Source organism: Gossypium arboreum, chromosome 4 (assembly GCF_025698485.1).
Source record: "Gossypium arboreum isolate Shixiya-1 chromosome 4, ASM2569848v2, whole genome shotgun sequence".
In the NCBI taxonomy this organism is placed as follows: Eukaryota; Viridiplantae; Streptophyta; class Magnoliopsida; order Malvales; family Malvaceae; genus Gossypium; species Gossypium arboreum.
The window spans coordinates 99,195,443-99,267,531 of record NC_069073.1 but is presented as its reverse complement, the minus strand read 5'-3'; the positions used below and the strand labels follow the sequence as shown (position 1 = coordinate 99,267,531).

Below are 72,089 nucleotides of genomic sequence, written 5' to 3'. Positions count from 1 at the left end.
TTCACCGAATATAGATATTTTTTGTATATCCAAGACACAAATTTCACAAACCGTATGGAAAACCATACAAAATATCTCCAAACATGTTCAGTCATTACAATACATCCTTTATTACCAAAACATTTATAACACCTTAACCTAACATAATAACTAAAATTTACATATATAACTTTTCTTAGCATAAACTGCATCCAAATTGAACAAACATGCTTATGTATATTTTATGACCAATTCATTCATACCACATCCGGATCACTAATCATCTTCAATGCACAACAAAGCACATATCATAAATATTATCCATCCATAGCATAAAATGCCATAGCCAAAAAAACTCAAACCATAAGCAAACATAACCGAAATCAAACATGGAAATTAAGCCATTTTCGCATGGCTCAAATTATACAGAACTAAAATTTAACATTTCAAAAGATAATCCAGCCTATAATGCCATAATTCGAGTTCAACTAATTAAATACCGAAGTAATAGATAGTGTGATGGACTTTGCTGACGATCCCCAAGCTCGTAACTTGAATCTAAAATCTATAAAACAGAGGCAAATATACACACAATAAGTTATCTTAGCTTAGTAAGTCATAAGCAAATAAACAACTCAATGATATATATATTCAACTCATTTTAACTAACTGAATTACATTAACATTATCACAGTTGACCTCAACTTACAAATGAGATAATTAAGACATTTTTATTGACCATTCTCCCACTTGGCCGAATACTCACATAGTCATTTTAGCATGCTATTAGTCAACTTCCAAAGCCAAATAGACATAATAAAACTTAGTCCATATACATTCAAGTGCATAAGCTCATGCCTCAAAATAATACTTCATATACATACATTAATTATATAACCGAATATACCTAATCACATATGCACATATTTGAGGATTATTTATAATATACAAGTTACTCATTTACAAAGCCAAATACACATATCACATAAACATATATTCTTCATTTGCATCTTACAAAATTTGCAACAAATAACCAAGGTACTTATTCACCTTACCTCAAATAGGTAACAAGTTAATTCATACCTAGCATATAGCTTCTTTTACACATTCGAACACGATTTTCCTTTGCCCAATGAACCATTCAGAATTGGATAGGACACTCGATAAACACACATATCGTACAATGCCAACATCCCAGACGTGGTCTTACATGTAGCTACATATCGATGCCACTGTACTAGACAGGGTCTTACTCGCACACATATATCGGAGTCACATATCGATGTCATGGTCTTACTCCACACATATATCGGAATCCTATGTCATGACATATGTATCCTAACTATTCCTAAGGTTCATACGGGGCTTTCGGACGTCGTAACTCGGACGAAATGAATTCAAAAATATAGTAGCCAATCTTATTCATATTCGGCCATAGCATATATAAATTCATATATTTCATTTTAGTATATATATATAGCATTTAATTAAAATTAAGTACGTCTATTTACTTATAAACTTACCTCGGACGATATAAAACGGAACGGGATAACTAGTCAACAACTTTCATTTTCCCCCATCCAAATCCGATTTCTTTGGTTCTTGATCTAAACATATTCAAATTAAGCTCATTCAAACATATTTTCATACAATTCAGTCCAAAAACAAATAAATGGGCAAATTACTATTTTACCCCTGACATTTACACTTTTTACAATTTAGTCCCTATTGCACAAAACATAAAATATGCAAAATTTCAATATACCCATGTTTGGCCGAATCTTACCCATTACCATACAAGTTCATTTATTTCATTTATTTCATATTTTAGTCCCCCAAATTATTATTTTTCTAATTTAGTCCTAATTACTCAAAATCATCAAAAACTCCAATACAAAACATGTTAATTTAAAACATATCTTTCATATTTCATCATCAAACAATAAAAATCACAAGCTCTCATCAATGGCATAACTCAAAATATTCATCAAAATCAAAAATTCAAGCATGGGTCTTGTAGATTACTTAGCAACGATCTCAAAAACGTAAAAATTATCAAAAATCGAGCTAGAACTTACCTTGAATCAAGCTTGAAAGTGTCGAAACTAGGTTTTCTTTTCTTTTTCTTTCTTATTTTGGTTTCGGTCAAGAGAAAATAAAATGAAAGCTTATTCTAATTATCATATATTATATCATATATGTTAACATATTATTATTTTACCTAATTAACCTTTACCATTTAATAACTAAAATACATTTAACAATGGCACAACCGGCCATTACAAATTTCAATGGGTTATTTACAACATAAATGCTCCAATTTAAAAAGCCACTAACAATTCGGCACTTATGCTTTAAACTATCAAGTTTTCATTTTACGCAATTAAGTCCTTTTATTTAATCAGGCACTCAAACGATAAAATTAAATCACGAAAATTTCACAGATATAAATTCACACAAAATAAACATGGAAAATAATTTTTAAATATTTTTCTAACTTCGATTTATGGTCTTGAAACTACCTTTCCGATTAGGGTCGAAATCGGGCTATTACATGTAATCTCCGGTAATGCTCCATAACTCTATTTCGGCAACGGATACGAGTTAAGGGGCATTGCATCGCCCCTCCAGTCAAAGTATCTTCTTAGATACTTGAAAAGCAAAAACAAATCTTGTGAGTACAGGAGTACTTAGTGAGCTCATTCTAACAATACCTTGATGAATACTTTGCATCTTGTATGAACTACTAGGTGCCAATTATTCTGCATCATTAATTTTAATGGATACCACCACAGTTTACCATTCTCTTATACACCAACTATCATGCTCTAATCATACTCAATCTTCCTTATCTAACTAACTAAGGAATCCTTCCAAACATTTCATAAATCTCTTATCCCATTAAAATTTCTTAACAGAACATACCTTCAGTGTAAGACTGTGTCTAGGACACGGCATCGACACCTTACCCCACGTTTGAGGCTATGGTATATCCGATAGCATTCCGAATAGTTCAACGGTGGAAGTTCTGATTTCTAGTTAATGAGGAAAGTATAACCGTGTTGTGAGTGATACAGGTACCTATTTGGTATGTATGAAATGTGAGTCATATTATATGCTATATGATGTGTATTGAGTATTGATAAGTAAGTTTTGCTTATGCCCACTTGTGCATTATTGATACTTGTTTATGAATTCAAAGTATTGTTTCATAATTATTTATATACAACTTATTAAGCTTTATGCTTACTCCCTTTCTTTTCCTTTTTTCTTATAGTGTCGTCTATCTAGCTCAAGGATCATCGGAAGTTAGAGATATCGATCACACTATCAATCCAAGCATTCGATATAGTTTGATTTATATTTTCGAATATGGAATGTATAGGGAACTAGACTTGTGTTTTGTGTTGTTATTAATTTTGACAAATGTGTTGGCTTAGGATAAATTCCTCATTTTGTATTAAGCCTTGAATGATGGCTAATATTCATTTTGATATATGCAAATGGTGTTACGATCATTGATAAGTAGAATGCACAAATGAAATGTTATCTATTATGGTTGATTTTATTGCATGAAATACTCTTGTACTGGTTTTGGTTGATTTTGTGTAGGTTGTGTAAGTAAGGGTGGCAAAGAGGCTTGGTAAATAGCCTGAATTTTGTCCACACAGGTGTGTGTCTAGGCCATGTGTGACACACGGTCAGCACCGTGGGCGTGTTGTCCAGTCGTGTGTCCCCTGTATGTAAAAATTTCAAGTTAATACACATGATAGTAAACACACGGGCAGAGACACGGCCGTGTGTCTCAGCCATGTGAAGGGCACGGTCTAGCACACAGGTGTGTGCCTTGGCCGTGTGACCCTTATGAAATGCTGACATTAGAAACAGAATGTCCAAGTTTTTTTCACACGGGCTAGGCCACTGGTGTGTCATGGCCGTGTGAAGGACATGGGCTAGGGGCACGGGCGTGTGCCAGGTTGTGTGAAAACCCCTGTAGGTGTACATTTATAATTAATTCCACATGGGTGGAGGACACGGGTGTGTCCCTGTTTTGCTTAGGCCATGTGAGACACACGGGCCATTAACACGGCCATGTTGAAATGGAGCGTGTTGCCCCTCCCACACAGGCGTGTGCCCTTGTGCCAAGTGACATTTTCCTATAGTTGTCAAAAGGACTCGGATTGGTCCCGAATGATTTCCGATGTGTGTTTTGGGCCTCGTAAGCCCATATTAAGAATATATAAGTTTAAGAAAATTTAAAACATTTTAAGTCATGAAGATTCGGAATTGGTTGTAAGTATGAGTTCAAGTTAGGTAACACCTTATATTCCACCCTGGCGTAGGATATGGGTATAGGGTGTTACATTTAGTGGTATTAGAGTTATAGTTTAGTCGGTTCTAAGACTAACTTAGCATGAGTACGAGTTTAGCTATACATGCCATAACTGTATACTGATAGTGTGGCGATTTCTGACGATTATAAATTATATTTTTATATAGTAAATGGATCCTGATAGAACCACGATGGATGGCCTGGAGAGTAATGTGCAGGCTCCCGCTGAAGGAACCACGCCATTTGAGAGTGAACACATGACTATGGGCCAAGGCGGAGGGGCTAGAGAAGCCTATCTCCGAATGATGGATGCTTGGTATACGAAGTTCGTTCGTACGAACCCGAACACTTCACCTCTTCCACCTCCTTCGATTCCTCAGTATGCCCCGATAACTCCACAAGGTGCGGACATAATTAGGAGAGACAAGCTTCTGGTAGACAAGATCCGGAAATAAGGGACTGAAGATTCCGGAAAAATCTCGATGATGACCCAGAGAAAGTAGAGTTTTGGTTAGAGAATACCATCAGGGTATTTGACGAATTGCCATGCACGCCTGAGGAGTGCGTGAAGTGTGCCGTGTCGCTATTGCGAGATTCGGCTTACCAGTGCTGAAACACACTCGTGTCTACAGTACCAAGAAAGAGAATAACTTGGGAATTCTTCCAAGAAGAGTTCCGAAAGAAGTATATTAGCCAGAAGTTCATAGACCAGAAAAGGAATGAATTCCTAGAGTTGAAGCAAGGCAGTAGGACGGTGACAGAGTACGAACGAGAGTTTGTGAAACTTAGCAAATATGTACTGGAGTGCGTGTCCTCTGAAACCATCATGTGTAAGAGGTTCAATGATGGCCTCAATGAAGATATCCAAGTGTTTATTGGTATTTTAGAGATAAGAGAGTTTGTAGTGCACGTCGAGAGAGCATGCAAGGCAGAAGAGCTAGTAAAAGAAAAGAGGAAAGCGACTATTAAGTCGCGAGATTCAAAGAAGAGACAAATGGGGAAATCACACAATCCTCGTCTAAAAGATTAAGAGAATTCACTACCTGACCGAATGCTTCGATGGGGTTTTCGAGTAGAAATAAAAATTGACAAAACGTACCTTCTAAAGCTCAGATCGTTTCTGTCGCGAGTGTTGGTAGTGCTCGGCGCAATAGGCCAGAATGTTCGCAATGTGGTAGACACCATTTCGATAAGTGCCAAAGTAAAGAAAGAAGGTGTTTTAAATATGGGTCACTGGACCACTTCATCCGAGACTGCCCCGAAATGGAAGAGGGAGAGAAAAAGCAAGAAGCGAAGGCAAGTAGTGCTCCATTGAGGGGTAAACCACAGAAGAACCCAGGAAGCGGGGCTACTAGTAGAGGTGTGCCAATAGATGCTGCAGTGAGGTCCGAGGGCACCTACAAGGACTTACGCTATTCGTGCCCGTGAAGAGGTAGAGTCTCTTGACGTGATTACGGGTACCTTTTCTATCCATGAAATATCTGTTGTTGCTTTAATTGACCTGGGGTCGACCCACTCCTATATTTGTAGGGAATTGATACCTCGTATGAACATGTTAGTAGAGCCCACAGAATTTGTGATAAAAGTGTCTAACCCCTTAAGTAAACATATGCTTGTACACCAAGTGTGTAGAAATTATCCTTTGACAATTAGAGGTGATTGTTTTTCGGCTAACTTAATGTTATTGCCGTTTAATGAATTTGATGTGATGGAGTGGTTGACTTTTCATAGTGTTGTAGTGGGCTGTGGGAGAAAAGTTATTGAGTTGAAATATGAAAACGGAAATGTCCTTCGGGTTGGACCAAATGAACCGAATAAACCGTCTGTGGTGATATCATCTTTGGTTGCTGAAAAATATTTGAGAAAGGATATGAAGCTTATCTCGCTTTTGTGTTGAATACTCAAATGTCTGAGTTGAAGATAGAATCGGTACCAGTAGTTTGTGAGTTTATAGATGTGTTTCCGGAAGAATTACCCGGACTACCTTTAGTGAGGGAAATTGAGTTTGGAATCAAATTGGCACCGGGTACGGCCCCCATTTCTATTGCTCCGTATAGAATGGCCCCGATAGAGTTGAAAGAATTGAAAGTACAACTGCAAGAGTTAACAGATAAAGGTTTTACGAGACCTAGTTATTCACCATAGGGCGCACCAGTGCTGTTTGTAAAAAAGAAAGACGAGCCGATGAGGTTATGTATTGACTATAGACAGCTCAATAAGGTAACTGTGAAGAACAAGTATCCTTTGCCAAGGATAGATGATTTGTTCGATCAATTGAAGGAAGCCACGGTGTTCTCTAAGATAAACTTGAGGTATGGTTATTATTAGTTGAGAGTTAAAGAGCAAGATGTACCGAATACTACTTTTCGAACGAGAAACAGACATTATGATTTCCTCATCATGCCCTTTGGTTTGACTAATGCCCCACCGGCGTTTATGGATTTGATTAACCGTGTTTTTTGACTGTATCTGGATAAGTTTGTAGTCATTTTTATTGATGACAAATTGATTTACTCGCGTGATGAGGGTGAACACGCGGAGCATTTGAGAACTGTGTTACAGACCTTGAGAAACAAGAAATTGTAAGCCAAGTTCAGTAAGAGTGAATTTTAGCTTAAGGAGGTCAGATTTTTAGGACATATTGTGTCGGGTGATGGGATTAGAGTTGACCTATGCAAGATATCGGCTATTGTTGAGTGGAAATCGCTGAAGAATGTGACTGAGGTTCGAAGCTTCTTAAGCTTGCCCGGGTACTATAGAAGGTTTGTTCAAGGGTTTTCTATGATCGCTACTCCAATGACGAGGCAATTATAGAAAGATGTCAAGTTCGAATGGATAGAAAAATGCCAATAAAGTTTCTAAAAGTTAAAGGCTTTGTTGACCGAAGCCCAAGTGTTGTGCAACCAGAGTCGGGCAAGGAGTTTGTGATTTATAGCGATGCCTCCTTGAATGGTTTGGGGTGCGTGCTTATGCAAGAAGGCAAGGTTATAGCCTATGCCTCAAGACAACTAAAGCCACACGAGGGAAATTACCCGACTCATGACTTAGAACTAGCGGTTGTAGTGTTCGCGTTGAAGATTTGGAAACACCATTTGTATAGTGAGAAATGCCTAGTATTCACCGATCATAAGAGTCTTAAGTATTTGATGACTCAAAAGGAATTGAATCTACGGTAATGAAGGTGGTTAGAGCAATTAAAAGATTATGAGTTGATTATCGACTACTACTCGGAAAAGGAGAACGTGGTCGCCGATGCATTGAATAGAAAATCATTATTTGTGTTGAGAGCATTGAACGCCAATTTGGAATTGTTAGATGATGGTTCGGTTCTATCAGAGTTGAGAGCTAGACCAATGTTTCTGCAAGAAATTCGTGAAGTTCATAACAGTGACAAAGATTTGCAAGCTAAGAGAACTCAGTGTGAGTCGGGGATTGAATTAGATTTTTGGATTGGCACCAATGGATGTCTAATGTTAAAAGATAGAGTTTGTGTGCCCAAAGATAATGAGCTTATTCAGAAGATTCTATGAGAAGCACATAGTGGTTGTTTGTCTATCCACCCGGGTAGTGTGAAAATGTACAATGACTTGATGAAAGTGTACTAGTGGTCAGGGATGAAAAGAGACATTTCAGAGTTCGGTTCCAAGTGTCTAGTGTGTTAGCAAGTGAAGGCTGAACATCAGGTACCTTCGAGTCTACTTCAGCCTATCACGATTCCCGAGTGGAAGTGGGATCAGATTACTATGTATTTCGTGGTAGGTTTGCCATTAACCCCGAAGAAAAAGGATGTTGTTTGGGTTATTGTGGATAGGCTAACAAAGTCGGCACATTTCATACCGGTGCGTACTGACTACTCCCTTGAAAGATTGGTCGACTTATATGTATCCGAGATCGTGAGGCTTCATGGAGTGCCGTTATCGATTATTTCAGATCGAGACCCGAGATTTACCTTGAGGTTTTGGAAAAAGTTACAAGATGCATTGGGAACAAATTTGATTTTTAGCACTGCATTTCACCAGCAAACCGGCGGTCAGTCGGAAAGAGTGATTCAGATCTTAGAGGACATGTTGTGGTGTTGTGTTCTCGAGTTTCAGGAAAGTTGGGAAAGGTACTTACCATTGGTTGAATTCACCTACAACAATAGCTATCAGTCAAGTTTGAAGATAGCGCCTTATGAGGCTTTATATAGGCGAAGGTACTGAACTCAGAGAGAGTCAGATTCGCGGGGTCGATTTAATCAAAGATACCGAACAGAAAGTCAAAGTGATTTGTGACTATTTGAAAGCTGCTTCAGATAAACAGAAATCTTATGCGGATTTGAAACGGAAAGAGATTGAATTTCAAGTCGGTGATCGAGTATTTTTGAAAGTATCCCCGTGAAGGAATGTTCTCAGATTTGGTAAGAGAGGCAAGTTGAGTTCAAGTTTCATAGGACCTTTTGAGGTTATCGAGAGAGTAGGACTGGTAGCCTATCGATTAGCCTTGCCACTAGAATTGGAAAAGATTCATGATGTGTTTTCATGTGTCCATACTACGTCGATATAGATCAAACCCTTCACATGTGATCGCGCCATCAGAGGTTGAAATTCATCCGGACATGACTTATGGCGAAGAGCCAGTCAAGATATTGACTCGTGAAGTCAAACAGTTGAGGAATAAGAGTATAGCACTTGTGAAAGTTTTTTGGCATAGACATGAAGTCGAGAAAGCCACATGGTAACCTGAGGAGACTATGAGGGATCAGTACCCAAACTTATTCGCCGGTAAGATTTTCGAGGACGAAAATCCCTAAGGGAGGAGAAGTGTAACAGCCTGATTTTGGGGCTAGTCGAAATAGTAGTCTTAGGACCACAAATTTGAAGTCAGATAAATCATTTTATTATTGATATAGAGTCATAGCATGTTTATATTAGTGGATGAAAAATTTGGTGAGCTAATTTTAACGTTTGTGAGCCTAATTACGAAAAGGACTAAATCGCATAAAGTGAAAAATTCCTAATTTGATAGCTAAAGGTATCACTTTATTAGAGAATCAAAATTGGGGGATTTTAAAGGGCAATTAGACCCTTTTAAAAGAGCATAGCCGACGATAGAGTCAAAGAGGAGACAAAATTTTAAAATTTGGTGGGTTAGGTGGCTTATTTTGACTAAAATTGAAATAGATAAAAGAATGATGATATCATCCCTTTTCATCTTCTTCCTCCACCGAAATTTTTAGCAAAGAATGGGGTTTAAAGAGCTTGAAATTTTAGCAACTTTAAGCCTTCACAAGTAAGTGATTCTAATGGCTTTTCTTAAATATTTTTGTACTTTTGAGGTCCTTGAAACATGAGTGTACTATTTTGAAAAATGATTGAGAGTCTAGAGTTTTGACATGAAAAGATTTGTGATGTTTTCTAAGTTTTTATGGAAGAAAATCGGTCTTAGGTGTCTTATAAACAACTTTTGTGAAATGTGATAGCATGAAAACACCTAATAGAACTAATATGCATAAGTTGTAAAATAAATAATAAATGTGTGAAATAGTGGGAATTTGGAGTTGCTATAAGAGTCAAAGAGGTTCGGTTAGTCTTGAGAAATAAATAAATTTGATAAAAATTTATGTCCGGGTCGATGGGTAAAATGGTTATTTTGCAAAAGTCTATGGGCAAAATGGTCATTTAGCCCAATTGTGAATTGTTGAGTGCTTAGGTTGATAAAGTGACTTAATAAGTGAATTTTGTTATTATAGATCAAAAAATACTGAGTCTGAACCTAGTCCGAGGGAAAGCCAAGCAAATCGACTAAATTGACTAGTCGCCACATTTTGTAATCCGAGGTAAGTTGTATGTAGATAGTACAACTACATTGATGATATATGTGTTTGAATTGTATTAAAATTATTATAGCATGAATTGCTTAACTTGTGGAAATGATAAAATGTGATGAGAATAAAGATAGTAAAATTTCCATTGGAACCCTAGGGAAATAAATCAGATATTCATGCCATAACGATTGGGTCATTTGTGAAAGCTAGTGTAATACCTTGTCTAGGACATGGCATCAGCATTAAGATGAGGGCTAGTGTAAGACATGTCCGGGACATACGTCGGCTACGGGATGATAGTTAGTGTAAGACCATGTCTGGGACATGGCTTCGACTTGAGATATTAACCAGTGTAAGACCGTGTCTGGGACACAGTATTGGCTCCTTACCCCACATTTAAGGCTATGGTATATCCGATAGCATTCCGGTGGAAGTTCTAATTTCTAGTTAATAAGGAAAGTATAACCGTGTTGTGAGTGATACAGGTACCTATTTGGTGTGTATGAAATGTGAGCCACATTATATGCTATATGATGTGTATTGAGTATTGATGAGTAAGTTTTGCTTATCCCCACTTGTGCATTATTGATACTTGTTGATGAATGGCAGAGTATTGTTGTATAATTATTTATATGCAACTTACTTAGCTTTATGCTTACTCCCTCTCCTTTTTTTTTTCTTATAATGCCGTCTATCTAGCTTAAGGATCATCGAAAGTCAGAGATATCGATCACACTATCGATTGAAGCATTCGGTATAGTTTGATTTATATTTTTGAATATAGCATGTATAGGGAACTAGACTTGTGTTTTGTGTTGTTATTAATTTGGTCAAATGTATTGGCTTGGGATAAATTCCTCATTTTGTATTAAGCTTTGAATGATGACTAATATTCATTTTGATATATGCAAATGGTGTTATAATCATAGATGAGTAGAATGCACAAATGAAATGTTTCTATGGTGGCTGATTTTATTGTATGAAATTGTCTTACACTGTTTTTGGTTATTTTCGTGTAGGTTGTGTAAGTAAGGGTGGCAAAGAGGCTTGGTAAATAGCCTGATTTTTGTCCACACGGGTAGGCACACGGGCGTGTGTCTAGGCCGGCTGTGACACACGGTCAGCACCATGGGCGTGTTGTCCAGCCGTGTGTCCCTTGCACATAAAAATTTCAAGTCAGTATGCATGATAGTAAACACACGGGCAGAGACACGGCCGTGTGTCTCAGCCGTGTAAAGGGCACGTTTAGCACACGGGCATGTGCCTTGGCCATGTGACCCTTATGAAATGCTGACGTTAGAAATAGAATTTCCAGGTTTTTGCACATGGGCTAGGCCATGGGCATGTCATGGCCGTGTGAAGGACACAGGCTAGGGACATGGACGTGTGCCAGGCCATGTGAAAACCCCTATAGGTGTGCATTTATAATTAATTCCACATGGGTAAAAGACACAAGCGTGTCCCTGTTTTGCTTAGGCCGTGTGAGACACACAGGCCATTAGTATGGCCATGTTGGAATGGTCACACGGGCGTGTTGTCCCTCCCACACGGGCGTGTGCCCCTGTGTCAAGTGACATTTTCCTATAGTTGTCAAAAGGACCCTGATTGGTCCCAAATGATTTTCGATGTGTATTTTGGGCCTCGTAAGCCCATATTAAGAATATATTGATAAGTTTAAGAAAATTTTAAATTTTTTAAGTCATGAAGACTTGGAATTGGTTGTAAGTATGAGTTCAAGTTAGGTAACGCCTCATATTCCGCCCCGGCGTAGGATACGGGTATGAGGTTTTACATGGGAGATACAAAAATTTGTTGGGCCTCACACATGCACATTAACACATATGACAGAAGATCATCAAAAACTTGATTTCAAAACTATTTTTACGTGTATCATGCCAATGGTGAAGGACGTGTCGACCATTAAAGTTTCGGTACTGATTGTCGAAATGCAGGTACGATTCCAGCATCGACTATCATACCAAAAGGTATGGATAGCTAAATAGATGGCAATGGAGCAATTGCATGGGGATTTCGATGCCTAGTATAATGAGCTACAGGAATGGCTAGCCGCTATGCAGGAGTATATACTAGGGATGGTCATTGAGTTATAAACACAACCCTATTACGGCTAAGATGACTAACTAAAACCGAGAAAAAAAATTTTCCATCGAATGTTCTAGTCTTTTGATCCATGTGCGCGTATATTTCCCCACTGCAAGCCATTTGTGCAAGTGGATGGGACCTGGCTATATGGAAAATATACACAGATCCTACTTCTTGCGGTTGCTCAAGAAGGCAATAAGAACGTGCTCCCAATAGCATTTGCCATCGTAGATAAAGAGAATGCGGAATCGTGGGAATTCTTCCTTACCAACATGCAGAGGTATGTTATTAGTAACGATAATATTGGTATCATCTCCGATAGAGGGAAAGGATTAATTGCCACCATTAGGCATTTCGGTGTGCCATGGAGATCCGTTTACTGTATTCGGCACATTATGGCTAACTTCTATCGAGATTATAAAAATGCAGACTGGAAGAGACAAGTTATGAGAATGGGTAAAGGGTAACCTTATCTTTTCAATATAAGTTTTAATGTTTTAGTGCAATATTGTAACTTATCTTTTCTTAATACATATACAGCGCACGAGCTAGAGCCACATATTTTCCACCAAAGAATGACTCAACTTGAGAGTGACATGGAGGGTCAAACGAACACATCTTTTTTACAGTGGTTGGGTACCATGGAGCCGTGGCAATGGGCTCAAAGTTTTGACGAGGACTTTTGTTATGGTCAAATGAGCACAAACTTGATGGAAGGGATCAATGTTGTGTTATTGAAAACACAACATCTTTCGACTTTATCTGTATTTTTAGCTACATCCTATAGGTTGGCTACCTTGATTCCAAGAATGGGTCAGCAACAAGTCAACCAAATGGAGGCAGGACACGTGTTTGTTGAAGATGCCAAGGATGCAATGGTTGCAAACAGTTAGATGGCGAGGTCGATGAATGTAGAAATATATTCATGACATCTTGAAACGTTTCAAGTTACGAAGACCATTAGTCGTCGATCTGGTATACCACCTAGGTCCTATGGAGTTGATCTCCAGAACAGACGGTGTGATTGCAGGAGGTTCCAAACACTTCATTATCTATGTGCGCCTGTTTTGGCAGCGTGTGCTAAAGTCTCGCTCAATGTTGAACAATTTGTCGATGATGTGTACACACTCGAGCACACGTTGCTTGTCTGGAAGAATGAGTTCCCCATCCTACCTGACCTGTAGATGTGCGAGGTGCCTCCGACGACTTTTGAGCTTGTCCTAGACAGAGGGTTACGTAAGAATTTGAAAGGTCATCCACAATCATCCAGAATCCGTAATGAAATGAACATTAGGGAGAAATCTGATGGTAAGCGTTATAGATTATGCAGATTAGCTGGTCATAATCGAGCAAATGCCCACAACGAAACTATCATGTTGGACAATCGTCATAATCGGGTAGGAATTGAGCTTATATAATTTATATAAAAAATTTATATTACAAAGTTTGTTCCAATTAGATTATGGTGGTAATGTATTTAATTTATATAGAGTAATTTCTATTACAAAGTTTGTTCCAATTAGATTATGGTTGTAATGTATTTAATTTATATAACATAATTTATATTACAAAGGTTGTTACAAGTTTTAGTGTTTTAATGTTGTAATGTTGTAATTAATCTAATTTATGGCCACAAATTTTGTTTCAATTTTTAAAGTTCCAATTAATCTAATTAAATATATACAAAGATTGTATTTTTCTTGATTTATATTTTTTTAGAATAAAAAAGTACAAACTTTGTAATATCAAAAACGCAAGAAACCCCTAAAATTGATGGTTTGATGGTATGGTCCTAGGGGTATATTTCTACGGGGGTCGACGTTCACGTTGTGGGTGATTGCGGCGATCAACATCCTCTTCAGTCACAGGTTGGGGTGTGCAAAACATGGAAGAAAAATCATATGCCTCGAACGCCATCGATGAACTTGAGCCGGGAGGAGTGCCATACTGCAGTGGATACGACCTAGGAGGAGTGGAGTACTGCGGTGGATACGGGCCTGGGGCAGTGCTATACTAGGATAGATATGAGCCGGGAGGATTACTATACTGCGATAGATACAGGTTGGGAGTAGTGCTATACTGCAGTAGATACAACCCAAAGATATCAAACCCGAAATGGTATCCATGTCCTAATGAGCCCGGGAAATAGTCATTGACCGGCAAATTCGAATGATAAGAACTATCAGCTGAATGTGTATGCGATCACTCAGACTTGGCCTCCAGCAGTGACTCAAGCTCAGGCTTGGGCTCGGGATCTTGTTCTGACTCTGGCTCGGCCTCTATATCGGCAATTGACTCAGCCTCTATATCGACAACTAGCTCTTATGCCCCAAGTCGCTGCATGTGCGGGGGGATTATAATCGACTGCCCACCAAGTAAATATGGCTTTCTCGTAGTAAAGTACCATTGTATATACCCTAGCGATGGTTACAAATCAGAAGAAATATCCATCTGAGGTCTCCGCGCCATCCGATTATCCCACACTGGAATATATTTTCGGTTCACAACCCCCCAATTATTTCATGTTTTCCTCTCTTGGTGATCAAGTGAATCTTCCCCACCTGTATTGGCGGATCCGGGATATATTGGATGCAACCAAACTGCCGGAGTACTCGATCCCCATTATACCACTTGACCGTCTGGAAATTGATAATTGGTGCGTTAATGCACCACGAGTGAGAATAAATGTGGGCAGACGAGGGTATAACAGCCATAATTTCTGGTCTCCAATACGGCATCCAAATAAACTACACGATTAATAACATGGTTAAAATTTAACATGGTTCGAGTAAGATATACAAAGTAATTACATTTCACGAATATTGGAATAGCTTACCCCTTCTCCAGCATGTTGTTCAATCGTCAAACGATATATCGAGATAGTTTACGACCTTCCGATACACGGATAAAAACTCCATCTACGAAAACAAATTTCAAGTAAATATAGTATCGTTAGAATAGTATCATTATAAAGAAATTGTCAATTCATAACAAGTTGAAGTTCATCACCTATTCACTAGTGGAAATACATATGGTTGGTGCCTAACTGATGCCAAGAATGGCATCTGGTAAAGAGCCCATGACTGCAGCAATACAAGGCATCTACCTATGTCTATGGCATCAGGCTTTGTCGTCCGAAAAAACTCACGATACAATATAGCCAGAACTGCGAAACCATAATTATACGAGTGAACATTCTGCAAATTAGCTAATAGGGGTAAATATATCAAATGAACCCTGTTTTTATTCGCATCGGGCATCAGTACACCCCCTATAATATGCATAATGTACGCTCGAGCTGCGCACATCAACTCATCCTCAGTGGCATTAACTGATAAATGTTCAAAATTGGCTTGCAGCCATGTAAATTTCAAACCCGTAAAATTGGACTCATCATCGACAGACGAGGCTCCTAGTAGGCTATAATAAAGGGCAGCCGACTCAGCTATCACACTTATGCCTGTTACGGCACTCCCATCGATTGGGAGCCCAAGTTGCAATGCAACATCCTCCAGAGTGACAGTGCACTCCCCACACGGCAAATGGAAAGTGTGGGTCTCCAGGTGCCAACGCTCGACTAATGCGGATATTAAATCGTACCGCAAATCAAACGTCTGGATCAATGCTGCTAACCTGAATCCAGCTAACTCCGAGCATGGCATCAGTTGTGCATTCGGAGAATATCTTAAACCATTCACTCGACCCCTTAATGTGCGGTACGAGCCCTAACAGTGATAAATTACAAAAATTAGTTATAATAACATAATTTATTTCTGTAAATTATGTAGATCTTTTTTAAGGGAACCCGTGATTAACAAATAATAATATAGTACCATATTATTAACTGTGTTTGATATGTGATCATCGTTTTTAATCGATGGAGCCATTGCGATACCTGCAATTTCAAAATAAATTTCGGTTATTAATTTCAAAGTTTGATGAATTTTAAATATTTTTCAAAATACCTAAATTTTATATTTTGCTTTTAATTACAAAAAAACAATTTTTCCACATCAAAATATTAAAATACTAAAAATAATATGCCAATAAAAAATATAACATAAACGATACATAATAAATACGAATATTTTTATTATTATTTTAAAATGATAATATGTAAATTTTATATTAAAATACTAAAATAACATGCCAATAACAAAAATATAAAAAAATATAACATAAACGATACTTAAAAATATGAATATTTTTATTATTACTTTAAAATGATAATAAGTAAAAATTTTGGTTTAAAATATAATATATATATATATATATAATAACACGCCAACTTAATTATTGTCAAAAAAATATAATTTTTTCATAAAAGTTCAAAAGAAATTTTATTTTAATATTTATAAAAAACATAAAATAAAATTTAAAAATATAAACTCTTATTCTTAATTATAAAATCTTAAAAATTAGAACATATTGTTATAAAATAAAGAGAGATGGGGAGAATAAAGAACAAAGAAAATATGAGAGCAACAGAGAATGAACTTTATTGATCAAAAGGGATGATTACAATGCTTCATCAGAGTCTCTATTTATAGGCATAAGAAGTATAAAAGAAGTAGAGATCTAATTCTAATAACTATTAGAATTTAAAGTATACCAAAACTTTATCTTAATCATGATAGACATCCACTTAATAAGATATTCATAACACTCCCCCTTGGATGTCCATTGGTAGATAATGTGCCTCGTTAAAACCTTATTAGGAATGATTACAATGCTTCATCAGAGTCTCTATTTATAGGCATAAGAAGTATAAAAGAAGTAGAGATCTAATTCTAATAACTATTAGAATTTAAAGTATACCAAAACTTTATCTTAATCATGATAGACATCCACTTAATAAGATATTCATAACACTCCCCCTTGGATGTCCATTGGTAGATAATGTGCCTCGTTAAAACCTTATTAGGAAAAACCCTGTGGGATAAAAACCTAATGAAGGAAAAAGAGTACACGATCTATAATACGCATAATATGCTACCTCATTAAAAACCTTACCAAGAAAACCCAATGGGACAAAACTTCGGTTAAGGGAAAAAGAGTACAACGCGTATTTACTCCTCCTTATGAAAACATAACATACTTTCTCATATTCTACGTATTCAATCTTGAATAGTAGTTTTTCAAATGACTATTTGAATGTATTGCTAAGCATTTATACCACCATTCTTTTGAAAATCATGAGTGAGGGAAAATTTTGGGGAAACATATTTTGATCTCTTCAGGAATTTCAACAATAATCGCTTTAATCATGATTCTTCTATAAAAATACAAAAAGGTATTTTGGATCATTTTATAATCCTCTTTCATCTACTATTGACTAAGTCAAATTTACCACATATGTTCAATTATTTCAATTCATATAAATGAAAATTTTCCCAAGAATTTCAATATGCTTCTAGCATTTTAAATCCTTCAAGGATTTTAATATAAACTTTACTATAAAGTGATTCATAAAAGGTTGTAACAATATCCATTAGACGCAAGTTAAATCATTTATGAATTGTCAATTTAATAATATATCTAAAGGTTATTGCATCTACCACAAAAGAATATTATATCTTTTCATAATCAATGCCAAAACTTAGCGAAAAATTCATGTTTTTATTCCACTTTTGCAAAACTACTTTAATTGCACCTTTATTGGCTTTATACCTTTAGATATTTGGACTACTGGTCCAAAAACTCCACAAATTTAATTGTACTTGAGTTACGTCTTTCTATTTTGATCAATTTATTCTATATCTATATTTCTCAATAGATTTATTCAGGATCTTCCTTTTATTTCATTATAATAATATTGTATGCAAAATCATTGTTGACCACTTTTGTTATTCAGTTCCACATTTTCTCGAATTGACATAACTTATCGAGATCTCTTATTTTCATTATTTTAAAATTCAGTTTCAGGTACCTGAATCTCTTCTAAAGTTTTACTTATTAGTTATGTCTTGAGTCTCTTTTGGAGCACCCACCTCCACTATATGACCATCTAGAATAATTTTCATATTTGGAACCGATCAATCTATTATTTATTCCAATTGATTGTCTTACTGGGACTTTGAATCAAATTAAAATATTAGATGGTATATAACACTTGGTTATTCTCATTAAGTATGTAAATACATCTAACAGTTAACTTGCAATGAGTTATCCTTATTGAACTTCTGGTTCAAATTATTCTCCCTCTAACTCATTACAAGTTATTATTTCTCTCCCCCTAATGTAGGGAAAACTATCGAATCAAAATTGTAATGACAAATAAACTTGTAATTAATATATATTCCCAACTTTCTTTCAGGATTCACTCATCTTTGTGCGTTGTGGTGGAGCAATTGGAACATATACGCACATACAAAAATTCAAAGATGAGAAATATTTAGGTATTGATCAAAAACCAATTATAATGGGGAGTATTTATAACTTATTAGTTTGATACGTACAACACGTAAATCAACATAATCTCATGTTTAAATAGAAAGTTTAGTTTTCATAAGTAATGGTTTAGCTATTAGTTGGAGGCATTTGACAAACAATTCAGCTAAATCATTTTGTCTGTGAACATGAGCTATAGGATGTTCAACTTTTATCCTGATTGACATGCAATAATCATTAAAAACTTGGGATGTAAACTCACCAACATTAGCAAGATGAATTGTTTTAATTGCATAATCTGAAATTAATCATTTAAACAAGAAATCTCGCAAACGACAGGTTGCGAGTTGATAATGCATGTGATTATTTTGTAGATCCATCTACAAAAATCATATAATATCAAAACCATCCACATGGTGGATAAATGAGCCCATATTCATTTAAAAAATGCAAAATATTAAATCTCAACTTTAGCTAATGAGTTTCTAATAATCAAGTTTCATTGAGAACAAACAACAAATGAGAATTCTTTAAATTAAAGAATCTTCTGGTTCTTTAATTGAATGTCCATATGAATTCTCAATTAATTTTCGCATCATTTATGATCCAGAATGATCTAACTGGCCACGCCAAGTAGTAAACACGTTTGTTTTAGTAAACTTCTAGCATGTGTTTCAATTGTACTAAATTGTAACAAATTGATAATTTTATTATCATTCCTTTTAATTTGTATCCACATATAAGTATTATTGTGACATTTACTACTGGAAATGTCTAAATCAATGTGAATATTATAATATCACTAAGTCAACAAAATAAATATAATTTCCAAACAATTATATGCAATATTCGCTTTAGGGAATATGCCAAAATCTTCAAATGCCCAAAAATCTATTAATATTAAATTTTGAGAGTGGATCTTATTTTCCTGGTGTACAACAAGTACATAACCAATGACTTTTCATACATAAGTTTCTCTTGTAAGTTCTCATCAGTAATATTTTTTCACATAATTTTAATTGAGAACTTATTCTGAATACTGTAGAGTTATACTCAATTTTTAAAAAAAACTTGCAACTTCAGGTGCACCCAACCATAACGAGATTTAGATAGAATTATCATATTCTATTACTCATAAGTAGATCTTTCACAATCAAATATTTTACTTTCAACCTCTTTAATAGGGATGATGACAAAAGAATATCACAAAGATTGTAAATTAATAACTCAATCCCCTTTTTTTTATTCATATGAAATATAATATTTTCCTCATTCACAATCTCAATATGAGATCCATTATGAATATCTTTTCAAACCAATGGATTAACCATCACAAGGTATTAATATATTAGCTCTTCTGGAGCTTTCGACTAATTTTGTACTACCAAATATTGGAATAATATTGGTTTATTTTAGTATCAACTAAGATAAATATTTTCTATCTGTAATGATAGAATTCATTACTATATTTTCATATCATTCCTCAAAGAATATTAACAGGAACAAAATATTTGGGCATACGCCACATATGTGGCCAATAGTCTTTCATATCACATTGATAACATAAGTTATCTTTACCCTTTGAAAAGTTATCTTGAGAACTCTCATTATTCTCTTATTTATTACTATGTTCCCACTTTTAATGGTCTATGAGTATATCTTTTATTTTCTTTATGTTTACATTCACTTCAGGGAATGCAACAAATCTAGTAGGACAGACTTATAAACATTCCAATAGATTCTTTATTTCATAATTACCATCGCAAACATGCGTGGGATTTCAAATCAAAATCTATCTATGCATGTTGTCATGATTAGTCTCCAATTATTATAAACAATAAATAAAACATAGTAAAGTATACCTGAAGATCTTTAACATCATCGTCATCACTAGAAGGTATGAGATAGTTCGAAAATATTCTTGATTTCATATAGATAACGATATCAAATCTTTCACCATCCTTAAGAACAAGAAGTAAAATAAGTTAATCAAAACAAGGATAACATATAATGAAAGAAGAATCAAAAATAATAATCAGATATGAAACATTAAACAAAAGAAACTTCCTGTAAAAACTTTGCATCTTGCCGTCAAAGAAATTGAAAATCATGGAGGATAAATTTGATCGTCGATAAAAGGAACTATCACTTTGAGCAAGATCGTGCTGATAACGTATTATAAAATAAAGAGAGATGGGGAGAATAAAGAACAAAGAAAATATGAGAGCAACAGAGAATAAACTTTATTGATCAAAAGGGATGATTACAATATTTCATCAGAGTCTCTATTTATAGGCATAAGAAGTATAAAAGAAATAGAGATCTAATTCTAATAACTATTAAAATTTAAAGTATACCAAAACTTTATCTTAATCATGATGAACATTCACTTAATAAGATATTCACACCAAAACTTTATCTTAATCATGATGAACATTCACTTAATAAGATATTCATAGCACATATAAACTAATTCCTAATTTATCTCATAAATTCCAAATTTCATATTAATAGTCTCATCTTTTACTTACATAAAAAATATTAAAATAATCAAAGTAATAACGTACAAATAAATTTCATAAAAAATTATCTAATCAACTTAAAACACACATAACAAATAAATTACATAAACTAATAAAACATTCTTTGTATATAACATAAATAGGTTTTTTTACTTCAATAAACATTAAATTAAAATAAATTATTAATGAAAAAATATAAAATAAATACAAACATACCTTAATGACTCTTTTAACCAAATAATACATTACAAAATAAACTTAAAATTAAATTCAATTAAATCAACAATAAAAACAATAAAAATAAATTAAATTAACATTAATCTATTAATTTATAACAAAAAATTCTTTTCTATTTTTCTTTCTTCTCTTTCTACTTCCTTCTCTCTATTCTTCTTCTCTTTTTTTCATTTTTTTCCTTCCCTTCCCACCCTCCCTTGTCCTTCTTCTTCTTCTTTCTTTTCTTCTCCTTCCCTTCCTTCTCCTTCACCCACAAGCAGAAAATGAATGGTCCCTAAATACATAAATAAACAAAATATGTTAGCATGCAAGCGTCCCATCACTGCAAAGTGGGTGCCGCCTCTGACAACCCCTCCATCGGTGCCACCTCTTCCCTAAGCGCGTCCCATCATGTCACTATTTTATTATTATTATTATTTTACTGTAACCGGTCAAAAATTAAGGGTGATGCTACCTATGCACCACCCTCCACCACTTCAAATATACTATTTTAATACCTAATCTTTGAAAAACCCTATTTTATTTTATTTTTTTATATTATTAGAATAAAAAACCCAAAATTTTACACTTAAAATTGGGTTTTTCAATTCAAATTTGAAGTACATATATATGCCACTAAAAGATGACAAAGTGTCGTTTTAGAAATATCATAATCTTTTGATAGCCAAATGCTACGCATTAACACATCATTTTGAGCCTATCATTTAAAACATTATTGGAGTTGCCACCATTAATTTGCAAATGTGTGAAGGTACTGACTTATTTCGAAATCAATATCTATTCTTCTTTTTTTTATTTTAACATTATTATTTCTCTCTTTCATATAATTATACCATATTATATATAAATACTTTTAAATTATAAATCATCTTTGATGAATTTCTTCAAATGAATAAACTCTAAATAGTTCAGAAAAATAATGAGAAAATTGACACTTATTTATAGTGTAAGTATGAGTTAGAGGTGTTTATGGACCGGGTTGGGTCGGGTCTAAGCATGATATTAACATACTTTATGCTTGCCGAGCTCGATCCAGCCCAAAATATGTGCCTAAAATTTTGCCCAAGCCTATCCGTTTTTGCAAAAGACTAACCCAAACCTATTTAGGTCAGCCCATATTAATTTTTAAATTTTTTTTAAAATACTTATATTATTTTAATTTAATATATAATAATTTAATATATTTTTATTTGGTGAATTTTTTTATATAGTCATTTTAACATTATTTTAATATTTACATTAGATTAATATTATATATTTAGTATAGATTTATTTTTTTATTTGTTATTCATTACAGAATATAAAAATAATGTAATATAAAATATTATAAACTTAACATCGGGCCGGACTCAAGCCTTGAATGTTCAAGCCTAGGCTTGACCTATATTTTAAACAAATCTAATTTTTTTTTTTGCATAAACCTATTTTTTAGGCTTAATATTTTTACCCAAACTCTTCTAAATTTCAGACAAGCCTTCAGGCCTGGGCGAGTAGCCCAATCTATGAATAGATCTATATGAGCTATAATAATGTTCGCTAGTCTATGTGAAATTTATGACACTTTTAGTTTTAAAGAAATAAAATAACTGTTTGACATTTATTATTATCTTATAAATACAACTAATAGATAATGAAATTTTGAAAATTCTAATCTAATATATAATAAAAATTAAATACAAAAAGGAGAAAAACTATAGAAATTACATTAAAAAAAAAGGAGTCATTGTCACTTGTCATTATTTTATGCTATTGTACACTATTATATATACGATATAATAATATTAAACATAGAATATTAGTAATTTAATATTATATAATATACCCGTGCATATACGGGTAATTATTTGTTAATGATTTAACTATTCTTTTGGTGGAAATAAAATTCTTTTTATTATTTGTGAATATTTATATTGATATATTAATATATTTAATGAGTGTACATAATAGACACGTGCCAATATTCAACTGTTAACGCAAATGTTTATAAGAAAATCATGTAATATATTGGACTCTATGAATTTAGTTTTTTTTTGTATAATGATAAATTTAACTTTTCATGTTTATATCTTTTATTAATTTAGTTTTTATTTTTATTTTTATTTTAGTTAAATTTGGCCTCAATCTTAAAAAAAATGTTAACTTTGATCAACAACTTTTAAAAATAATTGAATTGTTATTTTTAACTAAAATACTAACTAAGATGTTAAATTTTAAACATCGCAATCCATATGTACTTTATGCTATTTTTATACTTTTTATGAATATTTTTATAATTTATAATTTATAATTTTTTTATGATTTTGTAATAGCTCATTTTCAAGTGAAATTAGAACAGTAGTTTTGGGACCATAAATCGACGAGTAAATTATTATTTTATCATTATTTTAATGTCTATTGGATATTAATAAGGTCGTAGTAAAATATCGTTAAAAAATTTTGATGTTTGCATGATTAATTAACTAAAAAGAACTAAATCGTAAAAAGTGTAAAAGTAAAGTTCTACTAGTTAAAAGGGTCAAATGGTTATGAAACTTTAAAGTGAATGGACTTAGATAGTAATTAGACCATTTGAATAGTTAGTTGATATTAATGGCAAGGTTTTATTGAAATTTTGAAAGTTTTTAAAGGTTAAAATGGTAAATAGGTAATTAAAGTTAAAATAAACTAAGGAAGATGCATTCATCTTCTTCATTTTCATATCTCTCTGCCGAAATTCACCATTGAAGATAGGGCTAGGTTTGGCCAAGCTTTCTTTGGTGCCTGTTAGTGTTTTCAAGCACTATTTTTAATGATTTCTATGTTTTTGAGGTCGTTTTAACTTAATTTAGCTAGCCCGAGGGTTAATTTGTAAACCTGTAAAAGGTTGAGGGTTATGCCATGAATGTTCTTGAATGATTCTTGATGTTAAATGGTAGATTATGAATATTTATTGATAAATAAACAAGTTTTGTAAAGTGATTTTTGATGAAATTTGCATTTAGGGATTGACTTGTAAAAATAGTAAAATTTCATAGTAAAATTTATCAAATGATGGTTTGTATGAGTTGATATAAGTCCCTAATGAATTTGGTTAGCTTGAATGGGGGATTAAAATGCTTAGATTTCAATTTATGAGCTTAAGGACTAAATTGTGAAAAGTTAAAATGTTAGGGGTAAAATAGTAATTTTGTATAAATATGAAATGTGGACTGAGTTGAATACTAGAAGTATTAAATGGATTGAAATTGTCTATTTAGATCAAGATAGACCACGTATGGACTTAGATCGAGGCAAAGCTAAAGCTTCGAAATAACTCGATTTAACCTTCGCGCCCTAGTTGTTGAGGTAAGTTCATGTGAATAGTTATCATTTTAATGCTATTTCAAATAGTATGTTAATATGTTATGCATCATGTGAATTGATCAATGCATAAATAAATCAATGCAATGACGGTTATCGAGTCCCAGTTGAACCTTAGGAATTCGTAGGATACAAATGACATGTCATTAGGGATTTCATGTTTTGGGTGCTAGTCTTGAATGTCCTACCGATGGCTAAGGTCCTGCATTTGTTGCAGATACTCCACAGCTCGTGTGAGTAGCATCATGTAGCTTACGTTTCGACCCGCAGCTCGTGTGAGCTGGCCCATTTTGCAGCTCGTGTGAGCTGGCCCATTTCGCAGCTCGTGTGAGCTGGCCCATTTCGCAGCTCGTGTGAGCTGGCCCATTTCACAGCTCGTGTGAGCAATGATGTAAAGGAAAAGTTACGGTTATATGTTAAGCATACTTCGTGTGAGCTTTCCCTAGCATCTGAGGATATTCTAGATGATTCAACAGTCAACAAAATGGATTGAAATGGTAAGTTTTCAAATGGAATTATCCATATGTTCATGGAAATGATGTATAAATCAAATGATGTATTCCACATGGTAATGACTTATCATGGATGATCCAAATGAGTTATGTATAAATGCACTAACTTGTGTATTGATGATGATGCATAGGCTTGTGCCAAGCTTGTGGTTTGGGTTACTTTATGCTTATACTTTATGTTATGCAAATGTATGTTAAGTTATGTTTTATTTTCTACGAACTTACTAAGCATTATGTGCTTACGTAGTTTCTCCCTAATGTTTTATAGATTAACAGAAGCTTGATCTGTTTGGAAGCTCGTCGGAGATCTATCACACTATCCAACATAAATATCAGTAGTTTTTGAATGTTTTGGCCAAGGTTATAATGGCATATATAGGTTGAATTGTAATGTCATTGTAATGAATGTTTAGTTGGTGGATTGGCTTGTATAAACTATGAATGTTATCTTGGTTTAGTACCTTTGATGCTTTGATAGTTTGTGTCATTGTGCTATCTTATGATACATGTTTTGTATGGATCAAATGGTATGTATTGAATTGGTAAAATCATGGTTAAGTTGTGGCATGTTTTGGAAGGTATTGAATTAGATATTGATGTTCGAAACTTGGTAAAGATGACATGTTTAGGTAAGTTTTGATGATTGCTTTTGAGGTGCCTTTGAATGGCATATTGGTTAGTTGAATTACAATCTTTAGAATGGAAAATATATGCATGTTTAGGTATGGTTTGATGCCTTGCAGGTGTGCACTTTTGGTTCAAATGAATATGCATGAAATGGTGTTGGGAATGGCTTGATTTTAGGCTAATTTATGTCTACACGGGCGTGTAACTCAGCTGTGTGCCACGACACCGCCATGTGTCATCTGAGGGTCTTTTGTATGTAAGTCAGTGAGTTACACGGCCGTGCGACCCTAGTTTGAAGGTTACACAGCCTGAGACACGGACGTGTTTCTCAACTGTGTGAGGCACACGGCCGTGTGACCCATGTTTCCAAATTTTTGTAACTTTTTCTTAGACTTTTCAAATGTTTTCAATTTAGTCCTGAATTGTTTCTAAGGTATTTCTAGGGTTTCAAGGGTTCAATTTAGGGACAATATGCATGTGAATGATGGATTTATAATATGTTTATGATAGTATATGAAATGTATGTTTACATGTTCCATTTGTATGGTAATGCTACGTAACCCTAAATCGGCGATAGGTACAGGTTAAAGGTGTTACAGATTTAACATTGGCGTGATGTTGTGTTTGTTGAATACAAGTCACTCATTTTCAATGGTACTAAGCACTTTGTTCCTCCACCTCCTTGTCCGAGTGTTGTAGGTTGTCGTTGGATATTTAAAACCAAAAGACAAGCAAATGTGACAATTGAGAGGTATAAGGCTCGTTTAGTTGCCCAGGGTTGCCACCAACGTCCAAAGATTGATTTTGAATATACTTTCAGTCCAGTGATTAAGCCCACAACCATTCAATTTTTATTGTCCATTGTTATTGCTCGTCAACGGTCCATTAGTCAAGTTGATATCTTAAATGCATTCTTACATGGAAAGCTTGATGAGGATGTATTCATGACACAATCGCCTGGGCTCATTGACCTTGCTTATTTAAATTATGTTTGTAGGCTTAAAAAACTGATTTATAGCTTACACATAGGCTCTGTAGGTTTGGAATCAGTGTCTCACAGATGCCTTTAACACAACTTTAATTTTTTAGATTCCAAGTCTGATGTCTCTCTCTTTTATCTCAATATTGGTTCTAACAAATTGTCCCGTCTCATTTATTTTGATGACATTATTGTGATTGGATCTAATACTTCTATTGTTGACACCTTCATTGCTCACTTGCAATCTTAGTTTGCCACGTGAAATCTTGGCAAACTTCATTACTTTCTCAGCCTTCAGGCTACTTGGAAATAAAATGGTATTATGCTCCATCAATCTAAATATATTAGACTTTTTACTTCGCTTTGGCATGTCTTCTTGCAATGATGTTTCTACTTTGTCATCTCCTGTTGACAAATTAGCATTGCCTGATAGTGAAAAGTTTTGTGATGAGACCCTTTTCCGCAGCATTGTTGGTGGGTTGGAAGATTTGACATTTACACATCCCAATATTTCCTATGCGATTAATAAAGTGAGTTAGTTTATACATTCGCTTGCGGTGCATAATTGACTTGTAGTGAAGCATTACTTATGTTACTTAAAGACTACATTTAATTATGTTCTATTCTTTTCCTTTGATGGCACGCATAGTTTACATGGCTTTTGTGATCGAATTGGGCGGGTGATGTTGATTATCAGAAATTTACGACTAGATACACTATTATGAGTTGATGTCTTGATTTGTAAAGAAGAAACGTTCAATCTCACGTTGTTCTACTAAGGTTGAATATCAAGCACTAATTGCTGATATTATGAGTTGATGTGGATTTGTAATTTACTTCAAGAGAAAAGTCTACTTATATCTTCTCTTCCTCTTTTCTGATGTGACAATATTAATGTTACATATATTGCAATTAATCATATGCTTCACAGGCGCACTAAATATAAGGTGATTGATTTTATTTTTATATGTGACTTTGTTCGCTCCAAATATGTTCAAGTGGCATACATTTCTTCTCATGATTAAAGTGTTCATATTTTGACAAAGTCGTGGCTGAAAAGTTGGTTTCAAATGTAGTGAGACATGTTTACCACATCGGTTCAACTTGTAGGTGAGTAATGAAGGGATAATATTTTTAAATATTTTTAAGCCTAGATTTTAGGTATAGTTATCTTTTACGTTGCAGTTACCTTCTATTGTTTGAACTCTATTTCTTATTATATTTGAAACTCTTTTGTATATATATTCTTTACAATAGTTAATGTTAATGAAAAATAGGGAGAATTTAGTTTTTTTTTTTCTCAAAAGGGCTATATACAATCATCAGAGTCCATGAAACAGAGCCCATTAAGTTGTAGATAAAAATGTGTGAATTCAAATAAGTTAAATTTTATCCATTTATATCTCAAGTTATAGTTGGAATATAAAATTGACTCTAACATAATTAATAAATTAAAAATATGTACAACATATGTAACATTTAAACTAATTAAATCTAAATGAATGTGTTAAAATTACAAGATGTTAAATTTAGAAAAAAAATATAAATATTTTATTCTTAAACTATTTTAATTAAAAAATGTGATTAAGTCTTTCAGTAAATACTAATATTCACATTTGATTAAGTTAATCAGCAACCGCATTGCCAAAAGCAATGAAATGGTTCACATGTTAATGACATCTTAAACAATTAAGATGCAATGAACCAAAGCCCTAGAGAAACAACTATGTTTTTTCTTTCTAAAAAAAAGTGACATTAATCTCCAAAAATAGATAGAAAATAAATTTATGAATAAATTCAAAACATCCTTTCAATGGCTCCCAAAGCACAAAAAATCTGAATCTAGTAAACAAACTAGATTCGTGGCAGCATAGTGGTCTGGACCCTGTTGGCTCTAATGGAGATTTTGTCTCCCTTAATATTACAGCTTTATTATTATTATTATTATTTTACACATTTGTTTTTGTGGATTTCAATGGTAATTACTCTGTTTAAAAAAATGGGTTCTAAGTACATCTGCTTAAATCAATTTCTCAATGTTCATTGAACTTGTTCATTTTGCTTTTTTAAATCTCGGGTGCTTCAGTTTTTGTCACATTTGTATTTTATACGTTATACAATATTATTTCTTTTATCTTTTTTACTTTTTAATTACAGAGTTGCAGGTTATGGAGAGATGTAGCTTGATGCACTGAATTTCCTTAGAGAAAAGGCCTTTTCGCTTTGCCCCTCCTTTTTTCTTGGGTCTATTACGATATTATTAATTTTTATTTAAAACTTAGGAATAAGTAATAAACGAAAAGTTAGATTATATATTTTTCTTTTGTTAAAAAATAAGTAAATTAGTCATTATAGTTTAGATTAAAGAGTAAATTGATCTTTTTTATTAAAAAGTTTATCCCTTTGTATTGTTAAAAACTGACGTAACTAAATAGTGATGTTTGGCATGTCATATGTATCTTTCATACAGAGACCAATTTTTAATAGTAAAAATGGATGAAATCTTTAACAGAATGACCAATTTGTTCTTTGATTTAATATACAATGACTAATTTACTAATTTTTCAAGTTAAGAGGCCAAAATGTAATCCTACTTTTAATACAAGGGCCTCCATGAAACTTTTACTTAAAAGCTTATGATTTATTTGATAAACTAAAAATTAAATGCTAAAAGAAATGTATAAAAAATAAATACTGAAAAAATTTAAGTGTTGAATTTAAGTTATAAAATTTGTTTGGTATATTTTTAAAAATGAATTTGAAAATGAATTTGATTCAACTAAAATTTGATATTGAATTCAAAATTTAAAACCTTATGTCCAAATTGGAATTGCGAAAAGAAACTATTTAGGTTGGGAATTATCGATTTTCGAAATTATACTTCAATTAATTTTCATTAATCAAAATTATTTTCCAAAATAAAAATACTACTTGCCTAAAGGAAGTAGAGCCTAAATATGTAAGTTAATAACATTTATTTCAGAAGTAGAAAAATGAAGTATGTTTGACTTTTCTAAGATAAATGTGTTTTTGGGTCATTTATTGCTTAGTACAAAGAATCTTAACTTCTGTCTTAATTCGGCTTTTGAAATTTTATTTTTTACTAAATTTTGTCTATTGATATTTTTCAATGAAGGGTATAAACTCAGGTTGAATGTTAAAAAATGTTAGTTTTCATACTAAAAATATCTAATAATTATGATACGATTTGTCTCCACTGTAGGAAATATTAGTTTTTTTAAAATATATAATTATGAAATATTATTGAAATAAATGGTTAATTTTTAATGGTAAATTTATATGATAAGAGTTTAGGATCTTTGAAAATATCTCCATCTTATTTTTTGTAATAAAAACTTGTTTGGAAATTATAATTTTTATTTCTCATCTTTTGTTTTAAATAAATACAACCCACATTATTCTTCCTAATTCTAATAGATTAATGATTATTATTTAAAATATTATTCCAGATGGCCAACTTCATAAACATGGCTGCACATGGCCATGCAAATCCAACTCATTTGTTTTCACTCCATGAATATGATTTTATATAATTCATGAAAATCATGTGTAATATATAGAGTTTTTATTCCATAGGAATGAATATTCACTTCTTCTACTAACTTAATTACTATCCATTCTTAATTTATTGAATTTTAAAATTAGAAAATATAATTTATATAATATTCTAAATATTTTAAATTTTCAAAATAATAATTATTTCCACAACTTTAAAAGTTTTACAAAATAAAGTGTTTAGAAAAATTTTAATTTTAAAATATTTTTGTTTTCAATTTTGAAAATTTTAAAATACATTAAACATTTTTATTTTTTTCAAAATTTTGGAACTAATTATTAATCATATAAATTTTTGAAATTTTCATTTCTTCTGAAAATTTAGAATATTTTATATTTTTTGAATATTATACATATTTAATAATTTTTAGAATTCAACAAAATTATACATTCAAACATGGGCATGTTTTTCACAACTGAACTTTTGTTTCTTTCTTCCTTTTTTTGGTCAAACTAACTGAACTTTTCTTTAGTTTTAGTTTTAATTAACAAAAACAATTAACATCACTTATCTTTCTTTTTCTTTTTCTTTTTTTTTGTGGTGAAATAACATCACTTATCTTTATTTTCTCATTTTTGAATCTTATACAGACGAAATTGCTTCTTTTAATAGAGCTTTATCCTATAATTTATTAATGAAAATAATTAAAACAGTTATCAGTTTCCTATTTTTAATAGTACAAAATTATTGTGGATTCAGTATTTATTATATTGAAAGTGTATTTTTTTATTCCACGAGCAGTTTTAAAAGATTATTATATGTGTCAATTTTAAAATATTTATTTTTAGATATTTTACTATACTTTTATAAGACACTTGTCGACCATTAACTCTTTGTAGAATCTAAAACTCTACTTGATAGTATATCAAATATTTTCCTTAAATTGTTTCATTTATATTGAAAGAGATTAAATTATTTTTTTAAACAATATTATTTGATGCGTTGTTAATGCATAAATATTATGCACCATCAATGAACAATAATATAATATATTATAATTAAATTAAGTAAAAATATGGAGGACTTATAAATAAATATTGATAGTTTTATTTAAATATGATTAAACATTAAATGTAACTATTATAAAAATTATTAATAACTCTCGGATTTAGAATCTTGGGTTTAAGGTCTAAAGTCTTGGGTTTTAACATTTATTAGTATCTTTTAAGTCCTTCACTATTTTTTATATTATTTAATGATGATGTGTTGTGATATTATTTGTCGATGGTATATGAGACTTATGCATTGAGCATCAAATATTATTCCTTAATAAATAATGTTAATTATTAGGAAAAGTATACAAATAGTCATCAAAACTAAGGTTAAGTTCATGCTTTTGCAACCCAACTATCAAAAGTTATATTATGATCACTTACATTGTTGAATTATTAAATTTTGATCACCTATTAGTTAACTGTTCTATTGTTATCCCTTAATGAAATAATGATGTTGTATGTTAACTCAATCACTAATAACTAATTTGATCCCAAAAGTATAATCAAAAGGTTGTTTATAAGAATATTCATAGTTGGTTAAAATTATAGGTGAATTTAGGGGCTAGTAGGGTCTTAGTTCCCTAAAATATAAAATTGCTATTTAAATTCTTAATTTTTAAAAAATTTAAATTAGTAAAGTTAAAATTACACTTTACCCCTAAAATTATAAAAATTTCATTTAATCCTTTAAAATTATAAAGATATTGACTATAAAAATTAAAATTTCATTTGCCCTAAAAATTATTTTAGCTTCACCCTAGTTAAAATGAATTAGAAAACAATATTTCTTGGATATATATTTACTGATTATATACTTAGTTGTAAATCAAAAAATCTATTGGTTAAAAAGAAAATAACAAATGACAGGTACAGATTTACCATATCTACGACAAAATAACTCATCAGCCTTTTGCACATTATCTCTATATTATTTTGTCCTTCAGTGTTCACTTACACACATGCTTTTAGAGTATTATTAGGTCTTCAACACACTTTTTCTACACTAAGATACAAAAGGAAAAGTGGATTCATTTGATTGTAACAATAATAGCAAAAGTTGTTCTATTTCATTAAAAAGAACTTTACAATAATTAAAATACAAAATTTTCACTTACAATCTCATCAAGTTTGATTAAAACTTTTAGAATTTATAAAATTTTAAAATTTTTGCATAATTATAATTTTAAAAATAAGTTATCAACTTTCAAGTGTTTTTAAAGAATTTTATCATACTTTTATACTTTTGTATATTTTTAGATTATGGTTAGAAAATATTAAAACACTAAATTATAAAATGACGGTTTAGAGATTGAATTAATTATTAAACTTTGAGTTAATATGTCGTCTCATTATTTTGCTAAAAAATAAGAAGTTAAGTTGATCAAATTTAATAACTTGATACCATTTATAACGTGAATGACGACATCGTAACTTTTGATAATTGTGAGACAATAACGTAAACTTAACCTTAATTATCATTTTATAAAATTTACCCTAATTATTAACATAAAAGTTTATACAAATAAATAATAATCCATTAAATGTATATAAATGAAATGAGAGAAGTTGGATTAATTGTAATGCTGAAATTTGTGGGATATCCTCGAGATTTGTTGGAACTGTTTTGATGTCAATAACCTTTTAACTGTCTGTCTTTAAACTTTTTCTAGCTTTTTGTTTTGTCTTTCATCTGGACACATTTTCTTCTTCGCTTTGATTAGTATTTAGTAGTGAAAGTTTTCTTTTTTCACATATTATATATAAATAAATTTCCTCTTTTCTTCAACATGGCGTGGCATGGCTTGGAAAGAGCCCCCACACCCTTGAAAATATATTTATATAATTATATATTTATCTATCTGAGATGATCATGTATCTATCCTCTTTTTTTCTCTCTTTTTCTTTTTCGCTCTCTCTCTCTCTCTCTCTGTTTGTGAAGAAAAATATATAAATAAAACCCAGTGGGTTGAGAAATCCCTCTTCCTGAAGATCTACTTTTGTTAATACCCAAACTTAGATAGAGATTGCAGAGAAAAGGATAGCAGATAAGCTCTCTCTGTCCCACTTTTTACCGTAAGGTAAAATCAAAAAACAATTTTTTTACTTCCCCAAAGGCCTAAACCCTAATCCAATTCGAGTCTTCTTTTTCCTTATGATTTACTTGTTTCTTCTTTTTTGTTTAATTATTTTGGGTTTTTTTTTGTTTTCTTGCTTTATGCGTAATCTACCTTGGAATTTGTGCAAACATTTTTTCCTTTTTTTTAAAGTTATTGAGCTGAATCAGATCCAGGGTCTTGATTTTTATTCATATTGGTTCCTTAGTGCTTTGTTCATTTGGGTGGGGTTTTACACTTTTGCTTGCTTTGGGACGTTTTAGGAAGATCTGAGTTTTGTTTTTAAGTCCAAGGTTTTTGTTTCGTAATTTTCGTGTGGGGGTACTTTTGGGGTTTGTGGTTTTGTATGAAGCTGTATTTTATTCTGTCTTCTGGTTGTTTATTTTGGTTTGTTTTTGTGTGCTGATCTTTATCACTATTGATTAGCATTGATGCTGAAATTTAGTTTGCAAAGTGAACTTGTGATGATGCTGAGGGCTTACACCCTTGAACTAATTCACACTATACTTTTTTCTTTTTGAATAATCTGGTTAACCGTACCGGTTTGTGAAATTTATGGTGTTCACTGTATATTGGACTCTGCTGATTTTGTTTTGAAGCTTGACCAAATGGTTTAATCATGATTTATGCTAGAATTTGGTTCTGATTCGTTTTACATGTTGGTTTTGATGCTTTAATTCCTTTTTCTTGTAGTTATGTTCCAAGGCTGATGGTTTTGACTGATTTGATTCAGGTTTTGACTTTGTAGGTGCTTTCGTTGGAGGAATTTGTTTGGATTATTTGTTGTTCTACTCAGGGACTGGAGATGGGTGTATCTGCCCTTTGATACTGATTCAAGTTATTGGTAAAAGTCCTGCGAGAGTTGGAATATTCACCAGCCCCTATATGGTTGTGGCTGAGGCTGCAATTTTGATTCTGTCAGCAGTTGCGGTGGCACTGATTCTTGGGAAGTGCATTTTAGATGCTCGCTAGTCCTGCTGTGCCAGGGCTTTTGTTTAATGTACATTCGTTTGATAGCAAGTCTTGCAGAAAATGGTCTCGACTGTTTGCTTTTTCTTGCAAAATTATGTTTAATCAAATAACTTGCTAATATCTAGCTGAATACCTTATGATGGATAGCTTCTTTCTTACGAGATTTAGTCATTGTGAACAACCATGTAATTGTAGTACTTCTTGAGCATTGGAGGTTCTGTGCTATTCTGAAGATGGAATTTGAAGCGTTGCTGCACTGTAACTAGCATATCGTCTGAATTTCTAGTTGACAAAATGGAAGCTGAGGGAGGAAATGCTAACCACCAACGAGGTGCCCTTCATCAGATGTTCCCTGTTGTTTTACCTGTTCTTCTAATATCAATTGGATATGTTGACCCTGGGAAGTGGGTTGCCACTGTTGAAGGAGGTGCACGGTTTGGTTTTGACCTGGTAGTTCCCATGCTTCTTTTTAATTGTGCTGCCATTTTGTGTCAATATCTGTCAGCTAGAATTGGTGTGGTGACTGGGCGTGGTCTTGCTCAGGTATTCTTTTCACGCTTGTGCATTTTACAAGAATAAAAAGATTAGGAATTATTCTGTTTGTAAGACAATTTCTTTGACAACCGTTATACTGATCTGTGTACTTGTAGAACTCTTATAAAGTAACAACATGATTTAGTTAAATTCTCCAATGTTGTTTAATTATTTTTCTGCCTAGATTAAAAAGCATAAGAACTCCTTTTTTACAAATGCATGCTTATTTATCTTTAATTAAGTGCTTATATATAACCAGAATGTCATGTGCAAAGGTGCTTGTGCTTATTTGTGGACTTGTGTTTTACTCTTTTCATGATACATATTTATTTCTTAATTTATGGCGATGATAGATTTGCAGCGATGAGTATGACAAGTCCACTCGTTTATTCCTTGGAGTTCAAGCAGAGCTTTCTGTGGTTGCGTTGGACCTTACCATGGTAGCTTTCTTTTCTAAACTATGATGAAAGGAAGTTATAATTCTTTTTATTTGCACTTAATATAGTGATATTTGTTCTATTCTCATGAAAAATGTCTATATTTTCCCAGGTCCTGGGTGTCGCACATGGGATTAATCTTCTCTTCGGGGTGGATCTGTCCACTGGTGTTTTTCTAGCTGCTCTTGATGCTGTTTTATTCCCAGTTTTTGCCTCCACCTTGGTATGCTAAACTGCTTTGTTTTATTGCACAATCTCTCCCTTGCAACATCATAGCAGTCTAAACAATTTTCAACATTAGGATCACTGCAGGGCAAGTTTCCTATGCATCTATGCAGCAGGTTTCATATTGCTTTCTTATGTTTTTGGAGTGCTCCTCAGTCAACCAGAAATTTCTATTTCCATGCTTGGGATGCCAACAAAGTTGAGTGGGAGAGTGCATTTGCCCTGATGAGTCTTCTTGGAGCAAGCATCATGCCTCACAATTTTTATCTACATTCTTCTATTGTTCAGGTATCTGCAATTGGACTTGTATATGCATCTATGTGCACGAGTCTTGTATATGGGCCTTTATATTTCAGTTTTAATGGATTGGAGACTCCTGTATTATCTGTAAATTTATTTCAACTAAGAATTTGACATTTTCTTTGTCAATACTTGGATTTTAGAAGCCTTTTTAGAATCTTTGCATGTGGATGCTGTCCTTGTAGATTCACTACAATCTGAGTCAAATGCATGTATAATTTTCCTCAATTAGTGGTCTTCTATAGTTATGACATTGTTCTCAAATATAGGGTAGGCTTATGTTCATTGCACCATGCTTAAATGTTATGGGGCATACAATTCTCGAACTGCGGGACAAATTGGTGCACCTTATATCTTTTATGCTTGCAATATCATTTGGTTTTGTTTTGTGGTCCTGCCTTTTTGCCTTTTGGAGTTCAATATTATGCTATTCATTCTCAGCTCTCTGAAGTTTTGTTCTCCTGTCCACAGGAGCATCTGGGACCACCAAATACTTCTAAGAGTGCCTTATGTCACAACCATCTTTTTGCCATCTTATGCGTCTTCGGTGGAATTTATCTAGTAAATTATGTGCTGATGAATTCAGCTGCAAATGTGTTCTACAATGCTGGCCTTGTCTTGGTTACTTTTCATGATGCAATGGAGCAGGTTAATTTCTTTCGCTTTTCTGATAAGCTATTGTTTATGATGGCTTTCAAGAATCATGTTTAAATATTTCTCAACAATTGAGTTAATATGTGGATATTAATAAATTCCTTTTGGAAATGATTAAAACAGGTATTCAGGAATGGTATACTGCCCCTAGTCTTTTTGTTGGTTATGTTCTTATCTAATCAACTTACTGCATCAACCTGGAATCTTGGCGGTCAAGTTGTCTTGCATAATTTCCTTGGGCTTGACATACCGGGTTGGCTTCATCGTGCAACAATCAAAATTGTAGCAATTGTTCCAGCTCTTTATTGTGTGTGGACTTCTGGACCTGAGGGGGTATACCAGATGTTTATTCTTGCGCAGGTGATGGTAGCCCTTCTGTTGCCATCTTCAGTGATCCCCCTGTTTCGGGTTGCCTCATCAAGATCAATTATGGGTGTTTACAAAGTTTCTCCAATTCTGGAGTTCCTATCACTGGTAACATTCATGGGAATTCTGGGTTTAAAGATAATCTTTGTGGTAGAAATGATATTTGGGAGTAGTGATTGGGCTGGGAATTTGAGATTGAATGCTGGGATTAGCATGTCTGTTCCTTTTGTTGTTCTTCTGGCTACTGCTTGTGCATCGTTTTCTTTGATGCTTTGGCTGGCAGCTACTCCTTTAAAATCTGCCAGTTCTGAAAATAAAGCTCATGCATGGAAATGGGATATGAACAGACCTGTTTCTGAGACAGCTATAGAGAGAGAGGGAAATGAGTTAAGTGAAACTAGATATAGTGGAGAGGAACCTGCTCATATACAGGAAAGATCATTAGCACCAGAAAACTCCATTGAAAGTCATTCAGATTTATCTTTTCCAAATTATAATCTGGATTTGCCTGAGACAATCATGGAATCTGAGCAGGAAATACGTCTGACAACTGTTAATGCGAACTCTTCTAGTGGTGAATATCCTAACCCCCCATTCTGTGACACTGAGGAACCAGCATGCATACAGTTATCTTCTGCTGTAGTTGATGAGGTAACAGATGATGTGCCAGGCACAAAAACTCTGAAGATTGAATCAATGAACTCTCTGGAGAAAACAGTGAGTTTTGAGGGAGATCTGCATATCGAAAAAGATGATGATGGAGATTCTTGGGAGCCTGAAGAGCCATCCAAACCTCCTGGAAGTATTTCCTCTTTGAACCCGGATGGCCCTCCTTCATTCAGGAGCCTCAGCGGGAAAAGTGATGATGGTGGCAATGGTATTGGAAGTCTCTCTAGATTGGCTGGATTAGGTCGTGCTGCAAGGCGTCAATTAGCTGCCATTCTTGATGAATTTTGGGGCCAATTGTATGATTTTCATGGGCAACCTACCCAAGAAGCAAAGGTGAAGAAATTAGTTGTACTATTGGGTGTTGATTCAAAACTATTAAAAGTAGATACAACTGGGAAGGACTATGGTGGGTATTTCCCTTCGGTGGGAGGAAGAGGATCTGATGCACTTAATGGTTCAAGCCTGTATGACTCTTCAAAGCATTTGAAGATGCAAAATAGTATTGATTTATCACATGGGTATCCTAGAGGATCATCATTGTGGTCAAACCAGACGCAACAATTAGATGCTTATGCTCAAAATTCTACCTGTAATGTTGTTTCTGGTGAAAGGAGGTACTTTAGTTTGCGTGCTGTGCCATCTGCTGAGGCATGGGATTATCAACCAGCTACAGTGCATGGATATCAGATTGCATCTTACCTTAATCGAATTGCTAAAGATAGAAGCTCCAATTGCTTGAATGATCAAATTGAATTACCAGCATCAGATTCTCCTGCCATGGGCCCTACAAATTATAGAGGCTCCCTGGCTTCTGCATTAAGGCAAAAATCGCAAAATGGGGTAACTCCTGCTCAGCCCCCTGGATTTGAGAATGTTGCAGTTGCTAGAAGTAGTGCACTTCAATCCGAAAGGTCTTATCATGACAAGAACTTATATGGGATAAATGATAATTCTGGGATATCAGTCAATTCAAAGAAGTATCATAGCCTACCGGACATATCTGGGCTCTCTGTTCCTCATCGAGTGTCCGAGAAGAGTGGCCAGTGGGACAGTTCCATTGGATATGGGTTGTCCATTGGTCGGACAAATTATGGAACACCCATGTATTCAAATGGTGGGTCAAGGGTAGGCGTTCCATTTTCGTTTGATGAGCTTTCTCATTTAAAGGGTTATAGAGATGCTTTGCCTTTACAGTTGGGTTCAGGTTCTGGCACTGGATCCCTTTGGTCTAGACAGCCTTTTGAGCAGTTTGGTGTAGCTGACAAAAGTCACACTGCTGGCAATGAAGCAGTTGGAAGTGGGTTGAACTCAGCAACTCGGGATACTGCTTCTGGTGTGGATTTAGAGTCCAAGCTTCTTCAATCTTTTCGACACTGTATTGTAAGGCTCTTGAAATTAGATGGGTCTGACTGGTTGTTTAGACAAAATGATGGAGCTGATGAGGAGTTAATTGATCGTGTAGCAGCAAGGGAGAGATTTCTTTATGATGCTGAAGCTAGAGAGATGAGCCAGGTTGTTCACATTCGTGAACCTCAATACTTGTCTTCTGAAAGGAGGTATGGTTCTACACAGAAGAGTGATGAGGCAAATTTTGCCAACTTCTCAATTTCATCAGTACCTCATTGTGGGGAGGGCTGTATATGGAAAGCGGATTTGATAATAAGCTTTGGAGTGTGGTGCATTCACCGGATCCTTGATCTTTCACTGATGGAAAGCCGACCAGAGCTGTGGGGAAAATACACATATGTGCTTAATCGGCTTCAGGTATAATTGTTTCTATTTGTTTCTCATCTGATAATGCTTTGTATGCATTGCATAACTTAACTGTGATCATTATTCCTCTAGCAGTTTATCAAGGAGTGAATGTTGTTCTCAGAGTATTGTGTCATTGTTGGTTTAAGTTAAGTTTGTTATGTTGTTTCATCTGTTGCACTTAGTGTACAAGATTACCCTGGCCTTGCAAAGAGTTATGTAGGTTCGGTTTTTCTGACTTCTTTCACCATTCTTTTCTCCAATCAGTGGGAATTCCTTTCATTGAATGGCATTATAAAAATTTATTCTTGCATTGTCACTTATTTGGCAATTGATTTCCTTTTGGTTTGCAAGTTTATGATGCATTAGTTGCAAAAATGTTTGCAAGTCTAATTTTAGAGAGCCTATGCCTGATATTTTGGATTTTGTTTGTTTGAGCTGAAGAATTTGTGATGCTTCTGGTGGTTTCTCCATGATATTGATGAGATTAATAGCAATTACTCCTTGTTAACAGGGTGTGATAGATATTGCATTTTCAAAGCCTCGAACCCCAATGTCCCCATGCTTCTGCCTTCAAATCCCCCAGGAATATCAGAAGCGGTTAAGCCCTCCTGTTTCTAATGGAATGTTGCCCCCAGCTGCAAAACCTGGCAAGGGTAAGTGCACAAATGCAGTCACGCTCTTGGATATGATTAAGGATGTTGAGATTGCTATATCGTGCCGGAAGGGTCGAACGGGTACTGCTGCTGGTGATGTAGCTTTTCCAAAGGGAAAAGAGAATTTGGCATCTGTCCTTAAACGCTACAAGCGTCGATTGTCCAGCAAAGCATCCAATGTTCCAACATCATGTACGATGTCGGCTGCTTACTGTTCATAGTTTTTGTTCCAGTTTCCTTCTGCAGGGTCACAGTTATCTAGCTGTTTGGTTTTCAATGGCAGCTCATTCATTAGACCACTTCTCACAGGACTGTGAAAACCAACTCCTCCTTCCCTCCATTTCTGTCTTGTGTATTCAAAGGCGTTGCTGCAGTGTATGTGATATATACATAGGATAAAAGGTTTATTGGATATGTTGTAATTGCAGCGGAAAGAACTAAGAAAATGGGGTTCCAAGAAAGGTGGAAATTGATCTTATAGCAAATGGCATTTTTAGTTACTAAAGTCGGACTGTCATCCTTGGTTTAATCTGCAAAATTACATTACCTTGCATTTGCATTTTCATGCTTTGGAATTTTAACTAGTTGGATTTATAGCTCTAAGCTCAGAGAGGATTTTTACTACTTGACCAGAAGTCAACATTCAATAAATAAAAAGGGGCTAAATGACCGAGGGAGGACCTGAAAAGGCTAAAGGACCGTAGCTTTTAGCTTCATTTTTATTCATTTGTTTGCAGCTGACAGTTTTTCCAGACTCTGTTGAAAAATAGAAGACAATCAAGCTAGTTCGTTGTCTGTCAAGATCAAGATGAAGATCATGGTTGCCCTTTTTTCATTGAAATCTCTATTCCAAGATGAGGTTATGTTGTAGTGGTATCTTTTCCATTGATCTTGTTTATCTCCCTTTCATTTTATCTTCCTGACTCATCCTAGGTTTGGAGTTGCAAAAGTTTGGCTTTGTATAATACCGGTACTCTTCCACACTTTGGTTTTCTTGTTACGTCTGTCTAATATTTCATTCTCCGTGATTCTTAGTTTCCATTAAATAAGATTTTCTGGTTTTTATTTTTATCTTGTTCATAAAAGTTAGGCGTAGGAATTATCAAGAAATCAAAATATTATTTGATTTGATTTGACTTTTTAATTTTAGATGAAGAAAATGCTCATCTGATTTGATTCCTTAGAAATCCATTAAATTAAAATTATAATATCAAAGTACTTATTTATAATCTAGAATCTATCTTTATACAAAGTAAATTGTGAAATAGTAATAAATATCCAACACCATATTTCTACTCTTATAAAATGAATTACAATTAAAATACTAGTCTACTCTTATTTTATTAAGTATAAAGCTGAGGGACAATCACTTCTCTCTTATTTATTTACTTACTAAATAAACTACCTTATGCAACTAAAATTCTTATTTATAAATATTTAAATTGAAATTAAAATATTAGTGATTTGCTTTACAGAATCAAATGAAATTATTAAATTAAATTATCTAAATGAAAACTCTACACCATTTATTATTAAGATCAGTACGTTGTGACCCTACATGTTCTACACCTTTTCTTATTATTATACATCCATACTTTTTTTTCAATTTGGTGAATCGAAATCACATCCATAATTTTGAAGAAAAATGTTGATCAATCAAAGTTCAATTCCTATACTTATTTATTTAGTACATAATATATACTCATTTATTTTCATTATCTGTAGTTTATGTTTCATTTCTTGAATCAAGATTCTATTATTCTATTTATCTTATCTATTTGATTTTAGTATACAAATTGTAGATATATTTGTTTAGAGATTTATAAGGTGTATTATAAATATAGTTTCAAAAATATAAGAATTCACTGCACAATTCGTACAACATACCGCTCAGAATACCACCAAAAAAAAAAAAAGAGAAGAGAAAAGAAAAGAGAAGAATAAACTGGTTATCCACTCCATATGAGAGAGAAGGTTTGCTATTAAAAAAAAAACTTGAAAACTTAAACATTTTAATTAGTTTCTATTTTTTTATTTTTTGGAGAAATATTCTTATAACTATTAAATTAGTATCTATTTTTTTTTATAGGAGAAATATTATACAAGCCTTCGTTATATCCTAGGCATGAGTTACAAAAGGTTCCTTTTTGCATGTGGTGTACATCAAGCTTCTGTTGTTATAATGGAAAATTTAAATTAATAACAATTCAAATTCTAGGTGAATTATATAAATTTCTTATTTCTATGTAACAGTTTGATTTCTTATGGTGTCAAAAACAGTAATTCAGGGACCACAATTCTGACAATAGCGTTAGTAAATATTATCTAATAATATTTTCAAGTTCATTATATTATTTTATTGATGATTGAATTGGTAAATTCGATTAGCATGTTAGAATTGAAAAATGTATGGACTAATCTGTAAGAATCAATGAATAGCTAGTCAAATGAGTTTAAAAAAAATTGTTCAAGGTCCAAAGAGGTAAATTACCACTCCTGCATGGTAGTGCCGGTTGTGCCAATGTTTAGTGGAAACATCTGTTAATTTCCATTTAATGATGAAATTAAGAGGTTAAGTGTTATAAGCTGGAGTGGATGGAAATAGAGTCTCATTCTCATCTTCTTTCAACAAAAACATTGTTCTCTGTAGAAGAAAGAAAAGCTATAAGCTTTCTTGATTAATCGGTTTTGCATGTAAGTGTTTCCAAAGCCTATTCTTCATGAATTTCATGTTTTTGAGATCCTTGTATTTCAATTTAGCTAACCTGCATGTCTAATTTTAAAACTGTTAAAGCTTGAAGTGTTTTCATTAATGAACTGAATGTGTTAACGTTTAGATCAAGTACCAAATCAACTCGTTGATAATAGAGGGAAAGGAAAACTCTTGGAATAGTCTCCGATATCCTGTTCTGCTACTGTACCAGGTAAGTTCATAGGGTGTCGTTATATTTATTTATGATATGTCTGAATGTGAATGAAAATAGAAAATGTTGGTAAACTCGTATTGGTAAGGTGAAAAAGGTGTTAAATGGTAAATAAAGGAGGTCTAGCTATGTGTGTGTTGCCCGAAAGAGCAAAAGATACAATTGGCATGCCAATAGAGGTTTTTGTACGTTGTACTAGAAGAAGAGACATATGATGAAGATGAAAGAAGTTACTGAAGTTTTCTAGAATCCTGCATTTGTTTGCAATTTAATATCTTTGGAGGTTCTAGCGTGATATTGGTTGGAATAGCTCTTATGAACAAAATAGCTTGTTATCGGGGAAGAATATTTAGCCTACGGGCTTTGCACTATGTGCATCTAACGTGTTATTGGTTGGAATAGCTCTTATGAGCAAACTGACGTGTTACAGGAGGAGAATATTTATCCTATGGGCTTTGTATTATGTGCATTTGGTGTGATATCGGCTGGAATAGCTCTTATGGGAAAATTGGCGTGTTATTAGGGAGAATATTTAGCCTACGGGCTTTGCACTATGTGCATCTAACGTGTTATTGAGGGGAATAATTCTTATGAGCAATCTGATGTATTATTAGATGGTTACCAGTGTATTCTTTTTCCTTCATGTTGTTTTGTCTGGTTGAATGTTCTTGAAATAGAATTCTTGGCTGTATGATTTATATAAACTAAAATAAGGTATGAATGAGTAATGAATTGTTTGGGATATGTTATATGTTTGAATGTGATGCACTCACCTTGTACATGTGTAATGTGTTGGCAGGATAAAGAATTTAATCAAGTTATATGTATGTAAGAATGTTTAGCGAAGTGAGTTTAATGTTTTAAGCCATGTACTTATTAAGTATATTTAATGCTTACCGTATTTAATTTTTCCCTTACTTGAAGAGATTTTGGCGGAACTTTGTAGGCAAATTGATTCCACAACTCACACTATCCAACTCCTTTAGTAGAATTATTTTAACTCTACGCTGGGTCAAGTGGCATGTATATAGGGGCTATTTGGTGAAATTGTACATGAAAGAGTAATGATGTTTTGGACGATGTGTATATATATGTATATACTCTTTTGTGATACTTGTTCAATGTTGACGTGACTATTAGTGTGCTTGAAATAGAAATAATTGCACTTATTAAATAAGTTAATTTGTTTTGGATAATTGGTAGATTGTTTGGGTAGGTAACAATAAAGTTATATGAACGCATGGTGGATAGTCATCTAGCGGAAGACTTTTTCCTTCATTATTTGACGGATCACCTTGGTAGGTTTTGTTTTAATAATTTTTCATATAGCATTTTAACGACTTTAATAATAGATTCCTTTGATGGTCTTATTTTTGAATGTCTATGTTCTATTGTAGCATCGTATAACTTAGGTCTGACGATCAGGCCGGGCGAAGGGTGTTACATTTGGCTAGTATCAGAACTACAATTTAGTCAATTTTAGGATTGAATGTAGTGTTTATTGCGTTTAGAAAATACATGCCACTTTAATGTGTGATAGTGTGATGTTGGATGATCCGATATGATAATGTTTTCTTATATTATTGAATATTTCAGCAGAATCTAATCATGCTGCCAATGATGAAATAGATACTAATATACTTGCTTCCGAACAAGGATCAAGTCTTAGCACGTCAGTTTCGCATATGACCGAAAATGAGGCAAAAAATACCTTTTTCGGTATTATAGGTCAATGGTTTGGTGAGTTCATAAGAGTTAATCCTATAGCTCTAGAACCTCTACCCCCTAATGTGTCTTTTTTTGCACCCCTTGGTACTCAGAGTTCAACTCCTATACTTGTGATTAGGCCTTCATTAGAAAAAATTCATAAATATGGGGTTGAAGAATTTAGAGGTAAGTCTGATGATGATTCTACCAAAGTGGAATATTTGTTAGAGAATACGTAGAGAATCTTTGATGAAATGGTGTGTTTGCTCGATGATTATGTTAAATGTGCAACATCGTTGCTAAATGAAAAAACGTATTATTGGTGGTCCACGTTGTGGCTACGGTACCAAAAGAAATTATTAGTTGGGAATATTTTCAGACTGAGTTTCGAAAGAAATATGTGAGAAAAGGTATCTAGATAAGAAAAAGAAAAAATTCCTTGAGTTGAAGCAAGGTAATATATCCATGGCCGAATATGAATGCAAATTTGTTCAGTTGAGTAAATACAAACGTGAGGTAGTGCTAAATGAAAAAGAGATGTGTGTTCGATTTGAAGATGAATCGAATGATGAGATTAAGATGCTAGAGTGCTATAGAATTACGAGAATTTGTTATTCTGACAGATCGAGCACATAAAATAAAAGAAATTTGTAAGAAGATTTCAAGATTTCAGGAAGCGTAGTGTTTCGAAGTCTTTTACAACTCCTTTGCTAAAGAAATTAAAAGAAGTTTCTAGCCGCCAAACTACTTCACCAAGGCATGCGAGTAGAAATAAAATGAAACTTAATGATTCGAGATTTTAGTCTAAATTAGCTGTAAGTGTCCACAATATAGATAGATCTACTTGTGAGCATCGGCGTAAGTTGCATTGTAGGTTATATCGATTTAATTTAGGTGCTTGCTTCCGATGTGGATCAATAGAGCATCTTTTGAGAAGTTTCCTGAGAAAGACTGATGTTAATGATGATTAATCTAGCAAGCCATTATCAACTCCTCGGAGAGGTAGACGACTTGGATAGAATGGAAATATTGGTGGAAATCGAAGTGGGACAAAGGATACTATAGGTTTAAAGCAAGAACGTCGGCTCGAGCTTCTGATATCTGAGTTAGGGAGGAAGCTTCTGTACTGGACGTTATAGCTGGTATTTTCTCTCTCTTTGGATATACAATTTATGCATTGATTGACCTTGGGTTGACTTATTCATATATATGCACTATTTTGGTAAATGATAATAATATACCAATAATGTCGACTAATTTTGATGTTAGAGTAATAAATCCTTTAGGCTAGAGTGCCATAGTAAACATGATATGTAAGCAGTGTCCATTGAAAGTTTAGGGCTGTGATTTTTTTTACTGATATGATGTTGTTGCCTTATCATTATTTGATATTATTATGGGTATGGATTGGTTGACATTGCATGATGCTATAGTGAATTGTAAACAAAATGAGATTGTTATGAAATGTCAGGATGGTGAAATAATTACAGTTGAATCTGTTAAGCCTGATGGTTTGATTAACATAGTATTAGCGTTATTTGCTCAAAAATTAAATAAAAAAGGTTGTGAAACATTTTTGGCTTACATACTTGATACTCGAATGTCTGTGTAACACCCCATTCCCGGCCTAGACGTTTAGACCAAGTCTAGAGGCAACATCAAAATGTATAGGTAAAATCAACCTTAAATTAATTTAAAGTTTGTCATTTAGAAACACCAATCCAGTCAAACCAACATGGATTTTACAAACCGAAATCCAAAATAAAACATAAGTTAGTCCAAATATAGACAAACAATAGAGTATATAATAGAGAGGACTGAGCTCTCGACACGTCAAGCCCCCTAAGTATGTGGGTTACCTGCAATGCAATCAATAAATAGAATGAGCTAATAACTCAACGTGTGTAACTGATATATAAGCAAGACAACAATATAGATATAACAGTCTTTGTCCAATTTTAGATACAAAATAAAAAATAGATGATACTCAGTAGTATAGTAATAGTTCAGATGTAGACACAAAACAAGTTAGATACAAATTCGACCATCCATTACACACCATCTCTGACAATCCCAACACACCACATAGGGCATCAAGTATCCATCTAGCCCTACACACCAAATAGTGTCGATATGACACATTACAGAGTGGTTACAGACTAGCTATTAGATCAGTTGCGATAAATCGCCAGAATCAGATACAGAATTGTGGCTTAACCATTCAGTTTGACAAATCATTAAATTGTCCGCACTTTCTTCTTTATACCATTCCCACCTAATGCAGATGCAAATTACGAATATCACATATCAGGGATATATATACAGTTATTTAACTTCAATTCATAATTACATAATATAGATGAATATCATTTAACAATTATCGCATCAATTATATGTACAAATAATCAATTATTCAGCCTTAGAATATTAAATATCAAGTTATATAGTCTAATTCAGATAATACGACCCTACAAAAGACCTATGCTCGATTCAAATGATGCTTACAGCTCTAGGGAAAAATTTCAGTATTTTGGCCCACACGCTCATGTGGATTCACATGGCCTGGGTGTCTAGCCTGTGTGGTCCACACAGTCTAGCACACGGCTGTATGACTCAAAAAAGTGAGTTACATGGTCTGGCACATGGCCAAGCACACGCATGTGTGACTCACAACCTTCACACGGTTTGGACACACGTCCGTGTCACTGGCTCGTGTGACCCTAAATCTAAAATAGTGTGTTACTTGACCTAGACACATGCCCATGTCCCTAGCTCATGTGGCCTAAACTACAAACAGTGAGTTACACGGCTTGGACACATGCCCGTGTCCTTAACCCGTGTGCCTCCAATTCATAAACAATGAGTTACATGGCCTAACACATGGCCGAGTGGCGTCGACAGCCATGTTTTTCGGTGTTTGAAAATCACAAAAAATTTGGTTTTCAGTACAGTCCTAATATAATTTTGAAGTAGAAATGACGCCGAAGAATCCTGGGGACCTAAAACGATTATCCGGTAACCAAGTAAAGACGCAGAAGAATCCTGGGACCTAAAATGACTATCAAGTAACCAAGTAAACAACTTATTCAACAAAAATCACACAGTTTAGCACAGAACTAACTATGTCAAAAGTTTCGATGAAAATCCCTCAAATGAAACCAACATTTACTCTCGAATCACTAGCGATTACTCAAATTAGCATGTTGGGAATCACTACCTTTGATATCTATGTCTAAAAAGAAATCCAAATGATTGTTTAACAGAGAATTGAAGTGAAACAACAGAAAAACCCAATTTCAAACACACAAACGAAGAACAACAGAAATTTTGTAGAAATAAGAGGAGATAAAATTAAAAACTTACTTAATCGACTTCCAATCGATGAGCGAACAACGTAAACCCTCAATTAGACCCGGTAGCAAAATTATCGAAGCAAATCGAAAGTAAAGAAAAAGAAAACAAAGAAAATTAAAATGAAAAAAGAAACAATAAAAAGAAAAATAAAAAGAAGAAGGAACGTTAACTAGACTTTTTTTAATTAAAACTAATAACTAAAATTCTGACTATTAGCAAAAATATTTCTTAAAGCATGCGCAGAGACTCGAACACATGACCAAAGAGAATACAAAAGCTTAACCATTGAACTTGCAAGCTTATTCTAACATAAATTCACACATAATTAAACTTAAATCGATAGTTTAAGGATAAGAATTAAATAAAATTAGAATAGCAAGACTTTTCAAAAACAAGGCTTGAACCCCTGACCTTAATCACATAAATAGAATATTTAACCATAAAACAGAGACTTAGTTACTGATAGAAATTAACAAACAACAATTCAAAAAAAATTAGGGCATTAGAACTCTTTCCGTTAAAAGAAAATTTAGTATCGAAATTTACATGATTCAAATAGATACGAGTATTGTTGACGGATCGTATCCTCAGGTTCCCAAGTGTGCTTAACTTCCTCCGCTATTTTTTCCTTGTCAACCAAGGCTGCAAACACTCGTTCTCACTGACGAGCTATCAGAACTTTCATATCATACCGCAGACCTTTCTCAAACCGTACACTCTTATCATAGTCGGTCGCAACCAGTGCTTGAGCATACCTGTTTAGTCTCAGAAACTCGGCGTTGTACTTGGCCACATATCTCTCACCTTGAACTAAACTCATATACTCATGCTTACAAGCCTCTACATAACTTGCCCCCACATTCTTGTTTTGGAATACATTCTTAAAGAAACCCCAAGTAATCTGTTCGGGCTGAGTGCCCTGCTCAACTATTAGTCACCACTAGTAAGCCTCGTCTTAGAGCAGAGACACGACACCTTTCCATTTCTGAGCAGGAGTGCAGCCGATGTTGTTCATAATACGCTCAGTCGATTTTAACCAATACTCGACTACTATAGGGGCGACTTCAGTGACACTCTTAAACAGCTTAACACCATTTGACCGAAGTTGTTTAGTAATCGACCCTCGACCTCTGGATCCAGAATGGGTCACAGCGATCCTCTCTAAAACTCGCAGGATAGCGTGAGACAATGTGTTATCCCCGACTGTCAGAATCTGGTACCCTGTCTCAACAGTAGGAGTACCAACGGCCTCGTTGGTCTTCAGATTAGGCATATTGCCTATAGAGGATAGCTATGCTTGAGCTCTCTCTAGGCATCTAAGACGCCCACGTGAACCTCGTCCACGACTACCACGTGAACTCATGCAATCACTGTATCTACAATGTTAGAAGCGCTTAAATCATTTCAGAGTCTTTATCAAATTTCTTATGACAATTCATAACTAAATACTTAACTAAGCAACAAAATCAAACATCATAGCATGTTTCACTAATGGTATAACTACGCACGAATACTTACAGGTTCGATATCAGAACTCGGTTTTTTACAAAATTAGTTATTAGAGTTTTCGAATCAGGATTTCATTTAAAACACATTTTTATCAAAACAAAAGCCTAAAAAATACAAACAAGAGCCAAGAAAACACAACCCGAGTGTTGTAAAATTAGCTCTGATACCACTAAATGTAACACCCCATACTTGGCCTAGACGTTTGGACCAACTCTGGAGGTTACATCAAAATGTTTAGGTAAAACCAACCTTAAAGTTATTTAAAGTTTTCCATTTAGAAACACCAACCTAGTCAAACCAACGTGGAGTTTACAAACCAAAATCCAAAATAAAACATACATTAGTCCAAATATAGACAAACAATAAAGTATATAATAAAGAGAGAAGATCGAGCTCTTGACACGCTAAGCCCCCTATGTTTGTGGGTCACTTGCAATGCAATCAACATAGAATGAGCTAATAACTCAATGTGTGTAACTAATATATAGGCAAGGCAACAATATAAAAATAATAGTATTTTTCCAATTTCAGATACATAATAAAAAACAGATGATACTCAGTAATATCGTAACAATTCAAATGTAGATGCAAAATAGATCAGATACAGATGCATAACAGGTTAGAATCAGATGCAATTTCCTACCTCCATCTGCTACACACTATCTCCAACCATCCCAACACACCACATAGGGTATCAAATACTCATTTAGCCCTATAGATCAAATAATGTTGATATGACACATTACAGAGTGATTACGGACTAACTATCAAATCAATATGCGATAAATCACCAGAATCAGATACAGAATTGTGGCTTAGCCACTCAGTTTGACAGATCATTAAACTGCCCTCACTTCCTTCTTTATACCATTCCCACCCAATGCAGATGCAGATTACATATATAAGATATTAGGGATTTACATATAGTTATTTAACTTCAATTCATAATCAGGTAATACATATTAATATCATTTAACAGTTATCGCATTAATTATACGTACATATAATCGATTATTTAGCCTTATAATGTTAAATATCAAGTTATATAGTCTAATTCAGATCATACGAACCCTACAGAAGGCTTACGTTCGATTCAGACGACGCTTATGGCCCTAGGAAAAATTTTAGTATTTTGGCCCACATGCCTTTGTGGATTCACACAGCTTGGTGTTTGGCCTTGTAGTTTACACGGCCTAGGACACGACTGTGTGGCTCAAAATAGTGAGTTACATGGTTTGACACACGACCAAGCCACGCCCATGTGACTCACAACCTTCACACGACCTAGACACACGCTCTTTTCACTAGCCTGCATGACCCTAAATCCAAAATAGTGAGTTACACAAACACCCGTGTCCCCAGCTCATGTGACTTAAAGTACAAAATATGAGTTACTGTAAACTGAAAAATATATAGGATTTTTCCTATGTAATTTATCACCTTTTACTTAAATTCATTGTTAAAACTAAGTAATTGTTTAATAAATTAATGAAATATGTGAAAATATGAAATTAGGGCATAGAAATTATTAAAATATGATTTTATGTTTTATTATATAGTTTTCATACAATAAATGACTTATTTTATATTAATTTGAACATATTCTATTTTTAAGACATAAAGTGGGCCATGCATGATTAACATTATATTTTATAATTCATTTTAAAATATTTCATTAACAATTTGAGTTTTAATTAATTAATTAAATTGGATAAATTTTATTCTTTGATCCTCTAATTTATTGATTTATTTTGGACAGGTCTGATAGCTTTATTAGATTAAAAAACCCTCCAAATTGGAGACCAAGTCAACCCAATTTTCGGCTACACTTGGCTGTCCACATAAACCACTTTTTGGTTTAATTGCACAAGGTCCTTGCAATGTTGAAGAAATTAGAGATTTTCCTAAAGCTTGCACTTGACCGAGTCTCAGTCTTGAGTTGTTGTGGCACTTGAATTAAGCAAAAATCAAGCAAAAATTAGCTCAATTTCCTCAATTCATGGCCGGACACCCTTTGAAGATGCTTGAAGAGATGGATCCTCCTATTTTTAGCGAACTACCCACCTCTCTTCACCTATAAATAAGACCCTTTCATTCCCTCATTCATCATCCCTCATCATTCATCATTCTCTTTTCTCTCCAAATTCTCTTAGACTTTTTCGTTCCCCACGCCTAGCATCATCTCTTCATAGAGATTTTAGCTATTAAGCCTCTTAACGAGCCCTTGGTCGGCCACCTTGGAGAGCCATCAGCAAAGGAGCAAAGCGAAGGAAGCAAAGGAGCCTTGTCGGTCAGAGTCTTGGGTGACAACTACTTTGATATGGGTTTAATCTTTCTTTTCTTTAATTTAATCTGAAAATGTTTGCTATGTGTTCTTTGTTCTTGTTTACAAAAATGTTAGCTTAATTTTATTTAAGCTAGGATGATTATTTTTGACTAAGTAATATTTATTTGATTCATGCTTATAATGTTTGTGCCTCAATCGATCATATTTTCAATTAAAATCAAGTCTGTATTTCATTCATACGTGATTGAAATGCACCTAAATTAGCTGAGCAATCTTAACCAGATGACGGTTAGTGGACGCATAATTGAAATGTGCATGCTCAATTTAAATCCTAACCCGATTAAATTGCAGGTTGCATAACAACTCTAACCAAGCTCTGTTATCTGCATAGTTTTTAGATTTGTGTGATTAAACTGTTTCACACCTAACACGTCCTTGTTAACTCATACGAATGCTAAGAAACCCTTAGTAAATACGGATCAGTAAAATGCGTATTTACTAAGTAAAGGATTTCGAAAGGACCTAATGTGGTTTCCAAACTCATGAAAGATCGAGTTGCCATGAAATGTTTTTCCGAATGTTATTAAGCATGTTGATAATAAGTTGAGTTTAATTAAAGTAGTTATCGTAGTTTATTTATGTTATAATTGTTGCAAATTGTGTTTAATTTTGCTAAAACCTATTTCATTCATATAGTTTGCATACTTAGGATAATTTGCATTAGGGATCATTGCAATTAGTTTAATATATTTTAATCATCACTTCTAAACTATATTGTGTTTTTATTTACCAAATTGTTAATATAATTTTACAAATTAAGTGACTTAGCACAAATACAATCCTTGTGGAGACGATAATACCGATACTTACTTATTACTTGATAACGACTGTGTACACTTGCACAAACCTATGCGTTACAGTTACAAACGCCCATTTCCCTGGCCCGTGTGCCTCCAATTCATAAATAGTGAGTTACACGACTTACCACACGGCCTGTCACATGGCCATGTGGTGTCAATAGCTATGTTTTCTAGCATTTGAAAATTGTATAAAATCGGGTTTTCGATACACGCATGATATAATTTCAAAGTAAGAATGACGCAGAAGAATCTCGGGACCTAAAATAACCATCTAATAACCAAGTAAACAACTTATTCGACAAAAATGACATCGTTAGCATAGAACTAACTATGTCAAAAGTTTCAACGCAAATACCTCAAACAAAACCAACACTTACCATCGAATCACTAGCTATTACTCAAATTAGCGTGTTGGGAATCACTACCTTCGATATCTATGCCTAAAAAGAAAGCCAAACAATCATTTAATAGAGAATTGATGTGAAACAATAGAAAAACCCAATTTCAAACACACGAACGAAGAACAATAGAAATTTCATAGAAATAGAGGAGATAACATTAAAAACTTAGTCAATTGCCTTCCAATCAATGCAGTGAACAATGTAAACCCTCATTAGACCTGGTAGCAAAATTATCGAAGAAAATCGAAAGTCAAGAAAAAGAAAAACAAAGAAAATGAAAAAGAAAAAAGAAAAAAGAAATAGAAAAATAAAAAGAGGAAGGAACGTTAACTAGATATTTTTAACTGAAATAAATAACTAAAATTTTAACTGTTAGCAAAAATATTTTTTAACGCATGCACCGAGACTTGAACACATAACCAAAGAGAATGCAGAAGCTTAACCATTGAACCAGTAGGCTCATTCTTGACACAAATTCACACAAAAATAAAATTAAATCGATAGTTTAAGGATAATAATGAATTCAAATTAGAATAGCAAGACTTTTCAAAAACAAGGCTCGAACCCTTGACCTCAATCACATAAATAGAGTATTTAACCATAGAAACATAGACTTAGTTACCAATAGAAATTAACAAACAACAGTTCAAGAAAAAAATTCAGGGCATTACAGTCTGAGTTGAAGGTAGATAAGGTACCGCTTATTAGAGAATTTGTTGATGTATTTCTTGAGGAATTACCTAGGTTGCTATCGAATTGCAAAATTTGTTTTGCTATTGAATTAGCGCTTGATACTGCTCTAATATCAATTGTTCCATATAGAATGGCTCCGACTGAACTAAAGGAATTAAAACCTCAGTTACAAGAGTTGATTGATAGAGACTCTATTAGATGAAACTTGGGGTGTGTCGATTCTTTTTGTGAAAGAGAAATATAGGTTAATGAGATTATGCATTGATTATAGACAGTTAAACAAGGTCATAATGAAGGAAAAGTGTCCACTTCCTCAAATTGATGATCTGTCTAACCAGTTGAAAGGAGCTACAGTGTTCTAAAAAATTGATTTGAGATTCGGATACTATTAGTTGAAGAATAAAGAATCCGATGTGCCAAAGAGTGATTTTAGAACTCGTTATGGTCATTGATCGGCTCTTTAACGTCACAACAATAATGTACAAGCGTACACTGCCGATGCAAGTATTGTAGACAAATATGAGTCTGTCAAATATCGATCCCATGAGGATGGTTTTCTTTTCTCTATCAATGTTAGTGCAATAAATAAATAGAAACGAGAAAAATTGTGAGAGTAGTTGTCGAAGTAATAACTTGAAAACAATAAGTTAAAATATGATAATGATAAACTGATATACCCAATGTGAATATTCAATAAGATACTAAGTGTGTAATACCCCTTACCTGTATTCGATGCCAGAATAGGGTACGAGGCGTTACCAGACTTAAACTCAAGCAAACATACAAAACTCGGGCCATAAAATTTCATTCAAATCAAATTCATTCATACATATGCAAATTGTCTTTTATATGGGCCTACGAGGCCTAAAACATACATCGGGAGTAGTTCAGGACTAAACTGAGAACTTTAGAAAACTTTGGGAAAACTTAGATAAATTTTCATGAAATAGGGGCACACGCCCTTGTGGAGATAGGAGACAGCCCGTATGCCCTCACACGCCTGTGTCCTCAGGCTGTGTAACTTTCTGTTTAAGATGTCAGCATCGAAATATAGACACATGGTCGTGTCACACGCCCGTGTGGCTAGACAGTGTGGTTGATTAAAATTTCATAATTTTTCAGAAAATGGTGTAGACTTCACACGGCCAAGACACACGCCCGTGTCTTAGCCTGTGTGTTTACTACTAGGCATTCTGTTTTGCCTAATTAGGGTGTAGGGGACATACGACCGGATCACACGCCCATGGGGCAGACCATGTGTCACACACGGCCTAGACATATGCCCGTGTGTCTACCCATGTGGACAATTTCTAGGCTAATTTCCAAGCCGTTTTCCACCCTTAAACACTCATATACATAATCTAACTTCATGGCATGCAACATAGCCTATTTAATCACTCAAATACACACAATCATGATTAATCCATGACTTTGTAATGTCAACATATCACATGCTCAAACCATCATGCTTTCATATGGCATTCCACACCAATTTCATATTTATTCAACCTTATAAACCTACCTTCAATCTACTCAATTATACCATAGCTATGGCCATACCTATTAGTCCCAATTCATTAATTAAGCATATGTTCCATTTACCATATCCATTACCAACAAGCAACCACCAACCACATCACAAAGCATAAACACATTACATGCATGCATAAATAATTAGGGTTTCAACCTGAAAAGCAAATATAAGCTACATCTCATGGCCTTATACAAAATGAATCATAATACCATCATGAGCCAACTCATTTGGCTAATCGATATGACACATAACAAAATGACTAAGACCCCTATACATGCTATAATCAAAATGTTGAAACTAACTATACCAAAATGTCCAATTGATAGTGTGATTGAGTCTCCGACGTCTTTCGATCCCCGAGCTAGCTTGACGACACTATAAAAGATGGAAAGGAAAGGGGGTAAGCATTAAAGCTTAGTAAGTCCATATGCAAATAACATGCTATTTAAACAAGCAGTTAACATATATTTAACATAATGAACATAAATTTTTATTTCATCAAATCACTTAAACTTACTCATCACATAAACAACCTTGTCATAAGTTCATCACATACCAAGACATTACTCATAAGTTCGGCATACATACTTGTATCAACTCATAACATAATCTCTTACTCATTCTTCTCATTGACTTACCCCTTGGGTCTTCTGTCAAGTTACTCGATAATTTACCTGTTGAACACTTGGAATACTATTGGGTACAAGGAAGACTCGCATATAAGTGCCACATATGTAGCTAAAGCTACCTTAGATCACATAACACATAAAATCTCATTCTTGAGCTACTCACAGGCCTGCTCACACAAGCTATCAGTCAGGACATAGCTATACGGGTTGCTCACACAAGCTGTTTGGTATTCGCAACACATGCCGAACTACCCAGCCACCGGTAGGACGTACAAGACCAGCACCCGGAACCACATAAACATATATGACATGTCTCATGAGCTCATAAATCACATGGTTCCTAGTGACATGTCACTTCTATCCTAAACTATTCCTAAGGTTCAAATGGGATTCTTCGATATTACATCTCTGTCAAGCTTGCTCGTAATGTCGATCTCAATGTCCATAGTACCAATCACTTACTCATGAAGCAATCAAAGCATAACTCATAATAACATTAAAGAATTTGAATTCAGATAATACTTAAGCATCGAAAATATAACATAACATCACATTATTTGTATATGAACCTACCTCGGTACAAAATGATGAAAACGAGCCTATTCTTCGTAAACTTTATTTTTTCCCCGATCAAGACTCGAATCACGTTTTTCTTGATCTATAATGCCAAATTTAACTTGTTTAATACATACATTGTTTAAATTGACCCATAACACATACTTTGATAAAATTACCTTTTTATCGCTACCTTTTCACTTATTTACAAATTGGTCCTTAGGCTCGTAAAACAAAATGCATGCATTTTGTTTGTTACCCAAGTCTAGCCGATTCATATTCCTACTCCTAGTAGCCTACATTTTCTTTATGTCACCTATTTACTACCCATTTTACAACTTTACAAATAGGTCCTTTTTAGGTGTTTTCGTGCAAAATCACTTTGTAAAATATGTTTATCACACATCAAACTTTTATGTTCTTCGATTAAAAATCAAAATACATGCATATTATGGGTAAATTTTTGAACATAAACCCTACTTCAAAATAAGGGTAGAAATGGATAGATCATGCTTCAAGGAGCTCAAAAATGTAAAGAACATTAAAAACAGGCTTGGAGGCACTTATAATCAAGCTTGAAAAGTTGAAAAACCCTAGCTATAGAGACCACCTAAATTTCAGAACTTAGGAAGAAGATGGACATGGATTTTTCTTCTTTTTCCCTTTTTATTATTTTAATTACTAAATGACCAAAATGCCCTTAAGGCTTTTCTTTCAGATTTTTTTCCTATTCATGCCCATTTTTGTCCAAAATTTTAGAACTTGGTTAAATTGTTATTTAAGACCTTCAATTTATAATCCATAGCAATTTCATTCTAAAAGCTTCTAGAAGTCAAGTTTTGTGACTTATTCAATTTAATCCCTAACTTCAAATTGGACACTTTAGGCATAAAATTTCTTCATGAAAATTTCACACAAACATGCAATCATATCATGGATCATCAAATAATCATGAAATAGTTATTTCTACTTTAGATTTGTGGTCTCAAAACTACTATTCTGACTAAACCCTAATTCGAGATGCTACAACTCTCCCCCACTTTAGGGATTTTTGTCCCCGAAAATCTTACCAGTAAAAAAGTTTGGGTATTGGTTTCTCATGACCTCATCAGGCTCCCATGTAGCCTCTTCAATCCTATATCTTTTCTATAACACTTTTACAAGGGTAATACTTTTGTTTCTCAATTGTTTGACTTCTTAAGCCAAAATCTTAACCGGTTATTCACCATAAGTCATATCCAGTCGAATCTCAACCTCTGTCGGTGAAATCACATGTGAAGGATCAAATCGGTAACGATGCAACATAGACACATGGAACACATCATGAATCTTTTCCAATTTGGATAGTAAGGCTAACCGATAGGCAACTGGCCCTACTCTCTCAGTGATCTTATACGATCCAATAAAACGCAGACTCAACTTGCCTTTTCTACCAAATCTAAAAACCTTTTTCCATAGAGACACTTTCAAAAAATACCTTGTTACCGACCTGAAACTCAATCTCTTTCTGTTTCATTTCTCCATAGGATTTCTATCTAACCGAAGTAGCTTTCAAAAAATCACAAATTGTCTTCACTTTCTCTTTAGTTTCTTTGACTAAGTCAACCCTGTGAATCTAGTTTTCTCTAAGTTCGGTCCAATATAGAGGTGTTCGACACTTACGCCCATAAAATGCCTCATAAGGCGCCATTTTCAAACTCGACTGATAACTGTTGTTGGAGGCAAACTTTACCAATGGTAGGTACTTTTCCCAACTACCTTAGAATTCCAACACATAACATCAGAGCTGTTTTCAAGTATTTGAATTACTCTCTCTGACTTACCGTCAGTTTGCTGATAGAAAGCGGTACTAAAGTTTAACTTCGTACCCAAAGCTTCTTGTAACTTTTTCCAAAATCGTGAAGTTAAGCTTAGATTTCTATCTTGTAACACCCCTTACCCGTTACCGTCGCCGGAACAGGATACAAGGTATTACCAGAACATAACATATACCAAGATAGAAATATGTCATCCCATTTGATAATGCATCGTATAACATATATCTTGAACAATATTAGCCAACTTTTATGGCTTGTACAAAGTAACTGGTCGAAATCTTGTAACTAATATTTTAAACCTAGACAAATATGACACATAACAAAATAATTTTTTGCCTATTATACATGCCATAATTCAAAACATTTAGTTCAAATACCCCAAAGTATGATAGTGCGGGTAGATCTTCACGATCCTTGACTCTGAGCAAGTGGAGAACACTATAAGACAAAAGAGAAAAACGAAGTAAGCTTATAGCTTAGTAAGTAGTATGTAAATACTAATTTAAGAATCTAACATGTTTACACAACAATTCAAGTATGTCTACTTTAACTTCACTACTTATTCCACTTGATTAAGCTGTCTCTGCTGTGTCATATTCACTAAATAAATCATAACTCGAGTTACAAAACTCGAAATTCATATCCATAAAATTTCCCTGAATCTAGACTCATAAAGCTTCTTGCTAAATTTTTTTATAATTTTGGTTCAGCAGATTAGTACAGTTTATTAGTTAAAGTTTCCTTGTTACACAGCTCGACTGGCCTGACCTCTGTCCACTACGAATTGAATTTCTCTCAGTACATAACTCAAACAACCCTGAAGTCTGTTGTATTTAAAACTAGTCTCAATAAGGAATTTAGGCATGTAAACTATATTTCTTAGTTTGCTTTGTACAATTTTTAATGATTTTTCAAAGTGGAAACAGGGGATCACGTATTCATCCTGAGCAAGTCAGTTACAATTGTAAATATCTCAAAATATAGAATTCCTTTGCTTGCCCTGCTTCTTTTATATGAAAGTAGACTCATTAAGCTTTAATTTCACATCTCATTCAACCTCTAATTATATTCCTCCTATTTTTGGTGATTTTTCAAAATCACGTCACTGCTACCATCTAAAACAGTTTTAATACTAATTTCACTCTTTCACACATTCTTTATGCTAACCTCATTTTATCGTATATATGTATATGCCACAATTCATTTTCACCACATTTCATTCACTATAAGTGTAGGTCCAAACCACAATGTCACCACAAAACCATCCCGTTGAACAATTCGGATCAATCCTCGATATTTAACGGTTTGACTGCAGCCCCACCATCATACTTCATTTAGTTCGGCTCTCTTGTACACATGGGGAACACTTAGTACCACTCATGCGACCTAGCCGATTTGTCTCGTAGCTCTCTTGTCTACATGGTGTCCTTCACTTGGAATCACGCATGCGACATAGCTACATTTATCTTTCACGTAGCTCTCTTGTCTACATGGTGTCCTTCACTTGGAATCACGCATGCGACCTAGCTACATTTATCTTTCACGTAGCTCTCTTGTCTACATGGGATACATCTCGTATCACGCATGTGACCTAGCTACTACAGGTGTGTCGTAGCTTTCTTGTACACATGATGTGCACTCAAGATCATACATGTGACCTAGCTACGCTCCTCTATTTCATTCGATCTCTCAGAATGTTCAACCGGATCTCTCTCTCTGTATTTATTTCCATTCTTCCAATAGTCAATTTATATTTTAACATCAGCTAGTATATTTATATAATAGGCTGAAATATAAGAATGTACATGAAATTATTGTAATATTTACATACAACTTACCTTGGTGCAAAATATGGAAATTTTGCAATTTAATCCAAAACTTTTCTTTCCCAGCTCGAGGTCGGTTCAGCGCCTTTCTTGATCTATAATAACACATTTAGCTCATTTAATACTCATACTATTTATTTCAATCCAAAAATCACATTGTAGAAAAATTACATTTTGCCCCTAACTTTTACAAAATTACAATTTTGCCCCTAGGCTCGGAATTTAATTTCAGCCCTTATTCTTATGTTTTATGATATGCTGAACATTTTCTCTTCTACAACAACATCAAATTCCCACTCTATCATATAGTTATGAACATTAGGTATTTTTACTGGATTATCTTGCTTTTACTCGTTTTCACTTAAAACCGAGTAGCAAAAATTATTTAACACAATTTAAAACCTCATATTCTATCATAAAACATCAAAATACACAAATTTCACCTATGGGTATTTTTCCAAATATGAACCCTAGGTTAAATTATTGCTAGCATAAGCTTAATCGAGCTTAGGATTCCAAAAGCGTAAAGAACATTAAAAGCGGGCTTAGAATCACTTACTATGGAGCTTGAAAGTTGAAGAATCCTAGCTATGGAGAGAGTGAAGTTTGGCAGCAACTAAATGGGAAGATGACTATTTTGTGTTATTTTTCCCATTTTATTTCATTTAATATCAAAATGACCAAAATACCCTTACTACTAAACTTTCCAAAATTCCTTCCATGTCCTAAATTTGTCCATGAACTTAAAATTGGTAGAATTGCTATTTAAGACCTCCTAATAAATATTTCAAAACAATTTCATACTAAAATTTCTAGTATGCAAATTTTGCAACTTATTCGATTTAGTCCCTACTTTCAATTTAAACACTTTAGGCATAGAATTTCATCACGAAATTTTCACACAATCATGCAATCATATCATAAACCCCAAAATATTTATAAAACAATTATTTCTATCTCGGTTTGTGGTCACGAAACCACTATTCGATTAGGCCTAATTCGGGTTGTCACAATTCTCCCCCTTTAGAGATTTTCGTCCCGAAAATCTTACCCAGAAAGAGGTTTGGGTCTTGTTTCCTCATAGCTTCCTCGGGTTCCCACGTAGCCTCTTCTATCCCATGTCTGTGCCACAATACTTTCACTAAGGCTATACTTTTGTTTCTTAACTGTTTAACTTCTCGAGCCAAAATCTTTATTGGTTCCTCCTCATGGTCATATCCGATCGAATCTCAATTTCATTGGGAAATCACATGTGAAGGATCGAACGATAACGTCATAACATTGATACATGAAACACGTTATGAATCTTTTCTAACTCTGCGGTAAGGCCAACCGATATGCCATGGTCCAATTCTCTCGATAATCTCGTGCGGCCCAATAAAACGCGGACTCAACTTGCCTTTTCGACTAAATCTCGAATCTTTTCCATGGTGACACCTTCAAGAACACTTTATCACCCACTTGAAATTCAATCTCTTTTCTTTTAAATCGCATATGACTTTTGTCGATCTGAAGCGACTTTCAAGCAATCCGAATTACTTTTATTTTCTCTTGGTTTCTTTAACTAGATCAACTCCGTGAATCATTTCTCACTAAGCTCGGTCCAATATAAAGGAGTCCGACACTTACGACCATATAAGGCTTCAGACGGTGCCATTTGTATACTTGATTGATAAGCTGTTATTGTAGGCAAACTCAATCAAAGATAGATATTTCTCCCAACTACCTCCAAATTCTAAAACACAACATCTAAGCATATCTTGAGTACCGGATTACTCTTTCCGTTTGACCATCTGTTTGTGGATGAAATGCGGTACTAAAGTTCAATTTTGTACCCAAAGCTTCTTGTAACTTTTTCCAAAATCTCGAGGTAAATCTTGGATCTCTATCGATATTATAGACATAGGTACTCGTGCAACTTCACAATTTCAGCAATATATAATTCGGCTAATTTATCAAGTGAGTAATCGGTGCGTCTTGGTATAAAGTGGGCTGACTTTGTTAATCTATCAACCACTACCCAAACAAAGATCCTTATTTTTAGGAGTTAAAGGCAAACCGGTTACAAAATCCATGGTAATCTTGTCCCATTTCCACTCGAGCACCATTACTGGGTTGAAGTAATCTGAAGGTACTTGATGTTCACTTTTACTTGTTGACGATCAAACACTTAGTTACAAATTCAGAAATGTCCTTTTCATACACGCCACCAATACTGACTTCTTTAAATCATTATACATTTTGTGCTACCGGGGTGAAGCGATAAACACCATTGTGCGCCTCATGTAATATTTTACGAATCAATTTATCATTTTTGGCACACATATTACGTCTCGAAACATCAAGCAGTCATCTGGTCCAACTCGAAAATCGAGTCATAACTCGATTCGCATTGAGTTCTCTTGATCCGCAACTCACTATCATTCTTTTGAGCATCACAAATCAATTGGAGAAATAACGGTTTAGCTCTCATCTCGCTAAAATTGACCCGTCATCGACAATGCTAACCCGTGTTCATGGCTCTCAAAGTGAAAAGAAATTTTACGCTCAAGGCGTCAAGAACTACATTTGCTTTTCCGGATGATAATCAATCACTAGATCATAATCCTTTAATAATTCAAGCCATCTTATTTGTCATAAATTTAGGTCCCTTTGATTCATCAAGTACTTCAAACTTTTGTGATCGGTAAAATTCGGCATTTTCACCGTATAAATAATGTCGCCAAATCTTCAAGGCAAAAACAACAATGACGGTTCCAAATCATGTGTAGGATAGTTCTTCTCATGCGGTTTTAAGCGCCTCGAAGCATAAGCTACTACTTTGCCCTCTTGCATTAACACACATCCAAGGCACATCAATGATGCATCACTATAAATTACGAACTCCTTTCGACTCGGTTGTACTAAAATTGGTGCTTGATCAATCGTGCTTTCAACTTTTCAAAACTCTGTTGACATTTATCAGTCCATTCAAACTTAACATTCTTCGCAACAATTTAGTCATAGGAGAGGCAATTATCGAAAATCCTTCAACAAAACACCTATAATACCCGGCCAAGCCTAAAAGCTTCTAACCTCAGATACATTCTTGGCGGTTTCCAATCAACGATCGCAGAAATCTTGCTTGGATCCACCGAATACCATCACCGAGACTATATGCCCCAAAATCCGACTTCACGAAGCGAACTCACTTTTACTAAACTTGGCAAGCAGTTTCTTTTCTCTCAAGATCTGCAATATAGTTCTCAAGTGTTCGGCATGTTCAAACTCATCTCGAGAATAAATTAAAATGTCATCTATAAACACTACTACAAACTTATCCAAATATGGCCGGAAAATCCGATTCATTAAGTCCATAAATATGGTGGAGCATTTGTTAAGCCAAAAGGCATCACCGAAACTCATAATGTCCATACCTTGTCCTAAAGGCGGTTTCGGCATCTCGACTCCTTAACTCTCAAATGGTAGTAACCGGACCTCAAATCAATCTTTGAAAACACTTGTGGCCCCCTTTAACGATCGAATAAATCATCAATCCTCGGCAATGGGTACTTGTTCTTTATAGTCACCTTATTAAGTCGACGGTAATCAATGCAAAGTCTCATTGAACCATCCTTCTTCTTCTGAATAATACAGAGCACCCAGGGAGAGAAACTCGGTCTCACAAATCCTTTGTCATTAACTCCTGCAATCGAGCCTTCAATTCTTTTAATTCGATGAGCCATTCTATATGGAGCAATCGAGATCGGTGCGATGCAGGCAACAAATCAATGGCAAAATCTATCTCTGCTTTGGAGGCAACCCGGGCAATTCCTCCGGAAATACATCCGAAACTCACGGACTATAGATCTTGATTCAAATTTCAGTTGAGACATCTCAACATTCATTACATAAGCGGATAAGCTTCACACCCTTTTCTCATGTATTTACATGCGGACATGTGCGAAATCACCATAGGCAATTTATTTGATTAAATCTGTTTCAACCCACGAAATTTCTCCATTTTCACATTTTAACTCTAGTGTCTTTTGTTTACAATCTACCTTAGCATCATACAATGTTAACGGTCCATTCCCAAGATAACGTCAAACTCACCAAATGGTAACAAACATCAAGTTGGCGGAAAATGGTGACCTTGAATCATTAATGGGCAATTCTTGCAAACCTTGTCAACTAGCACATATTGGCCTAAGGGGTTCGACACTTTAATCATAAACTCGATAAATTCAACAGCAACTTTTTATTGGATACTAAATTCATGCAAATATAGGAATGGGTGGACCGGGATCAATCAATGCAATAACAATAGTATCATAAAGAGAAATGTACCAAGAATGACATCGGAGATGATGCATCTTCTCGAGCACGTATAGCATAAGCTCTAGCGGTGCTCTAGCTTCGATCTTGCCGTTAAATCTTTCATCACAGTTCTACTACTAGTCCCACCTCCAGTATTTCTCGGTGGTCTACCTCTACTAGCGGTGGTATTACATCTAACACTCAAATCTTTCTTCTTTAACCTTCTCCGGACGGTCTCTAATAAAATGCTCATGAGAACCGACTTGAAACAAGCTCGCTCGGTCCCCAACACTCACCATAATGTTGCTCGCCATTCTGCGACACTCGGGCTTTCTAGGTCGCACATTACCCACACTTGCCACCAAGTAGCTTGAGCTTTAGACCCGAATATGCTCTACCACGATCTCTGTAAATCCCCAATTGAAACTGTCATTCGAGGGTTTGTCTCTTTGGACCTCTTTGGTTGAGATTGAAATGGCTTACTTATCTGTCTTTTCTAACATCTCGAGCCTCAATAGCGACTTTTCTTCTTTCTTTGTTCAATTCTTGACTTTAAGAGCTCGATCAACCAATACTACAAATTCTTTCAACTCCAAAATCCTACAAACACTTTAATGTCCTCATTCAGCCCATCTTCAAATCTTCTACACATAATGGCCTCGGTGGACACACATTCTGGGGCGTGCTTCTGAGTCTTACAAATTCGCGTTCATACTCTGCGACGACATTTTTCCTTGCTTCAATTCAAGGAACTCCTTCCGTTTTGATCAATAAATCGCTGACTTATGTATTTCTTTCTAAATTCTTCTGGAAGAAATCCCAAGTAACTTTTTCTTTTGGCACCACTGCAACCAAAGTCTTCCACCGGTGGTAGGTCAATCTCTCAAAAGTGATCTGACACACTTTAAGCATTCCTCGGTGTACATGAGAGCTCATCAAATACACGGGTAGAATTTTCAAGCCGAATTCCGCTTTCTCGGGATCATCATCAACCTTTGCTCTAAACTCTTGACCCCTTGTTTTGAATCTTGTCAACCGGAGGCTTGTTCATTCTTACCAAATTTATACCTTGAGCATTCTGAGAATCGTCGAGGTATAGGAGGGGTGGAGGAGGTTGAGCATTTGGATTTGCTCGAATAAATTCAGTATACCAATTGTTCATCATTTGGAGAAAGGCGTCCGAGCCTCATCTCCTTGTCCCAATGTCTCAGGTCTACTTCCCAGGTAGCGGTCCCTTGTGCGGAGCCGGCGCACTACTAGCAAAGATCGTCACCGCAGTTCCTTCAGGATCCATTACTATATTAAAACAAAACACAGTTTAGAATAATCGAGTCACCACACTATCACAATATTTTTATGGCATGTATAGCTAGACTTTTACACACACTTTATTAGTCCGAGAACCGACTAAACCATAGCTCGATACCACTAAATGTAACACCCTTACCCGTTACTGTCGTAGGAGCAGATACAAGGTATTACGAACATAACATATACCAAGATAGAAATATGTCATCCCATTTGATAATGCATCGTATAACATATATCTTGAACAATATTAGCCAACTTTTATGGCTTGTACAAAATAATCAGTCGAGTCATCTTGTAACTAATATTTTAAACCTAGACAAATATGACACATAACAAAATAATTTTTTGCCTACTATACATGCCATAATTCAAAACATTTAGTTCAAATACCCCAAAGTATGATAGTGCGGGTAGATCTTCACGATCCTTGACTCTGAGCAAGTGGAGAACACTATAAGACAAAAGAGAGAAACGAAGTAAGCTTATAGCTTAGTAAGTAGTATGTAAATACTAATTTAAGAATCTAACATGTTTACACAACAATTCAAGTATGTCTACTTTAACTTCACTACTTATTCCACTTCGATTAAGCTGTCTCTGCTGTGTCATATTCACTAAATAAATCATAACTCGAGTTCCAAAACTCGAAATTCATATCCGTAAAATTTCCTGAATCTAGACTCATAAAGCTTCTTGCTAAATTTTTTTATAATTTTTGGTTCAGCAGATTAGTACAGTTTATTAGTTAAAGTTTCCTTGTTACACAGCTCGACTGGCCTGACCTCTGTCCACTACGAATTGAATTTCTCTCAGTACATAACTCAAACAACCCTGAAGTCTGTTGTATTTAAAACTAGTCTCAATAAGGAATTTAGGCATGTAAACTATATTTCTTAGTTTGCTTTGTACAATTTTAATGATTTTTCAAAGTGGAAACAGGGGATCACGTATTCATCCTGAGCAAGTCAGTTACAATTGTAAATATCTCAAAATATAGAATTCCTTTGCTTGCCCTGCTTCTTTTATATGAAAGTAGACTCATTAAGCTTTAATTTCACATCTCATTCAACCTCTAATTATATTCCTCCTATTTTTGGTGATTTTTCAAAATCACGTCACTGCTGCCATCTAAAACAGTTTTAATACTAATTTCACTCTTTCACACATTCTTTATGCTAACCTCATTTTATCGTATATATGTATATGCCACAATTCATTTTCACCACATTTCATTCACTATAAGTGTAGGTCCAAACCACAATGTCACCACAAAACCATCCCGTTGAACAATTCGGATCAATCCTCGATATTTAACGGTTTGAAAGACACACCCCACCATCATACTTCATTTAGTTCGGCTCTCTTGTACACATGGGGAACACTTAGTACCACTCATGCGACCTAGCCGATTTGTCTCGTAGCTCTCTTGTCTACATGGTGTCCTTCACTTGGAATCACGCATGCGACATAGCTACATTTATCTTTCACGTAGCTCTCTTGTCTACATGGTGTCCTTCACTTGGAATCACGCATGCGACCTAGCTACATTTATCTTTCACGTAGCTCTCTTGTCTACATGGGATACATCTCGTATCACGCATGTGACCTAGCTACTACAGGGTGTCTCGTAGCTTTCTTGTACACATGATGTGCACTCAAGCATCATACATGTGACCTAGCTACGCTCCTCTATTTCATTCGATCTCTCAGAATGTTCAACCGGATCTCTCTCTCGTATTTATTTCCATTCTTCCAATAGTCAATTTATATTTTAACATCAGCTAGTATATTTATATAATAGGCTGAAATATAAGAATGTACATGAAATTATTGTAATATTTACATACAACTTACCTTGGTGCAAAATATGGAAATTTTGCAATTTAATCCAAAACTTTTTCTTTCCCAGCTCGAGGTCGGGTTCAGCGCCTTTCTTGATCTATAATAACACATTTAGCTCATTTAATACTCATACTATTTATTTCAATCCAAAATCACATTGTAGAAAAATTACATTTTGCCCCTAACTTTTACAAAATTACAATTTTGCCCCTAGGCTCGGAATTTAATTTCAGCCCTTATTCTTATGTTTTATGATATGCTGAACATTTTCTCTTCTACAACAACATCAAATTCCCACTCTATCATATAGTTATGAACATTAGGTATTTTTACTGATTATCTTGCTTTTACTCGTTTTCACTTAAAACCGAGTAGCAAAAATTATTTAACACAATTTAAAACCTCATATTCTATCATAAAACATCAAAATACACAAATTTCACCTATGGGTATTTTTCCAAATATGAACCCTAGGTTAAATTATTGCTAGCATAAGCTTAATCGAGCTTAGGGATTCCAAAAGCGTAAAGAACATTAAAAGCGGGGCTTAGAATCACTTACTATGGAGCTTGAAAGTTGAAGAATCCTAGCTATGGAGAGAGTGAAGTTTCGGCAGCAACTAAATGGGAAGATGACTATTTTGTGTTATTTTTCCCATTTTATTTCATTTAATATCAAAATGACCAAAATACCCTTACTACTAAACTTTCCAAAATTCCTTCCATGTCCTAAATTTGTCCATGAACTTAAAATTGGTAGAATTGCTATTTAAGACCTCCTAATAAATATTTCAAAACAATTTCATACTAAAATTTCTAGTATGCAAATTTTGCAACTTATTCGATTTAGTCCCTACTTTCAATTTAAACACTTTAGGCATAGAATTTCATCACGAAATTTTCACACAATCATGCAATCATATCATAAACCCCAAAATATTTATAAAACAATTATTTCTATCTCGGATTTGTGGTCACGAAACCACTATTCCGATTAGGCCCTAATTCGGGTTGTCACATATCTGAAATAATTGATATAGCTACTCCATGAAATCTGAAAATTTCACCAATGTACAAATCAGTTAACTTATCAAGTGAGTAATTAGTATGTACTGGTATAAAATGACCCGTTTTAGTTAATCTAACAATAATGACCCATATGGTATCTTTTTTTCTTGGAGTTAAAGGCAACCCTGTCACAAAATCTATAGTAATCTGGTCCCATTTCCACTCGAGAACTAGCATGGGCTGAAGCAAACCCGAAGGTACTTGGTGTTCTGCCTTTACCTTCTGACAAATTAAACATTTGGATATAAATTCTGAGATATCTCCTTTCATACCATTCCACCAATAAATTTTCTTCAAGTCATTATACATTTTTGTACTGCCAGGATGAATTGTCAAATAACCGCTATGTGCCTTATTTAAAATATTTCAAATCAACTCAGTGTCCTTCAGAATACAAATCCTACCACGAAATCTCAAACAACCATCAATGTCACTCAAAAAATCCAGTTCACTACTGGACTCACACTGAACTCTCTTAGCTTGCAACTCCTTATCAACTTTCTTAGCATCACAAATCTGTTAAAGAAAAGTTGGTCTAGCTCTCAACTAGGCTAGAACCGAACCATCATTGAACAAATTCAGCTGTCCTCAAGGAAAACAATGACTTCCTACTCAAAGCATCGGCAACTACATTCGCCTTACCCAGATGGTAATCAATCCCAAGCTCATAATCCTTTAACAGTTCTAACCATCTTCGTTGCCGTAAGTTCAAGTCCTTTTGAGTCATTAAGTCCTTAAGAATTTTATGATTGGTATAGACATGACATTTCTCACCAAATAAATAATGTCGCCAAATCTTCAAAGCAAACACTATGGCGGCCAACTCTAAGTCATGTGTCGGATCGTAACATCCCTGTAACACCCCTATCCCGTAACCGTTGTTGGAATAGGACAAGGCGTTACCGGAAATCAAAAAACAGATCTTAACAGTAAAATTTTGAACATTCTCTTGAAATAAAGATTTTTTTTTATATAAATGCTAGACACAAGTAGTGATCGAATTTCTAACTTATAAAATTAAACATCCAAAAGATGCCATATTCGCATGGCTTAAATATGTAACCAAAATATCCTTCCACTATTAGTCTATTCTATACATGCCTTAAACCTTAATGATATACAAACTTTATCTACTCACATGATAACTCGATAGTGTGATGAAATCTCCTCGACTTCCAACCCAAGCAATTTCTCTGAAGCCCTATAGACATAGGAAAAACACACAGAATACGCTTTGAAAGCTTAGTAAGCCTTAAGCAAATAAATCATTTCAATGATTATGAAAATTCCATATCACTAATCCGAATTGAAAAATAATCTCAATTGCATATACATTCATAGTACTCTTAAGTTCATATAACCTTATTAAATAGCTTCACTTATTTATATTTACAAATAACTTATGACTATGATTTTAAATTAGTGTGATAACTGTCAATTCATTCAGATTAACAAAACTTGCACATATCCAATATATACCAACCAAAACATGTCATATTTTTCCATGTTTGATTCATGGAACCACAAGGTCACATGTCAAGCACATATAGCATATATTTATCTGTTATTTATCACGTCTCATTTTCACATGGACTACATACATCGACCAAGTTTATTCAATGTTCACAACATAATCACATAATCACTACAAGTCGTGTTCTTGAGCAGCAGTCACTAAATTATTTATAACTGGAGTTAAAAACTCCAAATCATGTGCTGTTAATTTTCCTGAAAATAGACTCATATATCTTATATCTCTAAAATTTTCAGAATTTTCAGTTTGACCAATAAATACCAGATTTTTCTTAAATTTTCCCTGTTTCCTTTGTTTGACTATTACGACCATTCTTCACTATAAATCAGATTTCTCATTGTACGAATTCAAAATATGTTCTCGTTTATTTCATTTGAAACTAGACTCATTAAGGAGACTAAAATATAAATTTTATCTTATAATCATCATTTTAAAATTTACAATGATTTTCTAAAAATAGAACAAGGGATTTCGAAGTCATTTTGACTCTATGTCACGCCACTTGAAATTTCTCATTATCTACAATTCTTTTACTTACACGGTTTCTTTTATAAGAAACTAGACTCATTAATATTTAATTACATAATTTATTCAACTTCTAATTCAATTTCCACAATTTATGGTGATTTTCCAAAATCACATTACTGTTGCTGTCCCAAGTAGATTTATTACAAATTTGCTCTTTCACACATTCCTTGCATTCAAATTATTTAAACATGTATATCATGTCATTCAAGATCGAACTCATATAACATAAGCATTAAAATGCTTCACTATCAACTTTAGTTCAATTGAAATGAATAAAATACAATATCATATTCACATTTAATTTTCCATGATCGTAATCACCTAAAAATAAAATCATATACTTCCACAAACCTTTCCACAAGGACCAAGTGTTTATATTTGAATATAAACATAGAATCACTTCACATAACTTCACACATTTACCGAATGTATCACGATCACATTAATAGTCATAACACTTATTCACAGATGCATCACTTTAACATTTATAATTTAATTCAAATCAAAATCGCATACGAGTACATGATACATACCTGGCCAACTTAATATGTAATACACTTTCAATTTGTCATCTTAGTGTAGGATCTTGTAATTGTATACTTTTATCAAATTCATCGGCACTTGGCCTACTAGGTATAAAACCCGAAATTATATTACCAGTACAAAGCTTGCGGGACTTTAGCCCGGATACATTTCCTGCACGAAGCCTACGGGACTTTAGCCCGGATACATTTCCAGCACGAAGCCTGCGGGACTTTAGCCTGAATACATTTCCAGTATCTTGCATATTTTTTTTCACATGTTAACACATTTCACATAACATATCACATTAGTAATTCAATTGCTTCATTTGAATATAAGCACAAAATATACACCTACCCTTTAACTTTCGGTTCAATAATCATACACAAAGAACACATAATCTTTTCACTATCCCAGTTTCACTTTTAATAACCATTCGGTTATATGCCATATTCACAAATTATGTCACACACAACCTCGATCAAGTAGGAACAATAGTCACAATTCATCAATTATACAAATATCCCATTCTTTGACTTTGTTTCATAATAGCTATTCGGTCACCACATATATACCATTCAATTCACATTCGACTTTATACAAACAAGTACAGTAAAATTGTACACACATATTACACACTTTCACATCATTATTTAATAGTCATTAGGCCACATTATATACATAAATCATCCATTTCATATTCGGCTTTATAGCCTAAATTCAATATACTTATTGCAAATCGAACTTGTAAAGGTCAAATAATTTCTTATCATATTATATAATCTTAAGCGCGACAAATCAAATTTAATTAC

At 34.1% G+C, this 72,089-nt stretch overlaps 2 protein-coding genes across 2 annotated transcripts; one reads left to right on the top strand and one right to left on the bottom strand.

Annotated features, from left to right (window-relative positions):
• Positions 1–15,226: 15,226 nt before the first annotated feature.
• LOC108458689 (protein MAIN-LIKE 1-like) lies at positions 15,227–16,108 on the bottom strand. The gene is made up of 2 exons (XM_017758094.1): positions 16,055–16,108; positions 15,227–15,946 (listed from the first exon to the last, which is right to left on the bottom strand). Exons 1-2 carry the CDS (start codon positions 16,106–16,108, stop codon positions 15,227–15,229), a joined length of 774 nt encoding a protein of 257 aa, XP_017613583.1.
• Positions 16,109–33,011: 16,903 nt separating this feature from the next.
• LOC108460239 (ethylene-insensitive protein 2) lies at positions 33,012–41,127 on the top strand. The gene is given in 9 exon segments (XM_017759662.2): positions 33,012–33,477; positions 34,262–35,028; positions 35,373–35,459; positions 35,569–35,679; positions 35,758–35,887; positions 35,890–35,969; positions 36,453–36,629; positions 36,759–39,434; positions 39,937–41,127. Coding segments are annotated over 8 exon segments (3,873 nt in total). The 5' UTR covers positions 33,012–33,477; positions 34,262–34,779; the 3' UTR covers positions 40,300–41,127.
• Positions 41,128–72,089: the final 30,962 nt, after the last annotated feature.

What these genes read in the sequence shown, in the direction of transcription:
- LOC108458689 (XM_017758094.1), bottom strand. Translation starts at nt 16,108, where the DNA reads ATGGCTCCATCGATTAAAAACGATGATCACATATCAAACACAGTTAAT. An exon ending in CAAACACAGTTAATAATATG is followed by an intron (nt 15,947 to 16,054) that starts GTACTATATTAT and finishes TATCACTGTTAG; the next exon opens with GGCTCGTACCGCACATTAAG.